This window comes from Cyprinodon tularosa, unplaced genomic scaffold (assembly GCF_016077235.1).
Source record: "Cyprinodon tularosa strain WSP-4 unplaced genomic scaffold, ASM1607723v1 ctg783, whole genome shotgun sequence".
Taxonomy (NCBI): domain Eukaryota; kingdom Metazoa; phylum Chordata; class Actinopteri; order Cyprinodontiformes; family Cyprinodontidae; genus Cyprinodon; species Cyprinodon tularosa.
This window is the reverse complement of record NW_024039544.1, coordinates 421-72,509: the sequence shown is the minus strand read 5'-3', so window position 1 is coordinate 72,509 and position 72,089 is coordinate 421. Positions and strand designations below refer to the sequence as shown.

At 39.9% G+C, this 72,089-nt stretch overlaps 3 protein-coding genes and 1 long non-coding RNA gene across 7 annotated transcripts in view; 2 read left to right on the top strand and 2 right to left on the bottom strand.

The window, feature by feature from the left end:
- Positions 1-5,260, bottom strand: part of LOC119773779 (mitoferrin-2-like) — an 11,478-nt gene extending 6,218 nt beyond the window's left edge. The window contains exon 1 of the mRNA XM_038270911.1: positions 4,744-5,260. Coding sequence (XP_038126839.1) covers positions 4,744-5,088 — 345 coding nt within the window. The 5' untranslated portion in view covers positions 5,089-5,260. The remainder of the gene's footprint in view (positions 1-4,743) is intronic.
- A 6,404-nt stretch (positions 5,261-11,664) lies between these two features.
- On the top strand, positions 11,665-27,876 carry LOC119773783 (ectonucleoside triphosphate diphosphohydrolase 7-like). Of its 4 annotated transcripts, none has more exons than XM_038270917.1 (14): positions 11,665-11,842; positions 13,613-13,690; positions 13,780-13,962; positions 14,327-14,532; positions 16,293-16,443; positions 19,282-19,385; positions 19,509-19,568; positions 19,651-19,799; positions 19,899-20,065; positions 22,311-22,512; positions 24,543-24,662; positions 24,753-24,838; positions 26,885-27,046; positions 27,282-27,876. In XM_038270917.1, exons 2-14 carry the CDS (start codon positions 13,683-13,685, stop codon positions 27,496-27,498), a joined length of 1,815 nt encoding a protein of 604 aa, XP_038126845.1. In that variant the 5' UTR covers positions 11,665-11,842; positions 13,613-13,682; the 3' UTR covers positions 27,499-27,876. The 4 variants fall into 4 exon arrangements, with proteins under 4 accessions (XP_038126845.1, XP_038126842.1, XP_038126843.1 ...); XM_038270914.1 differs by having other exon boundaries at positions 13,610-13,690; XM_038270915.1 differs by having other exon boundaries at positions 11,665-11,846.
- Positions 27,877-27,960: 84 nt separating this feature from the next.
- On the top strand, positions 27,961-29,800 carry LOC119773776. Its single transcript, XR_005279452.1, has 2 exons — positions 27,961-28,175; positions 28,212-29,800. It is a non-coding gene; the product is annotated as an uncharacterized LOC119773776 (long non-coding RNA).
- Positions 29,801-41,229: 11,429 nt separating this feature from the next.
- On the bottom strand, positions 41,230-67,596 carry LOC119773778 (CREB3 regulatory factor-like; the record flags this gene model as incomplete). Its single annotated transcript, XM_038270910.1, has 5 exons — positions 41,230-42,424; positions 44,137-44,265; positions 57,287-57,360; positions 60,586-60,775; positions 67,423-67,596. Coding segments are annotated over 5 exons (683 nt in total), but the record flags the coding sequence as incomplete, so codon positions are not given.
- Positions 67,597-72,089: the final 4,493 nt, after the last annotated feature.

Here is a 72,089-nt window from a genome sequence, read left to right as displayed (position 1 = left end):
TACTAATCACGCCTCCACAAATAATGTTACATCATTATAATCATGACTCTGCAGAGGTTTTACAGTGTATCATATCTGTGTATCAATGGTAGATTTATAGCCTAGACAGCTATTTAATGGATCGCCTGGTTCCTGATTGATGTTCAAAATCAGGAACCAGGATCAGCACACATCGCTAGAAATCTGTTATTTGTTTCCTCATCGTCTGTAGATTGTATCTAAATTTTAAACCATAAACACCAGAAAATATTGCTGCTTATGGAGACAAGAATTTCTTCTTGTCACCAGAGAGGAGCCATGCCAACCACAGCCTAGCAGTAGGAGAAACTGCTCATCAGCAAAATGACAGTGTGTTCAGCCGGCGCTGACCCATGCGTGTGCATTCTAGGTGACGCGTCGTCGTCACACAGCAGCTCCCTTAAACCGAGTTGGAGACTTCTGTTGAGCCTGTCCAGCAAAAATTGAAGCGGGGCTCAAATCCGTTTTATTCTGAAGAGGTAAACTATGGGAACGTGTTTTGCCAGCAGATTTTATTTAATTTATGCGTTAATAAACTGTTTCAGAGGAGTGATTATACTGATCTGCATCAGCAGCAATGTGTCTCTCTCCCTGCCAGCTCCCAGATCAGCTTCTCTGATTGGTTGATGTGGCGCGTCGAGCAGCAAAAGTTTAATTTTTCCAACTCTAGCAGCAGCTGCTAGATGCTCAAACGCTCACGACGAGCTGCTTCCAATGCCTCTACTGCTTTAAGTGCGAATGTAGCATAAGGATTAATCACGATTAATCCGATTGTTTCATTCATAATCATATCCCTTTGCTTGTGCCCCCCCAAAAAAAGTCCAGCTACAAGCAGCGCTGCCATTTTTGTTATCCTTCAGGCTTCTGAGTCTTGTTGACACGTTATCATACATGTCTCGCATTTCACAGGTCCGAAACAGTTCTGCATCTGCTGGTTCCTGGCTAGATTTATTTTCACAGTTTGTGGCAATTCATCTTGCTTGTAAAGTAACTGGATTCCCACCACTATGACACATCCTAGTCCTATACTTACATGCATGAGGCTTATTGCTTCCAGATAAAAAATGACAAAGTGGTCAGAAAAGGAGAAAAACAACCGAGGGATTATTTAATAGCAGCGTTTTTGAACTGTCTTTGATATCCTGTGTGTTTATTTGTAATAGAGGTAGAGTTCAGGGGTCACTATACCATATTCATGGGTACTGAGTCATAGGAAGGGCTACAGATAGTGCCTATAACCAGTGGAATCTGCATTCATCTAAACTTGACACATAATAATCATATGTTTATCGCTTCTTTCAATTTCTAATTTTCTTTTGGATGTTATCATTTTAAAAAAACAATTTAAATACTCAAATGCACTACAGGATTAATATGATGAGTAACTATAGTAACACATCCAACCTCCACTACCTGCATCACAGCCAGGCTGTTGAGTTAAAAAATGTGCAAAAGGCTCCATTAAATTTGCGCAGAAATGTTTGAAATAGTGCAAACATTTGTATCCTGTTCAATGGGACATTGTTCAATTTTTAAACACGCATGTGTACAAAACTTTAACATTTATTTGAAGGTAATATTTAATGGGATTTGTTGAAGTAAATTATACATAGATCAATTGCATTTCCTGCACATGCCTTTATTTCTGGTAGAGGAGCCGGAGCAATTATCATTATCATGGTAAAACTGCCCATTTTATCTTGATATCGAACATTAAACTCAATTAATTGGATGTTAGTTGATCGACTGTAGATCAATTTATTGATAACTTGCATCCGAAGTGTGAACGCATAACGTGGACCCATAAGCAGCTGTACCAGGGTATTAAATGTGTGGATTTTTCAGTTGCTTAAATACTCCTCTGAGTCAACAAATGGCCTGTTTTATAGTCTACAAACTGCAGTTAACAAATAGTTCATTAATCCAATTAATCATTTCAGCTTCCGTTATGCATTTCAAAGATAACAAGACACGAGGAAACTTTAGCGCAATTCACAAGTAGAAGGACAAGGTGTTGGACTAGTGGGTAGATGCCAAGAAGGAAACTAAAACTCTGAAAAGAAGTGGTCATGGCAAACAGGAAGTTTCTTTGACAAATTTTACAGTAAAAGAAGTCCAGCCTGACTTCCTTATAATGTGAAGATGTTCATAAGAAAAATTTTCAGAGGGAACTTCCCCATTCTGCTTCAATTTTGTGGCTGAAACGTAAAGGAAGACAATTTTCAAAAGAGCATTTACATAATATTTAAAGGTTCCGTTATTTAGATCTCAATAATATAGTTTTGTCCCTCCATAGACAAAGCATTTTACAGATATTTTACAAGAGTTTGTGTTCCAGGTTACCATTTTAAGTTATTAAACCATATAGAGATAGATCATGTATATTTAAGCGCCCAAGAAAAGGAGGGAGAGTTAATTTTACCAATACTTAAAGGTGCTGCAGGAGATCTTAGAAAACTGTTCCAACAAGCTATGTTTTTGAAAATACACAACCATGCCTCTCCCTTCAGACCACCCCCAAAACCACGTCTTCAAAACACAAAAGTGCATGCTGTCCGTCAGGGTGTTCGGATGTTTCCGAGATTGAGAACAAAACAAACCGAGACCCAGTGCTCGTGACACGAGCCAACAACAACATAACAGTGGCTAGGTTCCAGCCATGGTGTCCTCTCCTCCGTCTCATACTTCGTTCATGTGTCAGGGTACAAGCACAGGGGGAAGGGAGATGCAGACGACCCTGACTGACGTGTCAGGAACCAATAGTGGACCACTATTGGTGGGTGCTACTCATTGATTTCACACTGTAGCAGGGACCTTTTTTTATTGGTTTCGTTTCCAGACCTTCTATTTCACTGCTTGCAACCGCTGTGGGGAGATCTTCAAGCCACATGGTAGAAAATGTGTCAGAAAAGATCTCCTACTGCACCTTTAAGTCAAATATGATACCTATAATTGTAATAATTAAACTTTACTGATCCCTCATTGGAGAAGTTCACTCTCTGCATTTAACCCATCTCCTTTGGAAGCAGTGGGCTTCAATCATGGGGCGCCCCATGTTTGAAGTTTGAAGATGTTTCGCTTCCCACCCAGGAAGCTTTTCTGGAACAACTATGACCTGGTGTTGGAATAATTATGTATAAGATACTTAATGGTTGTTCTTATGATGTATAATCTGTGACATATTACTGTTCCATAGAGGTGTTGCACAAGCAGTATAGGTCACATATCAGGAAGTATTGCTCAAGCTTAACCAAACCAGGAGGTTCTCGGACCATTTTACCGCAAGACATTTAAATGCAAATTGACCTGTTCACTGACGCTGCAAATTTAATTGTATTTCTTGTTTCCTATTGCTTTAGCGCAATCTCAGCTTGTGTAACTAGGACCCCCCTTCTGACTTTAATAAATAGCGAGGGGAAAGCTGAAGACCGGCAGAGTGGGTTGGAGAGTTGTAAACTCCGCAGTCTCGTCCTACTCTCCTTGCGAGTAAAACTAAATTAATTGTCTCTGTGCCTTCTTTCTTTCCCTGTATGGATGTATGATGTTTTAGGTGCTTAGACCTGACACCTGGATGACTGATAATCTTCCCCAGCAGACTGCACTCCAGTTTGGGAAAGACACCCTCGGCATAATGAGTATTAGAAATTTGAAAAAGCTTCCTGGATGGGGAGCGAAACGTCTTCAAACTTTGAAACAAAGCCCAGTAGATTGTTTTTAATTTTGTTTGTTTTTTGGAATGACTATGACCCAGATGACTGAGAAACTTCACCAGCGGCGGCCTAGTGGTTAGTGCTAGGCCGCCGCTACCTCGTTAGGTTACACCTTACTATGCAAGGTGTAACTTGACACACACTGAGAAGAGATGACAGGGATAGCAAGATGTATTTTTAGAGGCTTTTAAAGGCAGCCATATCAACAATGTGCATAAAACTCAATAACGCCAACAAGAAATATGTTTGAGAACTTGTATTATTTCCATTGGAGTTCACTTCTATCTCTGAATAAACCCAAAAGCAACTAGGAAGGTCTAAGAGGTGCTTTACAGTGACATTCAATTTGATTCAGTTCAATAATACTATATTCATTCCATCATTGTTAAGGAAATAATAACACAGACAGAAATGACCAAATCTACAGGCTTACGTAATCTGAGTCGTGTTAAAACTAACCTCAAAAACTTTATTCAGCTGGAGTTTCCACTGTGAGTCTGGAAGCAGCTGATCCAATCCCAGTTACCCAATCCCAACTCTATCATCTCACATTGGATTTTCCAGCTTTTCAGCTGTTTTTACAGGGGTGTTGTGATCTGAGCAGCTGTTATAGCCTTTACCTTGTGCTACAATTCATTTAACTTAAAGGGGGATAAAGAGGGTTTCAAAGTGAGCTTTAGATTTTTTTTAGAGATAAAACATTAGATAGAAACATACACACTGGAGAACAGAGAAGCTATCTTTGCTAACCCACTCACTGCAAAGACAGTTCTTATAAACACCCAATACAGTGTGCTTAAAAATATTTTAACAGATTTCTATTTCGTTATAAACGCCATGTTAGTTAGCTGACCTCTGTTAGCATGTTTGTCTCTGTTAGCTTGGAGGCTAACCTGAGCGAAGGCTTCTTCTGCGGCCTACACTGGCTTCCGCTTTATATAAACGGGGGCGGAGAGTTACGGAGACTTCAAGAAGTTTTAAAATAGGCTATAATTAGTGAAATGTGCTGTGGTACCTTGACGCAGTCAATGGGGTACATGAGGCAGTGCTCCATGATTCCAGCCACAGCTCCAGCCAGCATGTGTGTGCTGCTAGCTGCTCCCTGAGGCAGTCCTTCATAGTCCATGTCAGGCTCCACACAGGCCGGAGCCTCGGTCGTTGTTGTTCGGTGCAAAACCGAAGCAAAGTCCGGTTCGCCCGTTACTCTCGGTGAAAAAGACCCGACGAACCCCCCCGTGGCGTCCAACACACTGCTGCCAAGAATCCCAAACCCCGTGGCGGCTATGGTGCCCGTTACCCGCCTTTCGACAGTCGGTGGTTCCAGGGTCGAATGCGAGGAGACAAAACCGTCCATTTCCATGATGTAGAGGAGGGGATAGATGGGTTTAAACCGAGAATACCGACCGGCCTGCTGATGTAATCTTCCCGGTTGTCTACCTCGTCCCCCCCTCCGGGCCGGCTAAGCCAAATTCTTGGCGGCACTGGCAGCTGTAGGGATGCGGGAATTGCGTTATTGACGGGAACGGGCAGCAATGGGCAAGAATGAATTTCATTGGATTAGCTTGCTGCCAGGTTTTGCATACCGTAATCTGATTGGTTGAGGAGGCGTAGTTCCGAGAAGCATCCCGCTGCAGCCTGCGGGAAGGCGGGGCTTGATGTCAAGCCCCGCCCACATCAAGGACAGCCATATTGGAAATTCTTCTTCTTCTTCTTCTTCTTCTTCTTTTCATTAATGGCGGATTGCAAGTAACTTTTAGGTGCATACCGCCACCTACTGTACACGAGTGTGTAGCAACATTTTCTCTACATTTATTAAATTCTATTTATTAGTCTTGTGTTTTTAAGAAAAGTAAATAAAGCTTTCCTTACTCTATAAATATCCATTATGTTTCCTTCATTTCCTAATATTCCTTTAAGACTCCATTCTTTTCCTGTCCTTCCAACAATTCTTTTCAGATTTTCTCTTTCAGATTCATATGCTCTACAGTTCATTAATACATGTTCTACATTTTCTTTCTCTCCACATCCTTCACATTTATCATTACTTTTCTTCCCTATTAAATGTAAAGTGTCATTTAAATAGGTGTGTCCTACTCTTAATCTAGTCATAATTATTTCTTTCCTTCTGTTTCTCTCATCAATATTTCTAATTAGTACTGACGTTTGCACTTTATATAATTTTCTCCCTTTCTTATCTTCTTTCCACCTTTTTTGCCATTCTTTTATTTCTTTCATTTTAATACATGATTTCCATTCCTCTTTCCCGAAAGGAATTATCATCGTCATTGTCATTTCTAAAGACCTTTTTGCTAATTTATCAGCTTTTTCATTTCCTTTAACCCCTTCGTGAGCTGGAACCCAGCAGAACCAGACATTAATGCCACCTCTATATAATCTAAATAAACTATGCATAATTTCTAATACTAACTCTTTCCTATTATTTCCTTCTCCCTGGATACTTTCTAACACTGCTTTAGAGTCTGTGCATATCACCACCCTGTCTGGTCGAACCTCCTCTACCCACTGTAAGCTTAATATATAACTGCCATCCCATATTGGAAATGCTGACCGCTCTTGCCTTTAGGCGCTGGCGAGAGAAATGGCCAAAAAAATGTGTTATGTCACATGGTATGTCTGTCACGTGGTATGTCCTTTTTATTTTTAAATCTTTATTAAATTTTCAGATGTTAAAATAACATTAGTAACAAACAGTCTAAAATAAACAACAATAAGGAATTATTATGAAGATGTATTTATCTATCCTCAAACCCTATGAAAAACAAATGTCATAAAATGTAAATTAAATTAGTAGTTTAGAGACAAATGTACATTACATTGAGGACACATTTATCTATCCAATAATTATCATACATGCACACTTATCCCTATAATGGTGTCGTTAGGGCTGGTGCAGTGGATTCTGGACAGATTCCCAGTCCATCGCAGATTAAGAAAAAATCTATCCATCAAATTTCTGACCGCTTAATCCCTCATGGGGTCGCGGGGGTTGCTCGTGCCTATCTCCAGCGTTGATTAAGAAAAGCAATATAACCAAATACTTGCTGGTGCTGAAGTTCAAATAATAATATAATATCAGTAGACCCCAACAGGATTTATCCTCTAAAAGACTACCTAAAAAAGTTTAAACCTGATATTCCTGTGAACTGCACTTTTTGTGATCTTCTACCAGAAACTGTAACACATTTGTTTTGGTTGTGTCCATACTCTAAGACGTTTTGGTTACACTTTTGCAACTATGTGAATTCAAATGTTATGAAAAATTTTCAGCTTCATTGGAAAAACATTTTATTTGGCTTTCAACTGCAAAGTAAAATGTTTCCCAAACCTTTCCTTATCAATCTTTTAATTTTGTTGGCCAAATTTCACTTGCATAAATTTAAATTTCAAAAAAAAAAAACGGACTTTAAAGCTTATTTAATAGAAGTCAAACGATATTTTCATACAATACATCTTTCTTCTCATCAGAAAGCTCAAAAAACCATTACAATCTGTTCCCAACTAGAAATTCTAGACAACTTAATGTTGTAAAAGATATATTTATTTGTATAATACATACACATATATATATATATATGACACTCCCCAGCGCATATGTTTGTATAATTGCTTGTTTTCTTTCTCCTAACTGTACTTGTTTATTGTGACATACCCCCTGGCATATTTGTTTGTTTGTTTATATATTGTTGTGTGACTTTAAGTGAAATAAAAATAAATAAATAAATAAAAAAAAATCACAAAAAAAAAATAAATAAATAAATCAGTAGACCCCGCATTGGCTGTCGCGGCGCAGGAATTACGGCCGCCATATTGGGGCGGTCGACCTGCTACTCAAACATGCTGATTCAAGCCGAACACACTAATGATGCCTCAGCACTGTGCGGCGTATTTTTGTTTAAATTTACAGACCATTTACGTCAGGGCTCGAGGGATAACTTTTCACAATTAAGATGAAAACATATTTTTACATATATCTTTATATATTCCCTGCCCTGTTACGTCAGCATTTCCAATATGGCTGTCCTTGGTGTGGGCCTTCCCGCAGGCTGCAGCGGGATGTACTTGGTAGTTCCGGGGAAGTGGGCGTGTTCCGTTTTGTAACAGTGGGAAGTCACGGTTTGACACCGGACGTCCCAGATGATAACCCATAATATGAATCATTAATGATTCAGGTAACTGGAAAATATTTTCAATATCTAAAATGGCCAATTTCACCAAAAGTAAAAGAAATACAATATAAGATAATATAATATATTTTTATCCAACAGCAGCTTTTGGCAGAACCTGCATATCTGGTTAAATAGCAAAATAGATAATATAACACCTTTTGAGATAAATCAAATATTATCATACAAGAATGACATTGCGAAGGATGTATCCAACATGATCAATATTGTCATGAGTATAGAAAGATATCATATACATTTACGTAAATGTAAAAATCAAAAACCGTCATTAAAAAAACGAACTCAAAATCTTCTATTCATCTTTATCTCTGTTAGCTGACAAATATGAACATATACAAAAACTACAAAGTAACATGTCAAATTTTCTGTTTTTGTTTGACACAACAAAATGATAACGTTTTCAATGCCGCCTTAACAGTCCTGGGAAAACATTATTACGCATAATCCAATCCAAAGAGTTCGATTTGAAAGATTTATAGTTTGATTTTAAATCTAAGGGTTGATTGTAATGACAAATTTAGAGATGCATGAGATAAATAGCTGGGAATCCAGTTAAAACAAAATATTTAGGATGATGCCATTAACAGAATTTGATCTTCCTCATCCTGTGCTCGTCTTAGTTTGATCCACTTTAAAGTTTTACATAGGATTCACTTCTTAAAATCTAGGCTTTCTCAGAATTACCCAAATGTTATGTGACAAATGCAAAGGTTCCCCCCTGCGGTTTGGGCCACATGTTCTTTCTCTGTCCCGAATTATATAAGTTTTGGTCTAAGTACTTCTCAATTATGTCTTCGGTCTTGAAATTGAATTTGTAACCTTGTCAATCGATTGCTGTATTTGGTATTCATAAACTTACTTTAGTTCTAAGCTGTGCTAAAAAAAAGAGATTGTTACATACCGGTACATACAGGTGCTGGTCATAAAATTAGAATATCATGAAAAAGTAGATTGATTTCAGTAATTCCATTTAAAAAGTGAAACTTGTATATTATATTCATACATTACATACAAACTCATATATTTCAGATGTTTATTTTGTTTAATTTTGATGATTACAAATGACAACAAATGAAAATCTCAAATTCATCATATCAGAAAATTAGAATATTGTGAAAAGGTTCAAAATTGATGGCCCCTGGTGCCACACTCTAATCAGCTAATTAACTCAAACCACCTGCAAAAGCCTTTAAATGGTCTTTCAGTCTAGTTCTATAGGCTACACAATCATGGGGAAGACTGCTGACTTGACAGTTGTCCAAAAGACGACCATCGACACCTTGCACAAGGAGGGCAAGACACAAAAGGTCATCGCTAAAGAGGCTGGCTGTTCACAGAGCTCAGTGTCCAAGCACATTAATAGAGAGGCGAAGGGAAGGAAAAGATGTGGTCGAAAAAAGTGTACAAGCAAGAGAGATAACCACACCCTGGAGAGGATTGTGAAACAAAACCCCTTCAAAAATGTGGGGGAGATTCACAAAGAGTGGACTGCAGCTGGAGTGAGTGCTTCAAGAACCACCACACACAGACGTATGAAAGACATGGGTTTCTGCTGTCGCATTCCTTGTGTCAAGCCACTCTTGAACCACAGACAGCGTCAGAAGCGTCTTGCCTGGGCTAAAGAGAAACAGGACTGGACTGCTGGTGAGTGGTCCAAAGTCATGTTCTCTGATGAAAGTAAATTTTGCATTTCCTTTGGAAATCAAGGTCCCAGAGTCTGGAGGAAAAGAAGAGAGGCACTTCATCCACGTTGCTTGAAGTCCAGTGTAAAGTTTCCACAGTCAGTGATGGTTTGGGGTGCCATGTCATCTGCTGGTGTTGGTCCATTGTGTTTTCTGAGGTCCAGGGTCAACGCAGCCACATACCAGGAAGTTTTAGAGCACTTCATGCTTCCTGCAGCTGACCAACTTTTTGGAGATGCAGATTTCATTTTCCAACAGGACTTGGCACCTGCACACAGTGCCAAAGCTACCAGTACCTGGTTGAAGGACCATGGTATCCCTGTTCTTAATTGGCCAGCAAACTCTCCTGACCTTAACCCCATAGAAAATCTATGGGGTATTGTGAAGAAGAAGATGCAATACACCAGAACCAACAATTCAGAAGAGCTAAAAGCCACTATTAGAGCAACCTGGGCTATCATAACACCTGAGCAGTGCCACAGACTGATCGACTCCATGCCACGCCGCATTGCTGCAGTAATACAGGCCAAAGGAGGCCCAACTAAATACTGAGTGCTGTACATGCTCATACTTTTCATGTTCATACTTTTCAGTTGGCCAACATTTCTATAAATCCTTTGTTTTTATTGGTCTTCAGTAATATTCTAATTTTCTGATATGATGAATTTGAGATTTTCATTTGTTGTCATTTGTAATCATCAAAATTAAACAAAATAAACATCTGAAATATATGAGTTTGTATGTAATGTATGAATATAATATACAAGTTTCACTTTTTAAATGGAATTACTGAAATCAATCTACTTTTTCATGATATTCTAATTTTATGACCAGCACCTGTATATCTTTGTTTTGTTATTTCCTCTTTTGGCTCCAAAAAAATGCTAAAGTTAACATGATGCAAGGAACTGTCTTGTTGCAAAATGAGTCTCTCTTTTACTTTAATTTAATTCTCTTCTTTCGTTTTTTATGTTTCCATTGGTCCCATGTGGTCAGCTTTGATATACCAAATTTGATATTTTGGAGTTGAGAATGCTGATGTTACCAGAGAGGCAGGAAGCTCAGAATCTATAGGCTGATAGAGCTCAAGCACCTATTGAAACAAAAGATCAGATATCTGGAAGTTAAAAACAATTTTTCTCATTGATAGAGTTTTGTCTGAGCTTCTTATTTGTATAGATATATTTTATATTTACAAAAAAATCTTTGCATGTGTTCTAATTCAGCCGCAATGTGACGGACAGGAGAGCATTTCTAGAATCCCTCAAGAATCAGTTTTAGAATCTCTTCAGCAACAGGACAGTGAAAAGAAGGTTGGAGGCAAAGTGCCACCAAAACTCTCCTATATAGAACATTTTCTGAGAACTGACTGTGTAATAAGATCCCAATCAGAGTGACGACTAGAAACTCTTTAAAGAAATATAGTAACAATATTTTTGACTTATACAGCTGCAAAATTTATAGTTTTTTAATATTTTATTTCAGTTAGTCTCACAGCAAATGGTTTTTGTTCACAGGGCTCCCTGAAAAGAGATCAGTTTAGTTTTCTGTCCTCAGTCTTTATTTCTGTTTTTAATGTTGATCAACTTGTGTAGACCTAAAATGAACCAAAACACATATTTTCTAGACTGGAGATATTTTAAACCAATGAAGTTCACTTTGCCCCCCTGTCTGGCTATCCGTTAGCTTTAGCTTCAGAGATTTAGACCTCACGATGATGTTATAAATGTATCTACTACTCAAGATACGATAGTGGCAGCGACCCTGCCAGGAAAACCTGCACTATGCCTTTAAAAGTGCGTGAGTACTTTATGGACCAGTGGAGATCGTGGTTATTCTTGCAAGAGGATGGTTTCTTTAGTTAAAGTGTGAAAATAAATAAAACCTCGAAGCAAAAGAGATTTAAGTGGCTGTATAACTTGACAATTATATCAAGAAAAACAGAAAACATATATTCAATATTTGCTTTTTATGCAGAATACCGAGTTGTACTGTAGTACTTGAAGGCATCATTAGCATTGGATGACGTCGCCAATGGGTTGGTCCGTCACCGGAAGCTCCGTACTTATTTCCGTCTTTTCCTCCTCCTCACTTCGACGTCTGGTTTTAAAACAATTTTTATACCGAAGAGGACTTTTTTTTATGACATTTTATAATACTTTTATGGAAGATGGAGGATATTTTACAGTTGTAATTTACCGTCATGTTCAGTGGAAGGCTCCTGTAGGTAGGTCAGTGCCGCTGGACGCCGCTCACAACAGCTGCTTTTAAACGCACCGTTAGCCGGCCTGTGCCCAACTAGTAAAAATATAAAGATGACAAATGAATAATTAATTTTTTTGCAGTTTCCTGTTATGATTTGTTTTATCTTCTTTATTTAACACCTGTTGTAAAAATACCCCGCAGATAAGCCGGATAGCTCTCCTCTATGGGGCCCTTTACCCAGGAACGGAAAGCTAAAGCAAGACTAGCAGCCATGTCTAATACATCCCCATTAATACCGGCAATAATCAGGACATTTTATACTCTATCACTGAGTGATTCTCGAAAGTTAACAGCATGTTTGTGTCAGAGCTGGATCAAATATTAACATTGTTTATTTGGGTTGATTTATCTAGAAAATGTCACAGTCCAAAATGTCAGTGCATTCACTACTTTGAAAATGTTTCCTATTGGAAATTTATTTTAATATACAACAGTCTCATTTATTCATTATTAAGTTTGTATGTGACAAATCAACACAAATGGTAGATTATCTTTTATTACACTCAACTATACGGAAGAGGATTAGGGCCACTGGAAAAATAAGAAAAAGTTAACAGATTTTTTAAAAATTTATTTCAGTTTGATATAGGAAGAAAGTGAGAATCCTGAGATTAAAGTCAAAATTTTGATTAAAAAAAAAGTCAGAATCAGAATTCTGTATTTTTGTATAAATCTAGAGGTTTGTTTGAGAAGATTCGTGAACAAACCGGATCATGAAGACCAGGGAATATTTCAGATGGGTTCGTTAAGAAGACCTTTCAAACTTTTTTTTAGTGCACTGAACAGTTTACTTGTACCTTAAAATGAAAATATTATGGCACCACAGCACTAACAATAATAATAATAACAAATTTTACACAAGTCTAAACAGAAAAAACAAACATTTGGTGATAAATCAAACAAAACATTAATAATGGAGGCAGCAGCGATGCATGCGCAAATACAGTGGTTCCTACGCTTTACCTTTTGTTTACCATAAGGTTTTTGTGCCCATACCATCTCTTATTCTGCTCCACACTTTTCAAAAATTAAATGAAAAAAGTTAACAGCAGTAAATGAAATATAGAATTAAGATCATCTACAATCTACTTTAAATGGCTAAAACGGCCACCTGTGAAGTGTAGTTATTAAAATTTTAGCCTTCTATTCTACTATGCAACAGAATTCAATATTGATTAAAAAAAAACTCAAACTATGTATTTTTTTTTGTTCATTTCAACAATTCCCCACTACTTTTACACTGCGCCATCCCTGATTAGACTTAGACTTAGACTTAGGCTTAGACAGAACTTTATTGATCCGTTGGGAAGACTCCCTCTGGAAATTAAGGTTACCAGCAGCTTACAGGGCAAAAAAGTAGTACGTTAATTTAAGTCAAAATTAGGCATTTAACAGAAGAAAAAAAAAATTGAAGCGCCCACTAGTTTGGGAACCATTGGAATAATAAACGGGCTATTGTATGAGTGGATTGCCTGATTCTGATACAAAAAACAAAAAAATTTAAATTGGTCAAAAATCTCAGCAGTTTGGTGAATCATTCTAATCTGAAGGTTGTGTTGTGTGCTGCTTTGTTTCGGTAGAGGAAGAGCTTGGTTTAATGCAGAGGAATATATGTAAGGAAGTGAATAAAATAACCTTTGCTTCACCATCTGCTTTAGTTTACTAAGGTTTTCAATTGATTTATGTTCGGATGAACTAAATACCGCATCACGTAACTGTGCCTCGTCAGCAGGACGCTGGTCTGACTGCAGCCACCATGAGGTGACGATTGCCACATCTTATCCTTTACCTCAGTGGGACACATGGCAAGGTAATCATCTGGGGAAGGTTTTAGTAGATCTGAGGTATGGCTCTTTTTTTATTTTTTTATTTGTTTTTTATTTTCTTTCCTGTCTGCAGGATCACGTTGTCCTGCCTGCCAGCCTCCTGGTACTGCAGCGCGTCCCTGCTGTCTCTAAACTGTGCCACCAAGCAGAGGCTCCTCTTCCTGCTGCTGCTGTTCATCACCTCCGTTTTCCTGCTGGCCTCCTACCAGAGGCAGCTGTGGGGCTCCCAGCGCCGGCCGGGGTCCCGAGTCAACAAGTGAGTGGGAAGTCATGGTGTGACTGAGGCTAGAGAGTTTAGCTTCTTGTTGTTTTCAGAAAACCGCTTTTAGTTCATCATTTTAACGGTTACTTCTCTTGCTGGTTGGCAGAGAACGACCTGAAAGCATCAGAGCAGATAAAAATGTGAAAGGCTTTCGTTTTTTATGTTTATCAAACTGTTTTGTTTGAGTCGAGATAAGAAGCAGGAGCATCTGTTTGTTTCTCATCGTTTTCCATAAATACTGAGACGTATCAGACCTGCTGTTTTCTCACGCCTCGTACACGACGTTCTCAACATTCATGTCAGTGTTGGATAAGTGGACTTTAGCTCTGAGTGTGTCTCCGTTTTTCTCTTCCTCCAGGTACCTCTCTATCGTCGAGTCCTTGGAGGCCACCAATGTCCTTGACTCTGCTCTGAATTATGGGATTGTGGTGGACTGTGGCAGCAGCGGCTCCAGGGTTTTCGTGTACTACTGGCCCCCTCACAATGGGAACCCCCACACCCTGCTGGACATCCGACAGATGAGAGACAGTGACCATAAACCTGTAGTGAAAAAGATCAAACCTGGTGAGGAATCGTTACTGGAGATGTTTCAGAGTTGAATCTTTTAATGTGAGGATATTTATTACCAAACAAGGTGGAGAAAAAGAAGAATCAGATTGAAGCTCTGAGGGTTTGAGCTCAGATTGAGTTTTTGATTGTTAGCCAATCTGTAAAAAACAAGTGAAATTTGTTCATTTGTTTCACCATGTTTTTCACATCGGCTGTGAGATGGGCACGCATGGAGTCACAGATTAACAGCGATGGTGATGCGTGGAAAAAAACCCACCTGGTCTCCTTACATACGCCTCCCTCAGCCACGCTTTCATCATCTCCTCATCCATCCAGCCCTTTTCATTTGCCTTAATTACGACTCCAGCTGGAAAAGTCTCTTTAGGCAAAGTCTTTCGCTTAAAAATCACCATAGGCGGCAGTTTCTGTCCATTTGCGTGGCAGCCAATCCACGCCCACACTTCCCCCTTTTAACGTTCTCATGGTGGTCTCAACAACGTCCGCAGTAACAACACACATAGGGCGCGCCGCACATTTTGAGGGGAAAAAAAAGACGTTTATATGCGCCTTATAGTCGCGAAAATACGGTACCAGCTTGTTTTGTTTGTCTGACCACCATTCTGAAAAAAACTCTTGAAGTTAAACCAGCTAGAAGAGTGAGGTGTGCAAGAACGCTGGGACCCTTTTTCATCCTCATGTTCCTCCGTTGTCGGATAAACTTGCCCCCACTTCCTCACCGCCTCGGCCGTATCTAGGGAGTATAATAAGCCCTTTACTTGTACAAGTAGTTGATTGTTTCCAAATTTGGTTTCAATGACACACAGCTTGGGTGTATGAAAAATGATATTTTCTCTCCTTTTTCATTCTATTCAGTTTATTTCTATAGCGCCAATTCAAAATACACATGTCACCCTAAGGCACTTTACAGAGACATTACAGTCAGGCTGGGTAAATGTTTCTGTCAAGCCAAACCAGCTGATTGCATCCAGTCACTGACCTGCAAGACATGCTCCTCCTGGAAGAGCATGCATGTAGCGACAGTGGAGAGAAAAACTCCCTTTTAACAGGAAGAAACCTCCAGCAGAACCAGGCTCAGTGTGAGCGGCCTTCTGCTGAGGCTAACTGGTGTTTCCACCCTCTCATTTCCTTTCCTCTTTTTTCATCCTTTCATCACCTCTAATTTCCTGTTTTATCTTCTTGTTTACTTCTCCTTCCCTTTTCTGTTTCCATCTCTTCCTTTCCATCATGTTTGCAGATCTGACCTTTAAAAATTCTGACTTAAATTGTTACCGGTTTAAAAAAGTTGGACCGCTGTGCAGCTTGTGAATGCATGACATTATCTGTGATTATCTGAGTTTCAGGGCCAACGGAGGGATTAGAGGAAGTTGTTTTAGCTCCAGTCGTCTCAGCTAAAGGCTTTTTTTAATCTACTGAGCTTCATATTCTGGATTTAACCTCTAAAGCAGACCTCCTCTATTCTGGCCCTCAAGATTTGATGTCCTGCTGCCTTTAGATATTTTTCTGCCTCTACCCTTAAATCAAATGGCTGAATTACCTCCACAGCACGCAGAGTCCTGCTACTGACCTGATGAATTGACTTGGATGTGTTGAAGCAGAGACTCAGCTGATAGGTGCAGGAAATGAGGAACACTTAACAAACTTAACAAAACAAGGGAAACGGCACAGAGAGGCAAAATTAAGGCTGAAGTAAAATTTCATATCATTTTACAAAATTCTTCTTTCGATCATTAATGAATCTTTTTGTTTGTCTTCAGGCATTTCCACTCTGGCAAACACACCAACACAGGCCAGCGATTACCTGGAGCCTCTCCTCAGCTTTGCTGCTGCTCATGTTCCTGCAAGCAAACATAAAGAGACGCCGCTCTACATCCTCTGCACTGCTGGCATGCGGCTGCTGCCTGAGAGGTAATGATCAACGAGAGAACGTTGGCAGCCAGAGATAAGAATGATATTTTCCAACTTGTAGATCAGAGGCTGGGCGATACATTATCACGATAAATCGGGCAGTTTAACCTTTATCGCGATAAATGCTCTGGCTCCTCTATCAGAAATAAAAGCATGTGCAGGAAATGGAAATAATCTATTTATAATTTACTTATTGAATAAATCATATTACATATTACTTTAAATTAAATGTTAAAGTCTTGTACCAATTCAGGTTTAAACATTCAACAATGTCTCATTGAACCAAAGAAAAATGTTTCCCCTCCTGCAAACATTTTTGCACTGATATAATACAGGTGCTGGTCATAAAATTAGAATATCATGAAAAAGTAGATTGATTTCAGTAATTCCATTTAAAAAGTGAAACTTGTATATTATATTCATACATTACATACAAACTCATATATTTCAGATGTTTTGTTTAATTTTGATGATTACAAATGACAACAAATGAAAATCTCAAATTCATCATATCAGAAAATTAGAATATTGTGAAAAGGTTCAAAATTGATGGCCCCTGGTGCCACACTCTAATCAGCTAATTAACTCAAACCACCTGCAAAAGCCTTTAAATGGTCTTTCAGTCTAGTTCTATAGGCTACACAATCATGGGGAAGACTGCTGACTTGACAGTTGTCCAAAAGACGACCATCGACACCTTGCACAAGGAGGGCAAGACACAAAAGGTCATCGCTAAAGAGGCTGGCTGTTCACAGAGCTCAGTGTCCAAGCACATTAATAGAGAGGCGAAGGGAAGGAAAAGATGTGGTCGAAAAAAGTGTACAAGCAAGAGAGATAACCGCACCCTGGAGAGGATTGTGAAACAAAACCCATTCAAAAATGTGGGGGAGATTCACAAAGAGTGGACTGCAGCTGGAGTGAGTGCTTCAAGAACCACCACACACAGACGTATGAAAGACATGGGTTTCTGCTGTCGCATTCCTTGTGTCAAGCCACTCTTGAACCACAGACAGCGTCAGAAGCGTCTTGCCTGGGCTAAAGAGAAACAGGACTGGACTGCTGGTGAGTGGTCCAAAGTCATGTTCTCTGATGAAAGTAAATTTTGCATTTCCTTTGGAAATCAAGGTCCCAGAGTCTGGAGGATAAGAAGAGAGGCACTTCATCCACGTTGCTTGAAGTCCAGTGTAAAGTTTCCACAGTCAGTGATGGTTTGGGATGCCATGTCATCTGCTGGTGTTGGTCCATTGTGTTTTCTGAGGTCCAGGGTCAACGCAGCCACATACCAGGAAGTTTTAGAGCACTTCATGCTTCCTGCAGCTGACCAACTTTTTGGAGATGCAGATTTCATTTTCCAACAGGACTTGGCACCTGCACACAGTGCCAAAGCTACCAGTACCTGGTTGAAGGACCATGGTATCCCTGTTCTTAATTGGCCAGCAAACTCTCCTGACCTTAACCCCATAGAAAATCTATGGGGTATTGTGAAGAAGAAGATGCAATACACCAGACCCAACAATTCAGAAGAGCTAAAAGCCACTATTAGAGCAACCTGGGCTATCATAACACCTGAGCAGTGCCACAGACTGATCGACTCCATGCCACGCCGCATTGCTGCAGTAATACAGGCCAAAGGAGGCCCAACTAAATACTGAGTGCTGTACATGCTCATACTTTTCATGTTCATACTTTTCAGTTGGCCAACATTTCTATAAATCCTTTGTTTTTATTGGTCTTCAGTAATATTCTAATTTTCTGATATGATGAATTTGAGATTTTCATTTGTTGTCATTTGTAATCATCAAAATTAAACAAAATAAACATCTGAAATATATGAGTTTGTATGTAATGTATGAATATAATATACAAGTTTCACTTTTTAAATGGAATTACTGAAATCAATCTACTTTTTCATGATATTCTAATTTTATGACCAGCACCTGTATTTATCCTCCTATGTGTATCAAAGAAGAGCTTTGATATGTTTTTATCTTCACATTCACCAACTAGAAGGCTTGTACTGCAGGGACTCAGTGCTGTGGAGAGTTTGATTACATTTGAGACTCTTATTTTGAAGGAAACAGAAGGTAGTTCCTTGTTAAGCTTTACTGCAAAAAATATGGTTAGAAGAAGTAAACATTTCTTATAATAATTAAATTTTTGCCTAATTTGAACAATCAAATGAGATGATATCTCAATGAATGTTTTGTCTTAGGAATATAGTATGCCGTTGAAATTAGCAAATAGAAGTATTTTTATGTTGTACTTTCCTGCTCAAACAAAGGTGAAACATGTTTTTTTTTCCCAGGGAATGGACAGTTTTCTGATTTCCAGCTTCCCTGCGGTCCTCAATGAAGTTTTGTTTGGATCAAATTTCATTACACGTTAAAAGTGTCAACAACTAGGTTTGATCAAACTGGATCAGAATAAGTCTGACCTGAAAAGGCAAACCTTTCCAAACAGTGTGAGCAGGGGCCGATTTAGGAAATTTGGGGCCCTAGGCAAAGACAGGCATAGAATTGAGTTGACAATACATAAAAGAGACCCATTATACAGATACTGAATTTTTAATCGACATACATTATTTCTTCTACGTTTTGTCCTTCTCTTCTATTAACCATACATGTATACAGAGTTTTTTGGGGCCCTAGGCAACTGCCTCGTATTGCCTAATGGTAAATTCTCACCGAGTGTTAGATCTTCTGAACCTTGACAGGTTCCTAGTTTCCCCCGGATTGTTGTTATAATCTGGTCTGGTTACCCATAGCTAATCCTTATTTCCCTTCTGGAAGCTGTCAGCATCTTCACTGCATTCAGTCTGATGTTTCTCTTTACACGCAGCCAGCAAGCGGCCATCCTGGAGGACCTGGTCACCGACGTTCCTCTGGAGTTTGATTTCCTGTTCTCCCGCTCACACGCTGAGGTCATCTCTGGGAAGCAGGAAGGTACGGCCCGATGCTTGCTTTACTTCATGTTCAGAAATGTCTGTTTCTCCAGCTTCTGACTGATAACCGTTTTGTTTTTCCCCATGGTGGTGATAATGTGTTCTGTTGCGGCGCTGCTGTAAGGAGTGTACGCTTGGATCGGGATTAATTTTGTCCTCGGCCGCTTCGATCATCCTGAGGAAGGTTGGCAGGAAGCACTGATGTTCTGAAATGGATCCGAGGATTTTCTGGAAGGTTTAGAAAATCTGTTTCTTTTTTATTTCAGACGATGCTTTGGTCGAAGTGACCACTGGGTCCGAAAACCAGCCGCCAATCAGCAGACGCCGCACCGTGGGCATCATGGATATGGGCGGAGCTTCCCTTCAGATAGCTTACGAAGTGCCCAGCGCCATCACCTTCAGCTCGCCACAAGAGGTAAGGAGGAGCAGGAGCTGATGACTCTGCTGTAAGGAGGAGTGTCTTTGTGTTTGCTGCCGACGTGTGGCGCTGTTTGACATCACCCATGTTGTCCAGGAGGAGGCAGGAAAGAGCGTCCTGGCCGAGTTCAACCTGGGCTGCGACGTCGAGCAGACGCAGCACGTTTACAGAGTGTATGTCACCACATTCCTGGGCTTTGGAGGAAACATGGCCAGGCAGCGCTACGAGGACCGGCTGGTGAACAGCACGCTGCCCAGAAACGGGTAAGAGACACGCCCACCCACCCCCACACACACACAGGGTTCCCGCGGGTCCTTAAAAAGTCTTAAAAGGCATTGAATTCTTGAAAATAATACTAAGGCCATAATTGGTATTAAAATGTCTTAAATTAGTCTTTCGTAGGTCTTAATTTTTAAAACGTAATAGGATTATTTTTATTACGATTTATTTTTGTAATCTAAATAAAACTAAAATGTACAAATTTTTTTTATTTAAAAAAAAAAAAACCGGCTCGCCATTATTGGTTCCGTCCCGATAGCGGAACCAAGAAAAGCGTTGTTGCGGCCGGGACATTTGGGAGATGCACCATTAACTTTTTGCCTGGAAAATATGAGCAAGTGTAAATGTAACCAAAATTGTCTCCAGCCAAGAGTTTTCTCCATGGCTAAAACCAGGGAACATACATGAGGCTCAGTGGATTTAGTGCAAGAAGTCATTCAAGCTCAGAACGATGGGAATTAATGCAGTGGAGTCGCACATGCGAAGCACGAAACACAAAGCGTCAAAATGGAGTTACAGAGAAACAGCCGGTATTTCTCAGTTTAGTTCCACCCTTGTCTCTGCAACGCCTCCACTTATCACCAAATCAAACATACTAAGAAAACGATACAAAGAAAAATAGCTGCAAAAAAGACTTAGCACTGGTTATGTTGGGGCTTTAAAACTGATTTGTTTTGTTCCCTGCTAAAACAAAGTTTGTGAATTCAGTTAAATAATTGTTCAAATATATCTGTCATTTGTGTGTTTTTAGCTTTCTTCCTGTATGGGAAGCTTTTTTAAAATTTGAAACATTAGTGCAGTGGTTTATGTTAAAATAAACCTTTGGGTTAAGTTGTTGCAAGCGGGTTTTTCTTGTGTTTCTTGTAAATTTCGTCTAAAATTATTATTTCAAGTGGCATTAAAAAGTCTTGAATTTAACTTGCCTTACGCTGTAGGAACCCTGCACACAGTTCACCTTTCTCTATCCTCGTGGGAGATTACAGGTTCATACCTAACCCTAATCCTGTCCTAAACTCATTTCACACCTAAGCCTAAAACAGCATTTGTACCCATGGGAACATACGTTGGTCACAACTAGAGAACTTGGTCGCCACAATGTGCTAAGATTTATGGAATTGGTCCCCATGATGTTGTAAAAACACACCTAAAACACATAGAGACACAGTAGAGAGCGTTCTGACCAGCTGCCTCACTGTATGGTGTGGAGGCTGCAAAGCCGCAGACTGGAAGAAGGTGAGGAGAGTGGTGAGAACAGCAGAGAGGATCATGGGGTCTCCTCTTCACGAGCCCGTAACGCCATCAATGACCCCTCACCCCCCCACCATGGACTGTTCTCCCTGCTGCCCTCTGGGAAGAGGCTTCGAAGCTTCCGAGGTTCAGCAGATTCCAAATCAGGTTCTTCCCCACCGCAGACTGCTGAATGTTGATTATAATGAGAAATAAAAATAAAAAAAGAAACGTTGAACGTTGGAAAAACTGTAAATCATATCTCAGTCTTATGTTTACATTTGATCACTGCTGCACTTTAAGAAATGGAAATGTCTTGAAGGCTGTACTGAAAGAAATTTTGTTTTGACAATAAAGTAATAAAATAAATCTAATGACTCGGAAGCCGGTTTTTCTAGATAAACTTGGTGTCCTCCTTAGAGCCAATCACATTGTTCTATTTCCTGATTTAGTCAGGAAAGTTCTGCCGAAGTTTTATGTGAGCAATAAAATAAAATCATTAACTTGGTCCATTTGACACATTAGGTGTTAAAATAAAAATATAGTTGGTCCTTTAGACGAGGATCCAATAAAAGAACGAGCGGTATTAATTCACATTATCAAATATTTATAAGGAGAGGGTTTTTAGACTGCATATAGACGTCTTTCATATTCACAATGTCTTCTTAATGAACGCCTCAGTTTTTAGAAATAGGAATTTATTTCAGACAATTTGACAAACAAAAATAAATGAATCAGCTGAATACACAAATAAAAAGACTAGTTAACATCAACTGAACCAAACACCAATTTCTAAATTAGCTAAATTCACCTGAGCATAAATGGTAACAAAACCCTCCGATAGAATAAACCTGTCGGTATATACAACCAGAGAAATTACATTGATTCATATAAATTGTCTGAAAATAGAGTAACCTTATTGTTAAACTTGATTTTTTTTTTTTATATTCACACAGCCCTACTCCAATGAACGCGACAGATAATATTTTTATGTCTGTTCAGGTTTCCGGCCACAGAGATGGGTCTGAGTGAGGAAAGGCCCTACCTGGACCCCTGTCTTCCAGTCAGCATGTCTGACACCGTCACCCGGGGTAACCACACCGTGTACCTGAGGGGTCAGGGTGACTGGAGTCGATGTAAGGAAGCTGTACGGCCTTTCCTGGGCCTTCACAATGGCACCATGTCTCCACAAGGCATATACCAGGTACTACCCTGCCTGTCAGTGGAGTTTGCTTATGTAGCAGACAGCAGATGTTCTTAACCTCTTACACCCTCAGGGGGTATAAATAAATTTCTGCCTGACAAAAACACACAAAAGTAAATCACTTATAGCCTCACAGCTATTAGATTTAAGAAGAAACTTTTGGTACCTCTGTAAAGGTAAGATGTCATAGAATGGTTTTCTGGTGTCAGCACCATTGTAGCTTTGACCCTGCCTGAAATATTAGGGACAAAATACAAAATATTTTGCATTTTTTGAACCTCGCCAAAATTTTCTTTGAAATAAACATTGCAAAACACTACCAAAATATTATTTATAGCACAAAAAAGTAGTACAGACTTTTAAATCTAAATGTTGTGTAAAAATATACCAAATTTGGACTCAATCAGATGAATCATATTTATTTTAGAATGGTATTAGTGAGAAATTTCTTAGGCGGAGGGGCCATTTTGGCATATTTATCCAAAAACGTCACCAAACTGTGCCAAATGTGTTTTTTACATCAATACTGGGGGTTTGTTAAAATTACGAGGTCACGTAGCAGCTGGACCCACCGGTGGGTCCGTAGGGTTCTAGGGGTTAAAGGTAAAATCCGGGCAGCAAGGAATAATCAAGGCAGGGGTTGACGTCAAGTATTTTTACCACTTGCCCTTTGGGCAAGTGACTTTCACATTTCATTTGCCCGGAAACAATTTTTACTTGCCCAGTTTAATGTTTGATGAATATAGTTCCTAATATTAATTTTTGTATGTATATCAATGAAACATGTTTGTTTTTTAAATGTTGTATGCTTGGAAAAATATAAATTGTAATGTTAAAAATCTAAAAAAAAAACTTGACAGGTTAAAAACTTAAGATAAATCAATGTCACAAATGAATAACTTTTATTTTAGAGTCACGGTATGTTTATACAAGATAATACTATTAATATAATGTGACTTTTCTAGAGTGACGTCACGGTGCGGTAAGCCTAGCGCCATTCTCCCCGCTTTACAAGCTAAATCAATGGGAACTACTAGACACATCTGCAATCAACAACAATTATTGAAGATTTCCAGAGGACTTCACCATTGAAATTCACCAGAGCTATAGTGAAACTGACAATGCCCACATGCATGGCAGCTGGATGCTGGAATACATCGGGTAAAAGTGGAAAAAAATAAATTTTTTCACCTTTCCGATTCCTGATCCTCCACTAACTGGTTCGTTGTTGGATTTCCAACTTGAAGAGAAAAGAGGAAAAAACACGTAATATGTAGCCAACATTTGGAAGAAGAAACAAATAAAATTACTCCTAATTAAAAACATTTATCATTTATTGAACAGTATGTAATAACTTCCTACTTAAAGTACTTTCAGAAGTTTCCATTCTGAATTTGACCCGACTTTTCCTTTAATACAGGATTCCTGCGCTGCATGGTTGATTTAACCAATTTATATTTTCACTTCTGCTTTTGATGCTATAATTGGATTCCCAGATTTATCCATTATCCAGCTGCGAAAGTTCGGAATTTTCATAAATTCGTAGAAGGGTCGTTATTATATTGTAGAAAGTTTTGTGCCAGCTGCTTTAAATACGAACCTAATAAACAAAATTGGCCTTTTTACAAATATTTTAACCAGACATTTCTTTTTTTTAATGTTACAAATGCTTTCTATCACCTCATCCTCACCTTCTGAGCTTAGGAGAAATGTAAACACTTCTCTTTCCTCCATATTGCACAGCTTAGGTGAAAACTTACGGTTTATTGAATGTTAATATTTATAAACAGAACAATATAAAGTTTGTTCGACATCCTTTTTGTCATAAACAGTGTAAATAATCCCAAACTGAAATCTGGATCGATTGATAAATTTTTCCCTCTAGTGGACAAAGGCAGCATTACAACACTTTAGAGAATTTCTTATCCTTAGTTGCCTGGAACACATTTAATGTAATAAACCATGAATCAACAGTTAACCGTTAGCCTGTTATTTGTTTACATTCTTTTTTTCAACGCTTTGCTTTTCAGGCTCCCATCAACTTCAGCAACAGTGAGTTCTACGGTTTCTCTGAGTTCTTCTACTGCATGGAGGACGTGCTGAGGATAGGAGGACAATACAACAGCGACAAATACACCCAAGCTTCCAAGGTACTAGAAGGCATTGTCAGTCTAAATAAATGTTCAGTAAACTCGATAATTGAGCTAAATATTTTTGTTTTTTTCATCTTTTGGAACCAGGACTACTGTGCCACCAAATGGTCGACCCTGAAGCAGCGTCTGGACAATCAGCTTTTCTCTCAGCAGGCTGACATCAACAGACTCAAGTAAGCTCAGCCACCCTGAACGGAACCCTGTCACGATTGGGGCTCGGTCTTCTTCAACTGATTCTGTAGTTCATCCTCTGAGGAAACATTAGCTTGAAATTCTATTAGGAAAACTGTTCCCAAACAATTGGATTAAAAATAAAACATACATGGGTTTCTTTTTCGTTATGTTGGATTTAAACTAAAAGCATCATGATGGGATGCCACTTTATTGCTGGAAATGCAAACGATCTGATGGCTGAATTCAAGGGGGAAAGTCTAAGTTAGAAGCAGATAGCCATCTCCCCAAAGTTCATTGCTGCAGCTCTAAATGCTACTTGGTAGTTAGCATTGCCTCCTCGGGCTCCTAATGGGGCCACTGGTTTGGTTCACGGGATCTCTTAGTGTTTCAAAGCAGGACCAGATGGTGTTGGTGCCGTCATGGTGGAGGTCTTTTATTGTCATTTTAATGTGAACAGAACAAAATTTTATTTTGTATAGCTTTCATTACATTTCCATTCCTTAAAGTGCAGCAGTGATCAAATGTAAGCAGTGCACCAGGCTCCCTTAAAGGGTTGGTTTGGGTTTTTGAACATAAAGATGGTTGAAATGAACTCGGAGCAGGAGGGTCAGTGACAGCAATGACACTGTTACATCTCAGCTACTGACTGTAAACTTTTCATGCAACTTCATGTCCAAAAACCTGAACTATCCCTTTAAGGAATTTCAAATGTCCAATTTCTCCTCTTATATGAGCCTCTTTCTATATAAATGACTCCTGAGGCTGTTTTATAGATGTTTAAACAATGTTTTCTGTTCAGTTGATGTTACAGACTGCCTTATGGTCTCTTCAGCTCCTCTCACTGAGCACATCCCCTCAGAGGGAACCTGCTTATCAGTGTAAAGCACAGGGAACTTCACAGCCAAATATAAAACGTTTGGTGGTGACATCAACACTTTAGTTTATAGATGTTGGAGATCAGCCTGTTTCCCAGTGTGGTCCTGTTTCTCTGACTGTGACTGGCTGGATGTGCTCTCTTCATCCTCTGACATGGGAGCTGGCTAGGAGCTCGTCTGCCTGGCTGTGTGTTTCCTGGACCGGGCCGCCTTTTACAGCTGCTTTTTGTGTCTCTGCTTCCGTCTCCTTGAACCCCAGTCGGCCTCAGCAGATGGCCGCTCACACTGAGCCTGGTTCTGGTGGAGGTTTCTTCCTGTTAAAAGGGAGTTTTTCCTTTCCACTGTCGCTACAAGCATGCTTAGTGTGAGGGATTGCGGAAGAGTCAATGAGTCGATGCAATCAGCTGGTTTTCCTTAGATAGAAAACTTTGAATCAATCTGACTGGATGATCTGGTTGAACTGGAAAGTGCCTTCAGATGACATGTTGGGAATTAGAGCTATATAGATAAACTGAATAGAATTGAATTAAGAACTCGGAATCATTAACTTTCCTATCGAGTTCCGTCCCAGTGTTCACGGGGATGGACGTCTGTGTCTTCAGCAGGCGTAGAGCTAACAGAACTGGCAGCGTTGCGAGGCGAGGGCTCAAACATGTACGGCTGGAAGCCTTCTACACCAAACCAAGCTTCTGCTGCCCTGGCGTCCTCTTCCACAACATCTTCGTCCCCGCTTTCCTCCTCTAAATAAAACATGGATGACGGAGGAGACTCATCCACGACCTCCGACGCTAAACTCTCCTCCTCTTGCATGTTTCCTCTGTCCATAGCGTTCCTTGACAGTTTCGTTTCTAAGTCACCAATTTAGTGCTACTTGGTCCCAATGGAATTTCCCATTGGGAACCTGCTAGCATTAAGTTGCTAACTGGTTAGCAAGATGCTTCCAAAAAACTGGCCACAATAAAACATGCTTCCATCACAACAATCCTGCCCCCTTGGTAATCGACCAATCACATTCACTTTATTCACTCGTGTAAAGTCGGGCACCACTCGGGAGAAGTTGGAACAGCCGCTTCCCTACGACTTTAAACCAGTGGATCAAACTAACTTTGTCTTTAGCTTCGTATCAAAGTAGCGTCGTTCACGTTCTTCTGATCTCCTCCTTTTTCTCAGGCTTCAGTGCTTCAAGTCAGCATGGATGCATGAGGTTCTGCACTCCGGCTTCCGCATTCCCACCGACTACCGGAGCCTGAAAACGGCCCAGTTGGTTTACGAAAAGGAGGTGCAGTGGACCCTGGGGGCCATCCTGTTCAAAACGCGCTTCCTGCCGCTCAGGTAGATCCGCTTCCCTTTAACAGAAGGTTTCAGGGACCGGCTGACGTTCCTGATCCAATGAGGAGCTTTCCTGTCCTGCATGAATAGATTGTCGTTGATGTTGGAGTGTTTTAATATCTCCTGTTTTTGTAAACATTGGGAATGTCAGCAGCTGCTTGTTGCTTAATGAGTTTTTTTCTGGCAGCCTGTCTCCTCATATCTGCTCTTGGCGTTTTGTTTTTGTTTTTTTCTGCAGGGATCTGCAGCAGGAGACGCTGCGGCAGGGCCACCCCGGCTGGCTGCGGCCCTCTTTCGTCTACAACCACCACCTGTTCTCCCTCTGCCTCCTGGTGGTGGTTCTGGCCATCCTGCTCTACATCCTGCGCCTGCGGAGGATCCACCAGCGCGAGCTGCGGCAGGTGGAGGCGCTGGATCTGCTGTGGGTGGAAGAAGGCGAAGCGCTGCTGCCCTGAGAGAGGCGGTCTGTCCTCCAGCGTTTAAACTTTAAACCACAGGGAAATCCCACAGCATGAACATCTGGAGGGAACTGATCTGAGGAGCCAAAGCCCAACGAGGCAGGAAACCAAAACCACACATTCTGATTTTTAATTCTTTAACTTTGTGAACAGATTATCTACTTTGTTCTCCTCCCTGGATGGAGAGAAACATCCCAAACCACTTTCCATCATTCCTTAAAACGTTCTCTTTAGGTGTATTTATTAAGCTGGGTTTGTTAAAGCTTCTGGTGGGATTCTAGCTGATGGGCGACCATTCCAGGGTCCTTCTCAGAGTTTGGAGGCGACGCTCATACTATAAGCTATCAGACTGACCCAGTGTGATGCTGCTCTGATGAAATTTTAGTGTTAATTTGAGACTTTCAGTGAAACAACCATATTTGCTGAAGATCAGAACCCTGGAGAGGGGCCTAGATGTCCGTCAAAGCTCATAATTCATAATGAATCTTTAAATCCTTTAGAAATCATTTCAGCTTTAATCATGGACCATAAAGCTTCATGTTGACCTCCTTCATCCATCCCATGTCTTGCAAACAGCGTTATGTTGGAAGAACCCAGCGACCAGCGAGGTTTCATCCAACCGTAAACTGGTGCCAACTAGTAAGAATCCAAATCACATAAATTAATAAAAGAAGGTTTTGTTTCACGTTTATATTTAGCTTATTTTGAAGAACTGGGCAGCTACTGTAGAGCATGGTGGTGGCAGCATCATGGTCTGTTTGGCCGTGAAAGTGGCTCTGATCCTTTTCACGAAATGGGCAAAAAAAAAAAAGCTGGAAGGCTATTTCTAAATGTTTCACATGACCTCAGATCGGCGAATGGTCCAACATCCTGACAGAACCAGAAGTTTCGGAGGCCAACGGTGTGGTTTGTCAGAAATACTAAAGGACGACTGTTTGATTTTTACATCGTTTGGAAACGGAGGGAAAAAAAAGTCCCCTAATAGATTCTGATTTGTAACTTTTTATCATCGTTTCATTGTTAAAAGAAAAGGGATAAATCATAAACGGTCCAAAATGAACAACACTCCTGTCAGCATAGAGGTTCTCAGAGGGAGAAAACCAAAGTCTCAGAAACAAGCCTCACCAACGACTCGCAGACATTTTTATTTCATGTTTTTATCCGTTTTAGCCTAGAAGTAGAATCCTTCCTTCTGTTTTGATCCTTCTGACCCTCCTGCCATCGATCCTGGCCTGTTTTAGCTCCTCCTACTCATCCTCGGCTTCACAATGGCCGCTGATACTTGAATGCCAACCTTCCTCCTCCATTTCATTCACTGCCAAAAACATTTCAGCAGCAACAGAGAGGAAAGTTCTGCTGGGTTCTGGAAACCGAAGTATCGCTGGAGTTCAGATTTTTAAGGCTTCCTGACGAATTTCTGACATGAGGTTCAGTAAACGGACCTTAAAGAGTTAATATCAGATTCCAGTAATGACTCCATCATTAAATGTAAATCCAGATTAGATCTGAACCTGGTAGCTTGTCCAAATGGATCGGGACCAAATCTGACTTTTATCGTCTCTAAAGGACTTCAGGATATAAATGAATGAATTCACCATTTTATGACCCTTCAAACCATCACCATGTTTTCATTAGAGCTTATCTACGTAGAACTTCATGTTTTAATGAGAATTGGAAGCTTTTTTGTGCATAAAAAGCACAAAATATTTCATTTTTATGTTTTTTGCCATTTGCTCCACGTCCCTTTTCTGATTGGAGATACTTTACAGCGATGATGCAACATAATCTACCCTACGTCCAAGTCTAATTCCAGTGCAAACATGGCTTTACCTGATGTCCATGTATGGAGTGAATTTGGTTCCATTATTTTTGCAAACAACATGTTTATAGATGTAAATAGAAATTTGTATAAAACACAATCCGGAAATTAAACTTTGAAAACCATCTAAACTAAAAAAAAGGTTCTGAGAAGAAATTAGCTGCTTTCTCAGATTTTTATTTTGTCAAATCATTTTTTTTTTTCAGATTTGTTTTTCTTTCCACTTTTTCAACTTTATCTTGCAGATTTATATCAATCTTTTTTTTCCTTCAAATTCCTGTTTATAAGATGACATTTTACCGACTGCATCCTTTCAAGCTGTCTTTAACAGATCAACAGAAATACTCGTTCCTGACCAATACAAATGTTGCTAAGGTTTTTACAGACCAATAGGAACGAGTCTTTGCTCCTCACTCTAAAGGAAAGAGGTGAAGAGCATTTGATCTGTAAAACTGGATCTAAAAAAAAAACATTCATTTTATTTAATCTATTTTATTAATATTTTTTCCCGACATCCATTTTCAAAACATGTTCTTTAATAATGGAGCAAAATTCCCTCCATATAAAGGCTTCATTAAACTGTGAGATCTAATATTTTCTTAGCATTCGCCTCCAGGACCAAATCATCTGGATTTATGTTCAGTTAAGACACAAAGTTAATATTTGCAAGCAAGATTTTGACTGTTTATAACTTATTCAGCAGAACCTCTGATTAATAACAGAAGTTTTGGGGTTGGTGACATTTCACAACAGGAACTATGTTTAATTTTTAGTTTTTTTGAGAAAATGATCCTCAGGAAGGAGAGTTTTCTTCAGTCGACATATGAACTGTTTTATCTGTGCAGACATGGAAGCCATGATGTAAATATGTAACTAGAAACATTCTCCTGGTCGTTCATAAACGATCCCCTCGGGTTTTTCAGAGAATTGGGGGATGATTCATCCAGATGTTGACCCCGTTCTTTCAGCTCTCTGTAGAAACAGAACCTGCTCTTCTCTACATGCAGGTTCTGACGTGTTTTCACCGGTGTGCGCTTCCTACGCCATCCTGAAAGGGATTTTAGTTTTTCTCCATTTCTGTGATGCATCTCCTCCCAAAGGAGCGCTAGTTTTCACAGCTGGGCACTGTGCAATTTCAGACGGTAATTCACTGAAAAGGCTAATTGTTTTTTGGTTTTTTTTATTGAAACAATGTGAACTTAAACATTTCCAAACCAATAAAAGAGCAGAAAACATTAACAGCGCGTCTCTCTTTATTGAATCAATGTTTTGCCAGTTTCTGCTCATTAGAATGGGTCTGATCAATGCTGCAGCAGAACAGCCTGCATGTTACTCAGCAGGTCACCGTTTCACCGACTGTTCTTTGCTCTGCTGAAGGATTTCTCCGTCTCCTTTTCTTTCACAGTCTGGCTAAGTGAAACAAAAAGAAAAATGTTTTATTAATGGTTTATTTTAGACTGAAAATTGGAACAAATTACTTAATCAGCTGCAGTTTTTCTCCATTAAATATAAAGTCTGTAATGCAACAAGTCATCCAGCATGTGAAATATTTTTGCTTGCTTTTGATACTAGTGTATGTGCATCATTCAGGGAATAATTTAGTATAATAACAGAACAAATATAAGAAAAAATGAAAGTGAGAAATGGGATTGATGAAATTAAGACACTAAATTGTGAAAAGAATCAACAGATTTTTCTTGCTAATATAAAATAATAATGCAGACGAAACGAATTCTATTTGAATTATGTTTTGTATATAATGAGCAGGAAAGAAACATTTAAACCTAAAAAATTCTGAGAGGAACCTTGCTGCCTTCTCTGATATTTTTTTCTGATTTTTTATTTTATTTTTTTATTTATCTTGCAGATTTATATCTTAATCTTTTTTTTCTTCATATTCCTGTTTATAAGATGACATTTTACCAACTGCATCCTTGAAAATTGGAACAAATTTCTTAATCAGCTGCAGTTTTTCTTCATTAAATATAAAGTCTATAATGCAACAAGTCATCCAACATGTGAAATATTTTGTTTGCTATTGCTACTAGTGTTTATGCTTCATTCAGGGAATAATTTAATATAATAACAGAACTAATAGAAGAAGAAATAATGAAAGTGAGAAATGGATTTGATGAAATTTAGTCACTAAATTGTGAAAAGAATCAACAGATTTTTATTGCTAATATAAAATAATAATGCAGACGTAACACATTCTATTAGAATTATGTTTTGTATATAATGAGGAGGAAAGAAACATATAAACCTAAAAAGTTCTGAGAGGAACCTTGCTGCCTTCTCTGATTTTGTCCAATTATTTTTTTTTTCAGATTTTTTTTTCAATTTTTTATTTATGTTGCAGATTTATACCTTAATCTTTTTTTTTTTCCTTCATATTACCGTTTATAAGATGACATTTTAGCAACTGCATCCTTGAAAATTGGAACAAATGACTTAATCAGCTGCAGTTTTTCTTCATTAAATATATAATAATCTGTAATATAACAATGTTGGAAATGACTGTAGCCTAAAGTAAGTGCAGACTCGCCTATAAATGAGGCTGAAAAAAAAAGTCACCACAGACAACTAAAACAACTATCCTAAAACAGTTTCATTGTAAAGATGACTATAAAAGTGTGAAATGTCCCTTTTTTCATTTTTTTCATGAAATATGATCGAAGGAAATAAAAGTGCCGTAGTTAAAGAATGACCCATATGCAGAAAACTGTCGGCTGAGATGCTGCAAATATTTAGGAGTGACTGTAAAGACATTTTAAGTCATCCAACATGTGAAATATTTTGTTTGCTATTGATACTAGTGTTTATGCATCATTTAGGGAATCATTTGGTATAATAACAGAACTAATAGAAGAAATAATAAAAGTGAGAAATGGATTTGATTAGATTAATTTAGTCGTTAAGGTTTGAAAAGAATCGTCAGATTTTTAATAGTAATATAAAATAATAGTGCAGACGTAACAAATTGTATTTGAATTATGTTTTGCATTTAATGAGGAGGAAAGAAACAAAATTGAAAATGTTTTTTTTTTTTTTTTTAGATACAGGGAATAATTAGCCTGTAGTTTTTGGGATCATCAATATGTTTAATAGTTACTGGTTGGCTGTGATTTTGTCCATTAATGCTCATTCGCTTGTTCTTATTGTTTAACGGTTACTATAAACCTTAACAGGCGACTGAGGCCTGCAGAGTTTTTGATGTTCTGGATTGTTCTGTTGCCTGAAGGATTCATCCAGGAGGCTGGGAAGGTTTTCTACTTATATTTTCCTCTAGGTGGAGCATCTCTCTCAGCAAAGCTTATGAAACTCTTCATATTAATAGATAAAAGTGAGTTTGTTTCTCATCCCTTCTTAAATTTCCCTAGAGGTGAGGGCCGGATGTGATCATTTTGGTTTGTTTCAGCCACAGTCCAGATGTGAAATTTAGAGTAATTCATGATGGAAGCTAAAGAATATTTGATGCATCAGACTCTTTGTTCTGCTGAGTTAATCTTCTTGGCCAGAATGATCAGGGTTCGTACCTCAGTTCAGAGAAGACACAGGATCTGCCTTAATCATAAAGAAAAAAGTTTTTGGCTAATAACCTCTATGGTTCTGGATTTTTTTTTGTTTCCTAATGTAGGAGCCATACATAAAAAGATGCTTTGTGTGAGTTTATAGCTGTTATGGTTTTGTTTTTATTTGTTGGTTGTTTGTAGGGGAATTGATCAATCAGATTTTGGACGAGTTTTGTAATTGGGTTTATTTCTCACCTGTGGGTGTGTCACTGGCAGAGAGTGGGTGAGTGAGCCGCTGTATTTTTTGTTGACTGCAATGCAAATCGCTGTAATCTATGTTTTGACAAGTTATATCAGCAGCATATTGATCTCAGTGGATTCCTTTTTTGAACGAGTCCGTCAGACAAAGAACAGCGCAACCTCAGCCTCTCAGCAGCTTTTTTTGTTTCCTGAAGTTGCTGCATTACCTAATATTGTTGCAAGCATGCTCGAAACAATATTGCAATACTGCAAGTAACATATTTTATTAAATGGGAATCTAAAAAACTCCACACATTTTGCAAATTAAAATAAAAAGTATGTATAAATATACATCTATATATGAATAAAATCAACAACTTTTGGTCAAAAAAGGTTTAGATTGTAGTTTTATTTTTTATTTCAAATATTTTATTTGTTTTTCAGATTTTATATTTTCTTTTTTCCTTTAAATTCCAGTTTTCCTGGTTAACTTTTCTAATGTAATTTGTTTTGCAGATTACATTCTGTTCACTCCTGGTGCTTTCTTTCATCTGGAGGATTAAAGATGCAAAAACTATTTAAACATAAGTAAAAATTTCTTAAATCAAGTGTTTTTACACTCAATTTGAGTAGGTAAATAAGATAGTTTGCCAATGGAATGAGTATTTTTACACTTAAAATAAGTTAATTAGATAATATGCACTTGAAATAAGACTAAGCAATTTTTTTTCTTATTTCAAATTAAAATTGTCTTGTTCCATTGGCAAAGTGTCTCACTTACCTCCTCATTTCAAGAAAAAATGACTTATTTAGATTTACATTTTTTGCACTGTCTGCATGAACGTAAACCATATGCAAAATGGTGATAGTCGATGTGGGCATCAAGAACGAGCATTTTTATCATGCTTGAAGTGAAGAGAATGTGGTCTGTAAAGCAGGATTTAAAAAAGGAATTGAAAAGATACTCTGCAAAGAAATAATAATTTGAAAACATAACATCTGTTAAAAAAAATCATTTATAGAATTGGTGAAAAAAAAATAGTGTTATTTGCTTGCAACAATAATGGATCATAAATCACTCCATATTTTTCCGGCAGAAATGCTGAATTTTCAGTGGCTGCAGTTGCCTTATAAGACCTGCAGGTGGCGCTCAGCTGCTTTCTTGATATCCAGGTGAAAATTAGGTTCCTGATTCCTAAAATGTGAAGCAGCCTAATTAAACCTTTCCCACCTTTCTGTCTCACACATTCAAAGTGCAAAAAAAAAACAAACGTTTAATCAAATGTTGCCTTTTGATTTAACAAGTATTTTTATCACACAGGTGCATTAAATTAAAATATCTTAATTAAATTCAAAAAGTCGTGTCACAGAGATCAGCTTCAGCCGAATGGATTCTTTAAAGGTGTTTATTTTAATAAAATTTCAAAAATTGCCCCTCCCCGTTTCAGAGAAAAGAATCCAGCTCCATGTTTTATTTTAAAAATATACTTTAATACAACAACTGCATATAAATATTAAAATATACATTATACAGGTGTACAGTACGCTCACAAAACAAGAACAAAAATATTAGGCTTCTATTTGTACGGCACTTTATTTTTTCTTCTTTTTTTTGACCATTTTCTTAAAGGTTACCAACTGAAGAACAAGTTGTACATAAAGGTGAGTTGATGTGTTACCAGGTCCAAGGTGTTACTGGAATATTGTACTATTGGCTACTGACAGACGGGGGGGGGGGGGGGGGATGCTGTACAGTATATGACATAGTGGAATGTTTGCTCATCTCTCCGTTTACCTTTCCTCACGCCGTTTTCAGACGGATTCGAACATCCAAGCAGCTTCGGGATCGCTCAGTCCGCCCGGACAGAAACCACTGACTCAGTTTTGGTTAAAGCCACGAGGCGCGTCTCGGCCGCCTGTTCGCTACATCAGCAGGACCAGCGACTGTTTCCAGAATCTGGCCACAAATCAGGAGGATCTAATCAGGCTGCAGCAGGTCGGAAAGGTGACATGGAGGATCTCTATGGGTGTTTTGCTGCATAGAAGAGGCTAAAAATCCAAAGAACCAATGAGGGAGGTGATGTGGGCGGCACCCTTTACCCACATCTATTAATGGTATCTTCATGACATATTGACTCTGGGGGGTTGGATTTAAATGTCCTCCCTATAATTCAGAATTTATTAGTTATAAATGATGTAAACGTTTACAATCCTGCACTGCTTTCTATTAATCTATCGCCAAAGATTTCTATTGTTTTAAAAAACCTTAATATAAAGGAAAAAGAAATAACTGTCTTGTTTGCATTGGGACGCTTATGATAAAAGCTCGTCTTTAAAGGAGAATCAGTAACTGTGAGGATCACTGAGGCTCTTTTATCTTTTAAAAATCTTTGTCACTGAAAAAACTTTTATCTTAGTAGGGATGATTTAAAGTTTTAATGTTTCAGGGTTAAGAAACCGAATTAATGTCTGGATGGGTCTCAACTAAGAAGGGACCAAAAGCTGAAGACCACCACCACAGCAGGGGGCAGCAGTTCTCCATCACAGCTGTCTGAGCCCTCAGCATCACTACTAAATTAGCCAGGCTGGTCTCTGAACTGAACCCAGAATCAACAGGGATGAACCTAAACTTCAAAGTTTAATGACAGCTACCGTCTCGCAGAAGATCTTCATTCAGTTTGAATCCAGAGCAGCTGCTCCCAGTTATGAAGCTAACAGCCAATGAGGAGCCAGAACCAAAGCTGACGTCTGCGCTCCTTAAAAAGCTTCAACCTCAATATTTTTGCAGTTTTTTTTTTTTTAACACACAGTTTCATGGACACTTATATGAGATTGGAGGCGGTGCGCCATCAGTTAACTTCCTGTATGAAACACTGAACAGATTAAAGCTTTTCCCTTTGAAGCTCATAGAAAAGTAAAGCAGTGTTAAAATTAAACACATTCTTCTTGCAATGTTTGATTTGTTTTGCTTTTTTTTTACCGATTTGCTTCAGACTGATAATTTTGATACATGATTCAGATGGGAACATTAATGCTGCATTTCCTGTATGTTTGAACAAACATGTCGACGCTTCATAAATGTTAAAATCATGGTTTGTATTCGATGTATGAGGATATTTTAGACCAGCTGCCAGCTTTACACTGCAAAAACGATCTAGAAATAAGTAAAATGTTCTTAAATTAAGTGCATTCACTCTGAATCTGAGTAGGTAAATGAGATAGTTTGCCAATGGAATGAGTAGTTTTACTCTTAAAATAAGATAATTAGATAATATGCACTTGAAATAAGACAATGCAATTGTGTTTTCTTATTTTAAGTGTAAATTGCCTACTCCTGTGGATTCAATGCAGAGTTATTTCTCCAACATATTAACCTCTTTCTACCAGTTAGCAGGAAAAATTAAATCAAACTTTTGGAGCCTTTGATTTAAAATTAGACCTGATTTTCTGTGTTTTCTAAACAGGCAAGAAGCTCCTTCCAACGGATGTGTGGGACCTGTGAGGAGCAGCAACAGGTTTCCTCACCGTCTTAGCGAAACACTAATGAGCTCAGTTAAATCAGGAAAGCTTGTAACGGCTTTAGACTTTTCTCCTCCTCGGCATTTCTAACTTTGACTCGATCATCCCATGCATCTGAGCTTCTCCCATTTCCAAACTGTTTACCTCCTTCTGTCTCAGCCTGACAGAGGGGTTCAACCAGGAAGTAACTTGTCCAGTTTCTGCAGAGTCATGGTCCTTATAAGGCCTGAGGAGCAGCGTGGTCGACCCCGGCTGTAACAGCCAGGAGAGCTGCAACAGCAAAGCGTTGTTTTTTTTTTCCCCGGCACACATAAACAGGAATGTTTTAGGAGACGTGGCTAAGGAATGTTAGCGGAGACAAGAAGCCTCACCAGCAGACGTCCCTCCCTGTTAAAAGCTCTAAAGTAGAGTTCATAGTAACTGCAGGAAAAGTCAAACAGAAATTACAAATTTTGCTGATTTTGATTGATTTTTGCTCAGATCATTGGCGAAGCACCGCCTCCACACTAGAAAAACAATCTAGAAATAAGTAAAAATGTCTTATTTACCCTTAATTTGAGTCGGTAAGCATGATAGTTATCCAATGGAATGAGTATATTTGCTCTCAAAATAAGATAATTAGATGATATTTTCTTTAAAATATTCAATTGTTTTCTTATTTTAAGTGTAAATTGTCTTGTTCCATTGGCAAACTGTCTCTTTTATCTCCTCAATCCAAGAAAAAATCATTTTAAGAAAAGATGACTCATCTAGATTTCAAATTTTTCCAGTGCAACCTTCCTTTCCTGTGTAATTATAACATTAGCCTCTCTGCAAATGCACGACTAATCCAATAGTAACAGCTTAAAAAGTTTACAGTATCTAGCATTTGTATTAACAAATGTTTTTTTTAAGACGGTGGAAGTCTTAAAAACTAGCTAGAGCTACAAGCTAACTAGCGATTAGCTTGAGGGGTTTTGTAGACCAGCTAATCTGGATTGAAAGTAGCCAAGAGAGTAATCCACTGCAGATTAAATATGAAAGGTTTAGAACCTTTCAACAGGTCAATTTAAAACTATTCCCTTAAAATCATATTTAAATAAATTGACCACAGCTTTAAATGAGTTTAAAAAGTCAACACTGTCTGAGGTCAAAATATCAGTTAAATTTTGATTTTAAAAGTGCATTTAATGCCGTATTAAAACGTTGGCTGTAAAGATTGGATTGAGCAAGGTTTAAATGGTTTCAAAATTTTCATTTTTTTATTGGTATTTAGATTTTATTTCTCATTTTAATTTCTATTACAGTTTCATTTATAGCTAGCATAGTAAACCTAGCATGTCCAGTTATATGATGTAATAGCTAGCAGTTTTTGTTTAGTTTTTATTAGTTTCAGTTATAATTTTATCATTTTATGTGATATCACTTACATACCAGGTTTAAGACTTTAAAAAAAAAGGACAAACTGCTGCAGCAACACAAATGACCAGAGTGCTGCACGGCTGCCGGAAACTTCACCTCATATTAACTGCATTATGATTAAAACGATCGAAAACTAAGAAAATTCTCTCATTTTCAGTTACTTTTCATTTTTTTCAAGGTCTAGTTTTAATTTTCATTTAATTCTCTATTTAGTTTTTGTCATTTCATTAGTTTTAATTAAGGATGATAACCTTGGTGAGGGGGTAACTGAAGCCGCTGTCACAGCTTGATGATTTAGCCAGCGTATTCCTGACGTACGAAGGTTGATACGTTCTGGGTACGTTTAGCAAAAGTTATGAGCACACTGAATCATGCTGGCACACGCCAGCATACGTACGTCGAGAAATTTTGAGCATGTATGCCATACGTTGGCCATAAGTTACAGGTAAGTTATCTGATCGTTGACACACATTAATTGTAAGTTACTCATAAGTCATGGCGTCTAGCTTATCCTGAACCTCTGAGTAACTTGTGCATAACTTCTGCGTAACTTTTTAAGAACTTCTCTCCAACGCATATCAACGTATCTGACGGGTTCCAGACGAGCGCTGAACGTGTTTCTAACGTCCAGCTACAATGGTGTATTGGCAGCGTTTTGATATAGAGGGGGTTTACAGGAGGAAAATGTTAGCCTCGTGAGACCATCCTGATCTCGCGAGCTTTCAAGATTTCACTCGCAGATCAGGCTGGCAACTTTCCATTAAAGAAAATTTGGAGCCGTTCACCAAACGAACGTCCAATCAGCGTTGGCTTTGAGGCGGGTTGAGGTGTGACGCAACGAAAAGCGCAAAAAGCACAGTTCAGTCTAAAGAACATGGCGGCTTCAGCCGATGAAACTAGCGTTAGCGTGGCTATTGAGCAAGTTTTATCGGAATTACAGAGTATTTGTTCACTGAAAGAAGAGCAAAACACTGCTCTGGAGGCTTTTCTCAGAGGAAAATATGTTTTTGCTCTTCTCCCGACTGGTTTCGGCAAGAGCAGCAAGAGTAGCCTGGCTTGTGGTTGTGTTTTCGTCGTCGCTGTGTTAGTGCGTCATAGGCTTCGTTGATCTGATTGGTTTATTTGGCCCGTCTATCACCAACATAGGCCAATCAGCTAACCAGTATTTTCGCCCCTTCCCAAAATTACTTCAACGGAAGGTTTCCAGAAGGATACGCGGAGCAAATCCATCTAGTTGAGTCAGGTTAGGAAAACGTCAGTTCTCCTCCAGACTTCATCCCCATCATAGGGTGAGCCAGAGGGGAGTGTGATGGATCCTCTCTGCGATCACGACCACCAAGCCTCCTAGCAGCTAGCTAGGAAGTTTATTTTTCTCTTTATTTATTCGTTTTTTGTTTTTTTTTGACAGGCCATAAACAGCAGCTAGGTCAATGCCGCGATCAAATTAATCTTTTTATGCAGACTCCAGGCACATTGCTGCCCCCCTCAGGACATTAGACATAAGTTCTTGACTCGTTATGAATACTCTATACACCTGAAATTGAAAAAATGCGTAGAAAGTTCAGCATATGCCAGCGTTTTAGAAGATTCTGGGGCGTCAGGCGTACGCTGGCTAAATCGGTAAGGTGTGACAAGGCTCTCACGCTGGCACCATCTTCCTCAGTGAGTGCTTCTGTTTTTGAATAGAGCTTTACTCCATAGAAATGGCTTATTTTGGGACATACTGGGCGGGAAAACATTTGGGCTTCTTTTCACAGAAATATTTCATACTATTAACCAGCAGAAAGTAAAAAGTTTTCCCATGAAACATTTCTTTGCTCTCATATCAGGATGGAGAAAGCCTATAAGGGAGCGCCAACCAGGAAGGAAAGGAAATGCCTCCACTAGCATATTTTCCAGAGATGACGCTGCAGAGCCTGGTGTCTGCTGCTCGGCAGGAAAAGGTTGCATAAAATATTTTCTTTGCGGTTTGAAAAGGGCACCAGACCATCATGCAGTTCCCTCTCCCTGCTCAGAAACATTGTGTGGCCCAACAATCATAGGTGAAGTTTTACCGTGTAACAGAAATCCGCTGTAATAACACAGGTCTCAGTGGCTTTAAGCTCCAGGCACTTCAGAAAGGCATCATTAAGCAAGCAAAGCGCCACTAACAGCAGCCGCTCGCAGGACTAAAACCCAGTCAGCAGTTGCCACCATGAGAATTTGCATTACTGATGTTTTTCATCATAAAGTAGCACCATACTGAGACAAACCCAAACCATGTCCTCGCTCTGAAGCAGCAGGCACCTTCAAGTCTGATGGATATCTGTCTTTACAGAAAGGTGACAAGAGTCTTTTTACTTTTTTTTTTTTTAGAGGATTTCCAACCCTCCTTAAAGGTGCTTATTTGCTCTTACCACAGTGCAATTCAAAGGGTCCTTGACTATCTTTTTTTGTGTCCAATAATTTTAGAGAGCTTGGACAGGTGGGTCTACAGCAAAGACCACAGACAAAGGCAGAATAATAATAATAAAAAAAAAGAAATTCTCAAAAGCAGCACCCACTTGGTGGGCTGCTGCATCATCCAAAGCACAACAGAATCAGAACATCCACAGAAGCCAAAAATAGAGACTTATTTGCATCTAGATCTACGAGTGTTTTCCTCTATTGGTCATTGCAGTTCAGGAAGTTGCGCTACATAATAAGGTCAGGGGGCGAGCGGAGGGCGGGAGGAGGGCATCCCGGAAACTTTTTATCCCCGTTTATGAGTCTAAATGTACGGCGTGAATTTTGGTTCATTATTGTTGTGAGCAAAGAAACATATTTTTTTAAATGTAATTTAAAAATGCAATCCAGAAATGAAAACTTTGCTGTTTTCTCAGATTTTTGTTTTTCAAAATTTTATCTTAAATTTTATATTTCATGTTTTGTTTTTTTTCCAAAGGGAATCTTTTCCAAATTTTTTTTTACGGATGTTATATTAAAAATAACATTTTTCCATTTTGAGTTGTTCAAATTTCTATCTTTTCAAATCGTGTTTTATAGATTACATTTTCTGGAGTGAGGAGTAATGATGCTTTTCTATTAGTGTGCTGAGTGTTAACAACAGCATTTTTATTGGTCAATGTGTTTGTTTTGGGCTTAAAGTGAAGAGATTGTGATCTGAAAAACGGAATTTAAAACTAAAAACATTTGTAAAACTTAATATTTTAAAAAATTATAGAGAAAATCTAAAATCTGTGCAAAAAAACAAAACAAAATCTGAAACATAAATTTGAAAAGAAAAATCTGAGAGACAGCAAACTTACTTTCAAAACCAACGTTTTTCAAAGATTTCATTTCTGCTTTTAATTTTCTTTCAAATTTCAATTTACAAAATATTTTCTCTGCTTCCAACAAAAATTGGAACAAAATTAACTCCATACATTGAAGCCAAAGCAGAAAAACTGGTGGAGTTTCAGGCTTCCCCTCAGCTGCACGGTGATACTGTAGTTACAGCAACCATGACAACAATCAAAGGTTTTTTTGTTTCTTTTTCTTTAACATAGGCGGTGGTGATATTGGAGTGTTACAGTAGTTCACTTGTCTTTGGTCAGTTTGGTCTAAGGTGCCGTTTTCACTTTCGTTTTTACGCCTTGGTTTCATTTTGATGGGTGGAGATGATCAGAAAGAAACGGGGGGGAGAGGGTTTAGGCTTCTTTAACAAAGGGGCCTTTGTGTCCGTTTACTGTGAGTCGTTCATCGGGCGGGTCTCGTGTTTTAACACGCAGGACGGCGCCCGATGCAGCGACTGCATGGGAGCCTGGAGGAAGGAGAGAACACATCTACTTCTTTGTTTTCCCACACCGGGCTCCTCCCTCTTTCTTGTTTTTAAAACTTCCTCTGTCCTCAGATGCCCCCTCGCCCTCGGCTCACTACCGGGCCCCTGCCAACAACTACAACCATCTACAAAACAGTGCAATGTCTATTCATAGGCACGATGGGATACAATACAGCACAGAGGGGAGGAGGAGCACTATACACTCTCATACAGTATGTTACGCACACGCACACACACAGACACACACACACGGACTGAACACAGTAGAGACATCAGCAGCAGCTCTAGCCTGGTGGTGTTTGTGGTGCAGCCTGCAGCGACAGGGTGCTGAACACGGCTGCTGCTGAAGGAGAGCCGACGGTAGGGAACCAGGAGCAGGGCGGAAACCTGCTCCCGCACTGACTTCCGCTCACGCTCTCGCTCTGATGTGCACGACGGGAGAGCAGCTGAGGTGTAGAAAGCTTGGCCAGGTAGATAGGTGGTGCTGGGATGGGAGAGCCAACAGGTGCCGGGTGCTTTAACCCGTGGTCTGACATCCGGTCTGCACCGCCTCCTTTCGCTGGTTCTGACCACTCGCGCTGGCATCCAGAATCCTTTGCACAAAGTCTTTCGTCCGCCCAGCGACTAAGGGACCTACATTTGGCAAATGACAACAAACGAGGAACCAGGAATGAAATTATAAAACTGAAACTTAGCCTGATAGAGCACTGAATTATGGCTACAATAAATAGTTACTTTACCCATTGGTGATTGGACTAATAATTGGACAGGGTGAAGTGATTAACAGAAGTTTATTTTTGATGGATGGATGGATGGATGGATGGATGGATGGATGGATGGATGGATGGATGGATGGATGGATGGATGGATGGATGGATGGATGGATGGATGGATTATGATGGATGGATGGATGGATGAAGGATGGATGGATTATGATGGATGGATGGATGGATGATGGATGGATGGAGATGGATGGATGGATATGGATGGATGGAAGGATTATGATGGATGGATGAAGGATGGATGAAGGATGGATGGATTATGATGGATGGATGGATTATGATGGATGGATGGATGGATGGATGGATGATGGATGGATGGAGATGGATGGATGGAGATGGATGGATGATGGATGGATGGATGGACGAAGGATGGATGGATTATGATGGATGGATGGATGGATGGATGGATGGATGGATGAAGGATGGATGGATGAATGGATGAAGGATGGATGGATGGATGGATGAATGGATGAAGGATGGATGGATGGATTATGATGGATGGATGGATGGATGGATGAAGGATGGATGAAGGATGGATGGATTATGATGGATGGATGGATGGATGGATGATGGATGGATTATGATGGATGATGGATGGATTATGATGGATGGATGAATGGATGAAGGATGGATGGATGGATGGATGAAGGATGGATGGAGATGGATGGATGGATGATGGATGGATGGAGATGGATGGATGATGGATGGATGGATGGATGGATGGATGGATGAAGGATGGATGGATTATGATGGATGGATGGATGGATGGATGAAGGATGGATGGATTATGATGGATGGATGGATGGATGGATGAAGGATGGATGGATTATGATGGATGGACGAAGGATGGATGGATTATGATGGATGGATGGATGGATGGATGAAGGATGGATGGATTATGATGGATGGATGAATGGATGAAGGATGGATGGATGGATTATGATGGATGGATGAATGGATGAAGGATGGATGGATGGATTATGATGGATGGATGAATGGATGAAGGATGGATGGATGGATTATGATGGATGGATGGATGGATTATGATGGATGGATGGATGGATGGATGGATGGATGGATGGATGAAGGATGGATGGATTATGATGGATGGATGGATGGATGGATGATGGATGGATTATGATGGATGATGGATGGATTATGATGGATGGATGGATGGATGGATGAAGGATGGATGGATGGATGAAGGATGGATGGATGGATGGATGAAGGATGGATGGATGGATGGATGGATTATGATGGATGGATGGATGGATTATGATGGATGGATGGATTAGGATGGATGGATGGATGGATGAAGGATGGATGGATGATGGATGGATGGATTATGATGGATGGATGATGGATGGATGGATGGATGATGGATGTCTTAACAAAGCAAACCATAAATATATAATATTGGATGAACTTTTGCATATATATTACAAATTACTCTCAAACCTTTTTCTTAATTTAAAAATAAATTTCTTATAATTTTCCTTTTGAAACTTTTTTTTTTTGCTTTCAATAATATTTGCCAGGTCAGTTAAAAGCTTTCTGTCTCACCGCTGGACTCTTTAAGGATGTCTTCAAGACGTTGGGTCATCCCACGTTCGTCTCCATCTTCCTCCTCACTGCTCTCCACCCGCCGGCGGATCACCTCTTTAATCCGTAGCAAGGCCCCCAAAAGGTTTTCTGCAAAGTAGGAAGGAAAGCTAAATCAAGCCTCTAAAGGGAAGGATGGTCAAGATGAAGACAAGTAGCTTTCAAAGACTCTAAAAAGCACATCAAATCCACATGAAGCCTGAAATGATTAGAGTTCATTATTCTGGCTGGGGTTCCCAGCACCAAGACGCCGATCAGGATTACCCAGTTGAGCTGACAGAGATTATTTTTAGAAAAAAGTTCCTAAAACTGGCGAAGGGGCGAAATGAACTGAAGTTGACCTCAGCAGATATCAGAGGGCAGATACTAAGCTATCAATCTCGGCCTGACATGGAAGACGCTCGGGTGGGAAACGTTGGCATCTCAGGTAAAGGTGTGGTCTTTGCGGTGGAATGATGGCCAAAAGCTGTCAACTTTAAAATTCTCTGAGTCACATTTTATGAATTATAAATGTAGTTTTTTCTTATAAATAAACTAAACCTGGACAATAATTTTTTTTTTTATATTCTCAAATTCCTTATTAATGAAAGGCCCACAAAAGACAATGTTTGGTTTGGTATATATACATATTTGGTATATATACATATATATGTGTTTATTCTCTGAATTCAAAGAACCTTTTGCTTCGTTTGACAAAGTTTATCTAACAGGTCTGCTAAAATCTGCTTTGAGTCAAAGCTGCTAAATGTTTCAGGTTCTGTTTAATATAAGATTAAACTAAGAGCAGATGGAATGGTTAAAAGAAGAAACCTGCTTTGTGTTGCTGTTAAAAATTACTTTAATTTCACAGTAAAATACCCTGAAAAGATAAAAAGCTGCCTGGCCTGGGGGCCAAGTGTGCATCATTTTTAAGTTAAGGTTGGGGGCCGCACTAAATTATCTCAAGGAACATGAATGGCGGTTAATAAGCTAACTATGATGCTAAAGACAGCTTAAACTCCTCATGCTTCTGAAACCTTCCTGCTCCTTTTCACACAGTTACCGCAGCCTGAACAAAAAGCCAACAAACCTACCTAGAAATGATTGTTTCTGTTTAAACACCTTCCTAAAGCTTTCATTTTCCTCTGAATTCGTCTCAACACTTTACTGATCTTAAAAGAAAGCTACATATGACACCACTTCCTGTGGCAACGACTTCCCCACTGAAGAGTGTTGTGGTTACTGAGAACTTTCTAGCAACTGCTATTTGGTGATTTCACTGACCAGAATCAGAATAGGATGTTTTAATTTTCCATACCAGACAATTCAAATAGTCCCAGTGGAACAAACTGGAGACTGGCTGGAGACTCCTAAAAGTCCATACGCATAATAAATACTCGTAGAAACTGCTCTTCAAGCTCATTTTGGAAGTTTCAAGTGTGCAGAATCAAAACATTGAGGCCCTCTATACATCCCTACAAGAGTTCATGCTCCTCTCTGTGCTCTCCTGCTTTTTCCTTTTTGATAAAGCTTTTAGTTAGAGTAGCTCAGGTTATCCTGAGCTATCTATAAAGTTATGCTGCTACAGGCTTAGACTGCTGGAGGACATAGGGACCCTTATTTCATCATTCTGCTTCATTCTATCTCTATTCTCCCACGCTGCAGAATCTGTTAGTTCTACCTCTAACGTTATGCACACTCAATAAATGACGTGTTTTAATTAAGAGTAATTTTCATTTAAATGTGCTTTACTGGAGACATCCATGTTTGTCAAAGAACACTACTGCCACCTACTGGTTTGAGACGTCACGGTATCGGTATCGGCTGTTAATCAAGTCCAAGTTCTGTATCTGGTGTTTGTCACAACGCGCTATTATCCAAGTCATCTTGAAAACATTCTTCTTCCAAATGTTGACTACATATTACGAGTTTTTTCTCTGGCCAGAAGTTCGATGGCAAATCCTCCCTCTTCAAGTTGGCAATTCAACGACCAACCCGTCCGTGGAGGATCAGGAATCAGAAAGGTGGAATAACTATTTTTTTTCCCACTTTTACCCGATGTATTCCAACATCCAGCTGCCATGCACGTGGGCATTGTCAGTTTCACTATAGCTCTGGTGAATTTCAATGGTGAAGTCCTCTGGAAATCTTCAATAATTGTTGTTGATTGCAGATGTGTCTAGTAGTTCCCATTGATTTTGCCTGTAAAGCTGGGGGAATGGCGCTAGGCTTACCGCACCGTGATGTCACTGCAGGAAGATGGCAGGAGGGAGGGGTTACCATATTTGGGCAAAAATGGCCGCTCCCAGACTCAGTGATCATGACGAAAATGATTGTTTTTATTTTATTTTTTTTACTGATTAACGCTAAATTCATTTAATCACCTCGAACTTATTAGTTTTAGGTATAGATAATGATCCAGTGATTATTCCTTACTGGCCGGATTTTTCCTTTAAATTTGTTATTTCTATGCACCTGTGTTTCCTTAATTGTTCTGCTATTTGCACCTGTTTTACCCTTTAGTTATGGGTTTTGTCCTACTGTCTGCCCGAACCCCTAAATCCCTCAATCACTATATAGAGCGGAGATTATATAGTGAACTCAGTTAACTGACCGGACAGATGATCACTATTTTTGCTCCCCATTGGTGACGTAACTCTGTCTCCACCGCGCGGATCTTCTGCCATCTTTGTTATTTATTGCTGGCACCTCAAATCCCATGATGCTTTACAAGGAGAGCTCTCCTCGCAAAGCATTCTGGTATATAACTGCTCGTCTAGTGATCATTGATGATTACTACTTTTCAAGGTGCATTGTGGGAAATCTCGAGTCGACTACTTTTTCATCCACTAGACGATTGGACACTCGTATAGAATGATGTAACAGCTATATTAGAGATGTCCCGATCCAGGTTTTTGCACTTCCGATCCGATACCGATATTGTTTTTGGACTTCCGATCCGATACCGATACTGGCCGATACCAGCCTATCCGAGCATGTATTTAAGTTTAAGTTAAAGTATTTAGCCTTAGTTGTAAGACTCATGTTGGAAAGGGTTTTAGTACTCTTGATAACATCTAGCCAGCTAAATTAGGTGAGATTGAATAAAACACAATGCTTGGTAACAATAAACTTACCTGTTTATTAAGAGATAAACACAAACTGGACAAAATTATGAATAGCAATCTGAAATTGCACAGTGATAAGTAAAACCGTAAACAGTTAAAGTTGCAAGTATTACTGTTTTAATAAAAGTAAAAGTTTTAATAAAAATGCAAAACAAGGAAACACTGGCGCAAAATAGTGGAATGGATCGTTTCAATCGGCGAAACTGGAAAATACGGATCAGATTTTTTTTTTAAAAACTGGATCGGCAGTCTGGATCGGCATTTTACATGCTTTGCCGATACGCATTTTTTTGCCAATATCGGCGTCCCGATCCGATACGTGGATCGGATCGGGGCAAGCCTAAGCTATATAGTGATTAAGGTGAACGTTCATAGGCCAGGTACACACAAAGACCAACAATGACAGCGCTGTAGTCCACATGCCAGGTACCTTGGTGGCGTTGTGACACTATCACAGGATGACTACAAACCACTGCACATGCGGAGACAATGCTTGGTTAAATAGATAGATTGAGCTACAATGTCGTCATAAAAAAAGTAGCCTGCATGAAAACTCTCAGACATGAAGCCGGTAATATCTGTTGTTTTTTGGTTTTGTTTTTTTTATTCTGGGACCCAGTTCTGAAAAATAATGGTTTATGCTTTCCCAAAATGCCGTCTCGGTCTGGATACACAGCTAAAACAACAAATCGTTGCTGTTACATCTAATCTTGTCTCTTGTCATGTGGAAGAGTTTTCATTCGTTTGTCAGTATTCGTCAGGCCCTCAGTTCATTTCTATGTCTCTTGTTACTGGTTTATCTGTCTAAACCACTTCATTAACTTGCTCTTCATTTTGGTCCAGATGAAGTGATTACTATATATATATATACACAGGACTGTCTCAGAAAATTAGAATATTGTGATAAAGTTCTTTATTTTCTGTAACGCAATTAAAAATCATGAAATGTCATACATTCTGGATTCATTACAAATCAACTGAAATATCGCAAGACTTTTATTGTTTTAATATAGCTGATTATGGCGTACAGCTGAAGAAAACTCAAAAATCCTATCTCAAAATATTAGAATATCGTGAAAAAGTATACTAGTAGGCTATTCAACTAATCACTTGAATCGTCTAATTAACTCGAAACACCTGTAAGGGTTTCCTGAGCCTTGAAAAACACTCAGCTTGGTTCAGTAAACTAAATCACAAGTATGGGGAACACTGCTGATTGTGACTGATGTCCAGAAGACCATCATTGACACCCTCCATCAGGAGGGTAAGACAAAAATAAATTTCTCAAAGAGCAGGCTGTTCACAGAGTGCAGTTTCAAAGCACATTCACAAAAAGTGTGTTGGAAGGGGGAAATGTGGCAGGAAACGCTTCACAACCAAGAGAGGTGACCGCAGCCTTAACAGCATTGTGAAGAACAGCCGCTTCCAGAATGTGGGGGAGCTTCAAAGACAGTGGACTGAAGCTGGAGTCCAGGTATCAAAAGCCACTGTTCACAGACGTGTCCGGGAAATGGGCTACAATAGCCGTATTCCCATTGTCAAGCCACTTCTGAACTCAAGACAACGGAAGAAGCGTCTGACTTGGGCTATGGAAAAGAAGCACTGGACAGTAGAGTGGTCCAAAGTCCTCTTTTCAGATGAAAGCAAGTTTTGTATGTCATTTGGTAGTCAAGGCGCCAGAGTCTGGAGAGAGGCTGGAGAGGCGCAAAATCCAAGTTGCTTGAAATCCAGTGTGAAGTTCCCACAGTGGGCGATGGTTTGGGGAGCCATGTCAGCTGCTGGTGTTGGTCCAGTGTGTTTCATCAAGTCCAGAGTAAATGCAGCTGTGTACCAAGAGATTTTAGAGCACTATGGAGATGATGATTTCAATTTCCAGCATGATCTGGCACCTGCCCACACTGCCAAAACCACCAGTAACTGGTGTACTGACCATGGCATTACTGTCCTTGATCTGCCTGCCAATTCCCCTGACCTGAACCCCATAGAGAATTTGTGGGGTATTGTGAAGAAGAAGCTGAAAGACACCAGACCCAACGATGCAAATGAGCTAAAGGCTGCTATTGAAGCATCCTGGGCATCCATAACACCTCAGCAATGCCACAGGCTGATTGCCTCCATGCCACGCCGCATTGATGCAGTAATCTGTGCAAAAGGATTCCCAACCAAGTACTGAGTGCATTAATGGACATTTGCAAATGTTTGATTTTGTTTTGCTGTTATAATTTTTTTTTTTTACTTGGTCTGAGGAAATTTTCTAATATTTTGAGATAGGATTTTTGAGTTTTCTTCAGCTGTACGCCATAATCAGCTATATTAAAACAATAAAAGTCTTGCGATATTTCAGTTGATTTGTAATGAATCCAGAATGTATGACATTTCATGATTTTTAATTGCGTTACAGAAACTAAAGAACTTTATCACAATATTCTAATTTTCTGAGACAGTCCTGTATATATATGCACATTTACAGATAGAAATTGTACGCTTCCAAGTGCTTGCATAGTTGGCTGTTAAATCTACACACATGTTTTAGGTGTTCTTTCTACAAAAGCCACATTGGAAAGACAACTGTTGACTAGAGGCAAACTGGAAAAAAACAGAAGGTAATTTTAAAGAGGCAAAGGAAGCAGAGAAAAGATGTGAGGTTTAGCTGTTTGGTTTAAGCCCTCTACCAGAAACACCAAGCATCTGTCGCAATGCAACGCTGGACAGAGATCAGGAATGAGGGGAATGCTTTTAAATGAGAGGAAAACAATAACACAAAGAGACCTAAAAGGTGGTTAGGCTTAAAAACAGCTTAACTAAATGAGATGCAGGGCAGCGGCAGGAAGAAGAGGGGGCGGATGGGAAACTAGGCAGAGAAGAGGTGTTGATTAACAGGAAAGAGGTGAAGTCACACTTCTCAGGTTTACACCACACTTAACAGGTCCTGTTACTATCAGCTTTCTGCACAGACTGGATCTTCCTAAACAGGCCCTCGGAAAACAGATGGCTTCTCTGGCTTCGGATTTCATTAGTTCACCCAGGAATGCTCCGGATCCGTCGGCCCAACTACCGCTCTGCGTGTCAGAGGATCACTGTGGATGTGAGGCTTTGCGGGGATGTCTGAGTGTGTCTGTCTGCATTACTGCAACCGCACGCAGAGTAAAGGATTATAGGGAGGCACTTTATTCCAGGAGGAAGCTAAGAGTCAATATTCATCAGGATTGATGTAAGAAAAACTGAAGTCCTGCTTAGAATTTAACAGCAATAAAAGCAGCTTGGTGAGCTGAATATAATTTACTGGGGAATCATTTACAAGCAAGCAGGTTTAACAGAGTAACATGCGGCTCATTCAGCACCACAGAATAATTAACTGAATGAGGATCTCTTATATTAACAGCAGGAGGATTTCAGCCATTGAGGTGGTTCATTCTCCAATGGACTCAAAGCACAAAGATGTCATCCATGCCGCTTATAAAAGTACAAAAAAAATAAAATTGCAAAAAACATTGCGATAGAAACACATTTGATTATTAAGTTCTGATGTGATTTTCCACATATAACTGATCAGCTGTTTCTACTGCTGACATTCTATCGGATTTCTTTATCAGATCTCTGGATGGTGCAGAATGTAGCATCACTAGTAGCACATGATAAACGCAGTGCTACTTGCCTCACTCCATCACATTGCGTGAATAGTTTCGGCAGTGTCAGACGTGTCACAATACAATTTGTCCTGATACATTTAGAAAGACAATATAAACTTGCTTGTTGCTTTGCTACAGCTGGTGCATAACAGATTCTTAAGGTGGTGTGCTGCCAACTAGTGGCTGGAGGTGTTATATAAATGTAAGACGATGCATCAGATGTTTGTGCTGTGGATATTTGTTACATTTAAGATCCATTCGGCTGTATTGTAGTCTGCCATCTCTACCAGGATTTATACAGGAATGAGTAACTCTAATGTAATGCTTTTTAATGCTTTTATAAATAATTTTAGTGCCATCAACAAGTAATATATGTATATATATATATATATATAAGGGATGGAACAGTTTATGAAAACCGTCCGAAGCGTTCGGTTCGACTGTCTCGGTTCGATTCGCGTGTGTTGCGTTCGGTTCATGCGCTGCTCCTTTTTCTCATAGGCGAAGCGTTTACACTCCAGAGCAGAAGGTGGCGGCACTGCGACCAAAGCCAACCACCAGTAGTAAACAAGAAGAAGAAGAAGAAGAAGAAGCGAAGCAGCGTAGCAGAAAAAATCAGTTGTTATGGAGAATTGTGTGGGTATGGCGAGTGGGAAAGAACAGGAGTTGGAAGACGCGCCAGCAGCACTTTATAGGTCTGCTGTATGGGACCACTTTGCATTTAGAGTGACCTACGATGACGGCGGAAAGAAAGTTTTGGATAAAAACAGTGTGCAAGCATTGTGTGACACGTTTTGTTTATGCTAACAGCAACACGACCAACATGTCAGGCTAACAATCAACATATACCGAACCGAAAACCGTGACCACGAAACCGTACCATGGATTTTGTGAACCGTTCCACCCCTAATATATATATATATATATATATATAACACGTCAAAGTCCTTCGCCATGTCCCAAATTCCTCCTTTTCCAGACAGTGTTGTTGAATTTTGCAATTTCCCATTCTCTGGCTTTTTCTCCGCCTCAAGCTTCTTTTTTGAACATACGGCTTTACGATCAACCGGAAGCAGTTTTTACGCAAACACGTGAAACCAGTTATATCTGATACAAAATATCTGGCGAAATTGGTTTTAGAAAGGTTTTTTAACTGTATTCTTTAACTGTATTTCAAATGCCACAATAACCACATTTAATAAATTTTAATGCCAATTAAGGCCTTATTTTAAAAAATAATAACTGAATGCCTTTTTTTTCTTTTAATGAGACCCTGTCTACCTCCTATAGCCAGGTGTAAAATAAATATATGATGACATTACGCTTTGCATCACCTGTTAGCTCCCTGCGCTGGATGGAAACGCATCTAATGATCAGCTCCCGGGTGATGAGAGAAAGTTTCAATTCAGTTTATTTCTATAGCTCCAATTCACAACACGTCATCTCGAGGCACTTTACAATTCACCAGATCATCCAGTCAAATTGGTTCAAAGTTTTTTATCTAAGGAAAACCATTTGATTGCATCGACTCATTGACTAAAAGACAATCACTCAGTCTACTGTACAAACAAACAACTAGAAGCTAAAGCTCCACAGAAAAAGATTTCAGTATTCATTAAACTTATTTCCACTGTATATTAATTGGTACTGAATGTATGGAATAGACTGTCAGAGCAATGGCACCAAACCCTTGGAAATCTTTTCACCATGCCAGAAACAAAACCAGGGAACAAAAAAAGGTAAAAAACAAACTACTGGACTTTGTTTTCCAGGTCTGAAGATGTTTCGCTACCCATCCAGGAAACTTTATAGTTCCAAGCTTTGTAGTGTAGCCCAAAAAAACTTAGAAAACATGCAAATTGAACCGGAAGAACATGTCCACCCCTTAGTAATAGGGAGTCGTTGTTAGCCTGCAATACCCCATACTAGCCTATGCATCTGAAAAGCGGAGTTGTTAGGGTCATTGTTGGCCTGGCTGACCAGGGGAAATGTCTTGGTCCCTTGGATGGAGATGAGAATTCAGATGATAGAAAGGAAGGAATCAACTCTATCGCTGCGTTGTTGGGTTTGAGAGCTGGAACCTCAGTCCACCCCTCAGTTTAAGGTTGATTTTTTTTCTCTTAACATAAATGGCTTCCTTCACACCCTTTTCAGACCACCTGTCTTCTTTGTCTGTGTAACCCTAACCTCTGAAGCATCTGAAATAGAAACATTTTAAAGTAATGATGAATGGCAGGTTGCTTCTTAGATGTCCTCCAAACCCCTGCCTTTTAAACATCCCAAACTGATACACGGTGGCTCAAGCATCATGCTATGCCAACGATTCTCATATTATGTTATTAGGTTGTGGAAAAGTTCACATACATCTGAATACTTAAAGAGCTCATGATGCATTTGGCTTTAGAGGAAGATGATCAGCGAGGGAATAATCCCAAACACAGCAGTCAGCCAGCAGCATCTTGGTTTCAGACAAACAAGATTAGAGCCACAAAGAGGCCAGCCACAATCCCAGACCTTAATCCAATACAGAACTTGTGGGGTGACATCAAACATGCTGTTCCTTATTAAAGCCCGGGGTGGGGGGTTCGGGGGTTACATTACTCTATGGAATAATGTATTTATTTCTATACTTTTTCTGATTCCACACTGCAGACATCTAATTTTAGTACGTAGACAGAAATCAGAGGAACAAACCAAACTGGGTGAATAAATGATTTAAGATGTAATCAGGTCGTTATTTCAGTGCAACAGTTTCAGAGAAAGGAAAACTGACTGGATTAAAAATTGTAGCCAGTTATCAATTTAAAATTTTATGGTTTTGAAATTCATTTTTAGCTCTGGCTATAAGAGGACTAAGTTCACAAATCTAAAGTTTGTTTAAAACATTTCATTTGATTCATTTTGAAGGTGGGGAAGCTTTTCTGTTGCTGCAGCAGTGATAGTTAACCCCTGTAGTTAAACCCTGGTAGTTAACCCCTGTAGTTAAACCCTGGTAGTTAACCCCTGTAGTTAAACTCTTGTAGTCAAACTCTTGTAGTTAAACCATGGTAGTCACACTCTTGTAGTCACACTCTTGTAGTCACACTCTTGTAGTCACACTCTTGTAGTTACACTCTTGTAGTCACACTCTTGTAGTCACACTCTTGTAGTCACACTCTTGTAGTCACACTCTTGTAGTTACACTCTTGTAGTTACACTCTTGTAGTCAAACTCTGGTAGTTAAACCTGGGTAGTTACACTCTTGTAGTTACACTCTTGTAGTTACACTCTTGTAGTTACACTCTGGTAGTTACACTCTGGTAGTTACACTCTGGTAGTTACACTCTGGTAGTTACACTCTGGTAGTCAAACTCTGGTAGTCAAACTCTGGTAGTCAAACTCTGGTAGTCAAACTCTGGTAGTTAAACCTGGGTAGTTAAACCTGGGTAGTTAAACTCTGGTAGTCAAACCCTGGTAGTCAAACCCTGGTAGTTAAACCCTGGTAGTTAAACGCTTGTATTTAAACTCTGGTAGTTAAACCTGGGTAGTTAAACCCTGGTAGCTAAAACCTGGTAGTTAAACCCTGGTAGTTAAACCCTGGTAATTAAACTCTAGTAGTCAAACTCTGGTAGTCAAACTCTGGTAATTAAACCTGGGTAGTTAAACCCTGGTAGCTAAAACCTGGTAGTTAAACTCTGGTAGTTAAACCTTGGTTGTTAAACTCTGGTAGTTAAACCGGGTAGTTAAATCAGGGTAGTTAAACTCTGGTAGCTAAACCCTGGTAGTTAAACCCTGGTAGTCAAACTCTGGTAGTTAAACCGGGGTAGTTAAACCCTGGTAGCTAAACCCTGGTAGCTAAACCCTGGTAGTTAAACCCTGGTAGTCAAACGCTGGTAGTCAAACTCTGGTAGTTAAAATCTGGTAGTTAAACCTGGGTAGTTAAACTCGGGTAGTTAAACCCTGGTAGCTAAAACCTGGTAGTTAAACTCTGGTAGGTAAACCTGGGTAGTTAAACTCTGGTAGTTAAACCGGGTAGTTAAACCGGGGTAGTTAAACCCTGGTAGCTAAACCCTGGTAGTTAAACCCTGGTAGTTAAACCCTGGTAGTCAAACTCTGGTAGTCAAACTCTGGTAGTTAAACTCTGGTAGTTAAACCTGGGTAGTTAAACCTGGGTAGTTAAACCTGGGTAGTTAAACCGGGGTAGTTAAACCGGGGTAGTTAAACCGGGGTAGTTAAACCTGGGTAGTTAAACCCTGGTAGTTAAACCCTGGTAGTTAACCCCTGTAGTTAAACTCTTGTAGTCAAACTCTTGTAGTTAAACCATGGTAGTCACACTCTTGTAGTCACACTCTTGTAGTCACACTCTTGTAGTTACACTCTTGTAGTCACACTCTTGTAGTCACACTCTTGTAGTTACACTCTTGTAGTTACACTCTTGTAGTTACACTCTTGTAGTCAAACTCTGGTAGTTAAACCTGGGTAGGTAAACCTGGGTAGTTACACTCTTGTAGTTACACTCTTGTAGTTACACTCTTGTAGTTACACTCTTGTAGTTACACTCTTGTAGTTACACTCATGTAGTTACACTCTTGTAGTTACACTCTGGTAGTTACACTCTGGTAGTCAAACTCTGGTAGTCAAACTCTGGTAGTCAAACTCTGGTAGTCAAACTCTGGTAGTCAAACTCTGGTAGTCAAACTCTGGTAGTCAAACTCTGGTAGTTAAACCTGGGTAGTTAAACCTGGGTAGTTAAACTCTGGTAGTCAAACTCTGGTAGTCAAACCCTGGTAGTTAAACCCTGGTAATTAAACGCTTGTATTTAAACTCTGGTAGTTAAACCTGGGTAGTTATACCCTGGTAGCTAAAACCTGGTAGTTAAACCCTGGTAGTTAAACCCTGGTAATTAAACTCTAGTAGTCAAACTCTGGTAATTAAACCTGGGTAGTTAAACCCTGGTAGCTAAAACCTGGTAGTTAAACTCTGGTAGTTAAACCTTGGTTGTTAAACTCTGGTAGTTAAACCGGGTAGTTAAATCAGGGTAGTTAAACTCTGGTAGCTAAACCCTGGTAGTTAAACCCTGGTAGTCAAACTCTGGTAGTTAAACCGGGGTAGTTAAACCCTGGTAGCTAAACCCTGGTAGCTAAACCCTGGTAGTTAAACCCTGGTAGTCAAACGCTGGTAGTCAAACTCTGGTAGTCAAAATCTGGTAGTTAAACCTGGGTAGTTAAACTCGGGTAGTTAAACCCTGGTAGCTAAAACCTGGTAGTTAAACTCTGGTAGGTAAACCTGGGTAGTTAAACTCTGGTAGTTAAACCGGGTAGTTAAACCGGGGTAGTTAAACCCTGGTAGCTAAACCCTGGTAGTTAAACCCTGGTAGTTAAACCCTGGTAGTCAAACTCTGGTAGTCAAACTCTGGTAGTTAAACTCTGGTAGTTAAACCTGGGTAGTTAAACCTGGGTAGTTAAACCTGGGTAGTTAAACCGGGGTAGTTAAACCGGGGTAGTTAAACCCTGGTAGCTAAACCCTGGTAGTTAAACCCTGGTAGTCAAACTCTGGTAGTTAAACTCTGGTAGTCAAACCCTGGTAGTTAAACGCTTGTATTTAAACTCTGGTAGTCAAACTCTGGTAGTTAAACCTGGGTAGTTAAACCCTGGTAGTTAAACCCTGGTAATTAAACTCTAGTAGTCAAACTCTGGTAGTTAAACCCTGGTAGTTAAACTCTTGTATTTAAACTCTGGTAGTCAAACTCTGGTAGTTAAACTCTGGTAGTTAAACTCTGGTAGTTAAACCTGGGTAGTTAAACCGGGGTAGTTAAACCCTGGTAGCTAAACCCTGGTAGTTAAACCCTGGTAGTCAAACTCTGATAGTTAAACTCTGGTAGTCAAACTCTGGTAGTTAAAATCTGGTAGTTAAAATCTGGTCGTAAGACCCTGGTAGTTAAACCCGGGTGGTTAAACCCTGGTAGTCAAACCATGCTGCACTGGGATTCCTGATCACTGCTGCCAGAAGATTATTGATTCCATGCTTCAAGGGAAATAAGCAGTTCTCAGAAAATTGATGCTTATGCAATGAATATTAGTCCAATGATTGTGAGGACAAACATTTTTGTTTCACACATGAAGCTTTTTAACCCTTTAAAAGTCGCTCTAGGGCCCACTGGTGGGCAATGGTTAGTTAATAGGTTGAAGAACATGCAGAAACTGAAGCCTGGTGTTCATGTAGTGAGGATAATCTAGATCATTTCTCTTTCCTGCTTGATTTGGAGCAGAATGCTGTGTTCCCATATATTTGTGTGTAGAGATATGCCTTTGCTTTGAATACAAATATAGAACCATTTAAAAAGCTCCTTTAGCTCCAGAGGAACTGAATTTACACACAATGAGGAGCAGTACTGACCATATTCCTGGTTGAGCCCCCACAGCTTGATCTTGTTGGCTTCATGCTGAGCCTTCTTCTTCAGCCGGCAGGCCCTGAAACCCAGGAAATTAAGACACAGTCACTCACTGGAGCTGCTAGCTCTGCGCTTTTCTCTTTTCAGTCTTTCCTGAAAAGAGACACATTTGACCAACCTGCACCGAGCAGCAGATAATTATAAGCTAACATCAGTGGGAAAAGAAAAGGGTGAGCTTATAATTTAGGCTTAAACACATTCAGATTTTGGTTGTTAAGTTGAGGAACCAACCACAAGGATCTTTCAGGTTTGGACATTTTACACTTCAGAAGTTTAAAGTACTAGAGGCACTCTAACCACTGGAGAGGAGAGGATAACAAAATCTCCTCTTTTCCACAACAACACCCACTTTAAACCTCTCTCACAATCTCTCAGTCGAGAGACGAGTGAGAAGGAAACTCATCATGAAATCATTGAAACTGTCATCTTCACCCATCAAATTCAGTGGGTGGGATTAGAGCTGCTTCCATAGAATTTCAGAAAAGTAAAAAAAAAAAAAACAATCCACTGGACTTTGTTTCCAAGTTTGAAGACATTTCTCTCCCCATCCAAGAAGTTTTTTCAATTCAAAATGTCAGAAATAGTGTGGATATTGAGGTTTTATAGAGAGAACCACAAACAAAGCCTGGTTTTTCCTTGTTTTTGATTTTATTTATTTATAGCACCTTGCATGAAAAATATCCAGCCTCTATATCCCTCCAATTAGTTAAATGAGATCAAACTAAGTATAATGGGACACCTTTACATTTCATAATTAAATAGAACATTTTATTGTTTAAAGTATTAGATAAAGGAGTGTTGCATTGAATTATTTAAAGAGATCCAAACGAAGCCCCGAGTTAATGTTAACTCAGGGATGTTGCCTAGTTTGGGTCTGGCCTGTACTTTTGTCACATCCCGAAATTGACATACATTCACATACAGACTGTGAAGACATTTTCACAATGTTCCCAAGGATCCGAAGACTCGACAGGCATGGATTATTTTTGTATATCAGAAGATCCCTGCAGAGTTTGATGCTCAGCTGTTCATTTGCTCTAAGCATTTTACCGAAGACAGCTTTCAAAATCCTGATCCAGGCTACTGTCGCCGGGTGTGGTTCGGTCGGTCCATCCCACACTGGCTCCCTGCCCCCATCCGCCAGGGTTCCCGGACCAGCCCCCGAGCTGACAGCTCGGTTCGAATGCCTGGTGTGTTTAGAGTACGTCCTGCACTGTAGTCAACCAAAATCCCGGACGATTTTTAAATTCCCCCCAGATTTTATTTAGGTATGAAAAGTAGGACATGTCCTGGAAAAAGCGGACGTCTGGTCACCCTACCATATCAACAATTTGATGTTTCAGTGAGTGAGTGCTTGTTGCTATGATGCATCTTTGTTCAGCAGCTTTGCTTGTTGTAAACCAACCAATCAGCGCACAGCTCATCTAAATATTCATGAGCATACCATAAAAGGAAGAAAACTGTCGTTTCATTCTAGGGCTTTTAACCAGAATGCATTAGGGCTCATAGAACAGCAAATATGCCATTTTCAGCCCAACCAATGTTACACACCCTATTCAGAGACCTTAAGGACCAGCACCAAATACCCTATAGAATCATTCTATGAGCCCTTTAATGGGACATTTAATGAAAGGTTTATTTAGTTCATTTTACATTTATTTATTTCATTATTTAATTTTGTACCCTTCAACGCTCCATACATACTAACATAATGGTTGGGAAACCAAACAAGCAGAAGTCTTTGTTTGTGTTAAACAGATGCTTTAAACCATAAGAACAATATGAACAATGGACAGGAGTTACTATATTAAAGAAATGTTCCTGAAGAGTGGAGGACTCTTGCTGGGAACGACCAGTCAGTGACCTGGACATGATGTTCCTGCTGTGTTCAGACTGAGCTGCCCGAAAGCATCGGACATCTGGGCTCGGATATGACTGAGGAAGAGCCCCAGAGGGAAGGTCTGCGGCGGTCAGGGTTATGTCGCTCTGACCTGAGATCAGAAAACTACAATTTAACTTTAACAAAAAGAAGGGATCCCCCCTATAGGGAATAACCCTGACAGTTAAAGGCGAAGGAAACGAAGCAGTTTATAAAAATCCACATTTTGTCTCAAGCCAGCGTGTTAGTTCGTCTGTGAAAAAACAAGATAAGCTCAGAATCCACAGCATCTTTATTACCGTTTCCAAATTCTGTCCTTTTTTTCCTACATCTCTCATATTGCATTACATCATCCCTCTCCACACTAAAGCCAGGTATTTTATGGCATAATCAGTCGATCAAGGTTTTGGATAAATGAGCCAAAGAGATGACATCACTGTGACACTATAAAGAAGCAAAGTATTTTTACTTTCATCTACTCTGTAAAGTTTAGTACACTAAAACTAGTTTTTAAGTGTGAACTATCTTTATCACCACTGTTTAATGCTCTTATTGTCAGACCTCAGGGTCCTCTTAGATCATCCAGTTGAGCCAGAAGGGACAGTACTGTCCCAATGCTTTTGGACAGTCCAGCTTCTCTCCATTGGCATGAAACTAAAGACCGATTTTAATACATTAAACAGAGGTTTAAAATACTGGTTTAAGTCAGGACAGAGATGATCACATCACAATGTTTAAAGATGAATTAGCTTTAATGCTAATCTTTGTAATCTATTTATGCCGTATTGTGCATTATTTTCTTTTTTTTAAAGGCTCCGATGCACTGGTGTTGAGCATTAGTACATGTGCTAACACACCCAAGCATTGCATCTGGTTTACCCAGCGTATAAGTGATTTCCATATTAGATAAATAAATAAATAAAAGCCTCTTCCCCTCCCTCACAGTAGAAATGAACTTTGTTTGACCCGGCTGTCCGTCTGCATCTAACACCTTGTCTGCAACCTTCGTCTTGCCTAATGTTCAGCTGGAAAGCCGTCATGCTGCATCTCGCCATTGTTTCTACTCCCACCCAGTTTCTCATGATAGTTTAAAGGATTAAAGGAAAACTGGAGGAGAATCGATTCAATAAAACCTTTGTATACACCTTCCTCATCGTCTTCCAGAGAAGCTATATTTAGAGCCTGTTTGAGCAGAAAGAAAATATCTAAACTAATCTGAAAACTACATACTTTTCTTCTTAATTTTGAGAATTGAGATTATTATTTTTTTTTATTCACACCTTGCCTTAAAAAAAACTAAAAGAATATAAAAACAAAAAAAACTGAAATGATCAAAGCAGTAGGATGGGGAGGAAGATCTGGTACCTGGAGGCCAGCTTGTTCTTCTCCTTGCGGGATCGGGCTCGAGCTACGGCCGGCAGGTCGTTGACCGGACCCATCCCCTTAATGGCAGCGTTGAGCTTCTGCAGCTGCTCTCCGATGTTATGGAGCTTCTGAGGGTTGGGTGTCAGGTCGCTGGCGTCTGTTTTGCGGGCTTTACGGCGCCCTTTCTTACCTGAAAACAGGACCGTAAAATTAGCTCATGACCTGAAAAGGTTTTACAGCACCAGACAGAAGTTTACTTCCACCTCTAAGGATCATGGAAATCTGTTTCACTTTAGACTTTCAATTATTTATTTACTTCGACTTCTCTTCCAGAATGAACAAGGCTACAACACATACCTTTAATAAAAAAACAAAACAAATGTGCACAAATTTCCATTTATTATAAAATCTATTTAGAGGTTAAAGTATTAAGATGCTCATATTATAACATTAGGTCCATTTTACTTACAGAAACCATCTTATCTTTGTAGCCAACAACAATATTTTTGCCCAATTTGGTTCTAATTTTACTACATTTCCCAGCAGAATTAGTCCAGGTCATTCAAACTAGCTGGTTCTTTAACATGAACCTTTTCTTTTAGGTAGAAACAGTGAAAAAAACAGACAGCTGAGGCTGGAGGTCATTCTGTTTACCTTCTTTATCCATTCCAAAATCAGCGTTAATGCAGCTCTGGGATCATGTTCTGTTGGCCATACCAAAACTAGAGATCGGTTAGACTGACTGACATCAGTCGGACCGATACCCGATATGTGCTGCCGATATTTTTAGGGTGATTTTTAGAGTGATATAAAATTGATAGGAAATCAAACAGAGCAATAACAATAGATGGTAAATGGAAAGAGTAGCAATGTATGTCGTTCAGCTGATCTTAAGGCTTTTGAATAATTCGTCTAACATCGACTATCTATGTCTGCTAGTCACCAATCTACATCATCCCATCAACAAAGCTGTCAGCTTAGGACAGTTGTGTCCAAGATGTGGCACAGGGGCCATTTCAAGCCCTCTGAAAGATTGGAGATGGTCCTTGATCCTGATTCAATAAAGGACTTATTGTGTTTACCAGCTCAGGTGGGTTTTTACTCGTTTTTACTTCGTTTTATTAAAAGCAAACAGGTAACAAACATCGAGTGACTTTAATGGAGGACAGGCTTGGATGTAGCTATCATCCATCCATCCATCCATCCATCCATCTATCCATCCATCCATCCATCCATCCTCTGTTCATCCATCCAACATCCATCCATCCATCGTCTGTTCATCCATCCATCCATCCATCGTCTGTTCATCCATCTATCCATCCATCCATCCATCCATCCATCCATCCATCGTCTGTTTATCTATCCATCCATCCATCCATCCATCCATCGTCTGTTCATCCATCTATCCATCCATCCATCCATCCATCGTCTGTTTATCTATCCATCCATCCATCCATCGTCTGTTTATCTATCCATCCATCCATCCATCCATCCATCCATCCATCGTCTGTTTATCTATCCATCCATCCATCCATCCATCCATCCATCCATCCATCCATCCATCCATCCATCGTCTGTTTATCTATCCATCCATCCATCCATCCATCCATCCATCCATCCGTCCATCCATCCTCTGTTCATCCATCCATCCATCCATCGTCTGTTTATCTATCCATCCATCCATCCATCCATCCATCGTCTGTTTATCTATCCATCCATCCATCCATCCATCCATCGTCTGTTTATCTATCCATCCATCCATCCATCCATCCATTGTCCGTTCATCCATCCATCCATCCATCCATCCATCCATTGTCCGTTCATCCATCCATCCATCCATCCATCCATCCGTCCATCCATCCTCTGTTCATCCATCCATCCGTCCATCCATTGTCTGTTCATCCATCCATCCATCCATCCATCCATTGTCTGTTCATCCATCCATCCATCCATCCATTGTCTGTTCATCCATCCATCCATCCATCCATTGTCTGTTCATCCATCCATTTATCGTCTGTTCATCCATCCATCGATCCATTTATCGTCTGTTCATCCATCCATCCATCCATCGTCTGTTCATCCATCCATCCATCCATCCATCCATCCATCCATCCATCGTCTGTTCATCCATCCATCCATCCAGCCATTGTCTGTTCATCCATCCATCCATCCATCCATCCAGCCAGCCATTGTCTGTTCATCCATCCATCCATCCATCCATTGTCTGTTCATCCATCCATCCATCCATCTATCGTCTGTTCATCCATTCATCCATCCATCCATCATCTGTTCATCCATCCATCCATTGTCTGTTCATCCATCCATCCATCCATTTTCTGTTCATACATCCATCCATCCATCCATCGTCTGTTCATCCATCCATCCATCCATCCATCCATCCATCCATCCATCCATCCATCGTCTGTTCAGCCATCCATCCATTGTCTGTTCATCCATCCATCCATCCATCCATTGTCTGTTCATCCATCCATCCATCCATTGTCTGTTCATCCATCCATCCATCCATCCATCCATCCATCCATCCATCCATTGTCTGTTCATCCATCCATCCATCCATCCATTGTCTGTTCATCCATCCATCCATCCATCCATCCATTGTCTGTTCATCCATCCATCCATCCATCCATCCAGCAATTATCTGTTCATCCATCCATCCATCCATCCAGCCATTATCTGTTCATCCATCCATCCATCCATCCATCCATCCAGCCATTATCTGTTCATCCATCCATCCATCCATCCATCCTCTGTTCATCCATCCATCCATCCATCCATCCATCCATCCTCTGTTCATCCATCCATCCATCCATCCATTGTCTGTTCATCCATCCATCCATGCATCCATTGTCTGTTCATCCATCCATCCATCCTCTGTTCATCCATCCATCCATCCTCTGTTCATCCATCCATCCATCCATCCATCCTCTGTTCATCCATCCATCCATCCATCCATCCATCGTCTGTTCATCCATCCATCCATCCATCCATCGTCTGTTCATCCATCCATCCATCCATCGTCTGTTCATCCATCCATCCATCCATCCATCTAGTCATTGTCTGTTCATCCATCCATCCATCCATCCATCTAGTCATTGTCTGTTCATCCATCCATCCATCCATCGTCTGTTCATCCATCCATCCATCCATCCAGCCATTGTCTGTTCATCCATCCATCCATCCATCCTCTGTTCATCCATCCATCCATCCATCATCCTCTGTTCATCCATCCATCCATCCATCAATCCATTGTCTGTTCATCCATCCAGCCATTGTCTGTTCATCCATCCATCCATCCATTGTCTGTTCATCCATCCATCCATCCATTGTCTGTTCATCCATCCATCCATTGTGTGTTCATCCATCCATCCATCCATCCATTGTCTGTTCATCCATTCATCCATCCATCCATCCATCCATCCATCCATTGTCTGTTCATCCATTCATCCATCCATCCAGTCATTGTCTGTTCATCCATCCATCCATCCATCCATCCTCTGTTCATCCATCCATCCATCCATTGTCTGTTCATCCATCCATCCATCGTCTGTTCATCCATCCATCCATCCATCGTCTGTTCATCCATCCATCCATCCATTGTCTGTTCATCCATCCATCCTCTGTTCATCCATCCATCCATCCTCTGTTCATCCATCCATCCATCGTCTGTTCATCCATCCATCCATCCTCTGTTCATCCATCCATCCATCCATCCATCCATCCTCTGTTCATCCATCCATCCATCCATCCTCTGTTCATCCATCCATCCATCCATCCATTGTCTGTTCATCCATCCATCCATCCATCCATTGTCTGTTCATCCATCCATCCATCCATCCATTGTCTGTTCATCCATCCATCCAGCCGTTGGCTGTTCATCCATCCATCCATCCATCCATTGTCTGTTCATCCATCCATCCATCCATCCATCCATCCATTGTCTGTTCATCCATCCATCCATCCATCCATCTAGTCATTGTCTGTTCATCCATCCATCCATCCATCCATCTAGTCATTGTCTGTTCATCCATCCATCCATCCATCCATCTAGTCATTGTCTGTTCATCCATCCATCCATCCATCCATCTAGTCATTGTCTGTTCATCCATCCATCCATCCATCCATCCAGCCATTGTCTGTTCATCCATCCATCCATCCATCCAGCCATTGTCTGTTCATCCATCCATCCATCCATCCATCCATCCATCCATCCATCGTCTGTTTATCTATCCATCCATCCATCCATCCATCGTCTGTTTATCTATCCATCCATCCATCCATCCATCCATCCATCCATCCATCGTCTGTTTATCTATCCATCCATCCATCCATCCATCCATCGTCTGTTTATCTATCCATCCATCCATCCATCCATCCATTGTCTGTTCATCCATCCATCCATCCATCCATCCATCCATTGTCCGTTCATCCATCCATCCATCCATCCATCCGTCCATCCATCCTCTGTTCATCCATCCATCCGTCCATCCATTGTCTGTTCATCCATCCATCCATCCATCCATTGTCTGTTCATCCATCCATCCATCCATCCATCCATCGTCTGTTCATCCATCCATCCATCCATCGTCTGTTCGTCCATCCATCCATCCAGCCATTGTCTGTTCATCCATCCATCCATCCATCCATTGTCTGTTCATCCATCCATCCATCCATCCATCCTCTGTTCATCCATCCATCCATCCATCATCCTCTGTTCATCCATCCATCCATCCATCCATCCATCCATTGTCTGTTCATCCATCCATCCAGCCATTGTCTGTTCATCCATCCATCCATCCATCCATCCATCCATCCATCCATCCATCCATCCATCCATCCATCCATCCATGGGTGAGGTCCACTGTGCACAGGTCACCAGTCCATCACACACTCTGGTTTTGAACCCTGGGAGGATTTTCTTCCATCTAATAAGAACAGTTTTTGATCCATGGGTTCATATTTGGACACAAGGGGCTACTCTATCCGGAACAATGATCTCAAAATCATTAAAATAGGTTTTGGAACAGATAAAGGAAGCTCACATTATGCCACTTTCCAACCGAATATGCTTTGAGCATCAAGGCAGCTGGTCCATGGTTAGTGGTGGACATAAATCCTGAAGTGTTTTGAGCATCCACTACAGAGTGTTTTTAACTTCCAAGCCTCGATGCAGATCAAGTTAGTCCAAAGCATCACAAGCTTCAGTTGAAGAAATCAAAACTATTGCAGCTTGATGAGACACACAAACCAATCAGAGAAGCTGATCATGGATCTGGCCTTGATCTCTGCCCCTGCAGAGCTGTTAACATTACTCATCAAAAATAAACAAGAATATATTTATTTAGAGGTGTTATGCTCTACTAGCCTTACTTAAACAAAAACAGGAGTTTGTATATTTTCATTTAGAGAGAAAAGTACATGTGCTCTGATCATTCTATTTTAATATTTTGTTACTGGCCCACAGTGAAAAAGTTAAATACCTACATAAAAATATATATATTATCTATATTCTGGTTCTAAAAAATGCTTATATTGTCTTCCATCTGCTGCAAACAGCAACGAGAAATCCCCAAGAGCCTGGCCGGTCTGAGGGAGCTAACGCTGGATTCCCAGTGATAACTCCTCCACCGATTTATGGAGGTCTGCTGCTTCAAAAAGCTACAGAATATTTAAATATAGGATCCAGATCCTTATTGACAGCGCCAAAGACGTTTTGAGGTATACTTTCTATTTTAAAAACACCGCTTTTTCCCACTTCTCACAGCAAATAAAGCAAAGCCTCTCTCTTCACTGCATTTGCCATTGTGCACAAGAGGTCAGCAAAGCAGATCAGAAGAATCTGCACACTCTACTCGACGAGCATCACAAATACTCTCAATGTGCGCCTGACTTCAATCAACACAAAGGTCCAAGATGAGGCGTTTGACACCTTTTTGATGCTTAAAATGTGTTTGGTGCGAAACAGCATTGAAAAGGCTTTGATATTAAGGAGACCCGTGTGAAGAAGAAAATAAAAACCCTCAAGAAAAAAGCTGAAATAAACGCCAGCAACACTGAAAAGAGGATGGATGAAATACCCAGCTAAGATTTCCCAAGAAACCTGTCAATGGAAAACAAAATGTGTCGCTGAGGTGCAAAGGTAGATTTCACAGAGCAGTATGCACATATTTTAGCATGTATGCAGGATTTTGAGCAGGAATGAATAAATAAATAACGGTTCGAATAAAGACAAACTCCTGCACTCATATGTTGTTTTTAAAAGTTATTGGCTATATGCTCAATAAACCCTGAATAACAGAAATCTAAACCTTCCGCTTACACTAACCAACAGTAGCCAATCATCATCTAAATGCTTGTTTTTATTCAAACGCTGTAGAGGCGTGTGAACGGAAAGGTTCAGATGACGTGGCTGCACTTTGGCTTAGCTTTAAAAACATTGCTGACTTTCAGCCATTAGCGTGGATCAGGTTAATGGACTGTAAAATCAGGTCTTATGCTTGAGATCACGGCCAGCTAAGCTAATGCTTTAGCTGGTGATGTAAGACTCACTTATCAGATGCTAAAACCTTCAAAGGTTGACATAAAAGTTGCATGTAGGACACAGGCCTTATCTGGTGTCTAAGTTGAGAGGAAAGAAGAGACTCCTGCTGCTGAGCTTTGGTGGAGCCGTGGTTCTGCTTTCACCGCTGTCATTAACAGCTGTGATTTTCAGTTAATTAGCCAGTTAGCTTCTCAGTTCATAGCTGCATCCTTGTCGAATGTGGAAAGACAAACCAATTAAAACAAAAATCTGTCTAAGTGTCTAGAAACACTTCTCACCCTCTCGGCGGTACAGGGTGCTGGGGAGGGTGCTGGAGCTCCAGGACAGGGACCAGTGGACATTGCTGCCCAGCTTCTTCTTGGTGGCCAACTCTCGAGAGCGCCGGTACTCCCAGAAACAGCGACGCTTAGCGGGGCGCTCGCCTGGTTGTCTGGCTGGCTCAGGCTCTACCTCTGGAGGAAGAAAAACAGAAAGGAGGTAAAATTTGGAGTTAGGGCTGTGTCTGAACATATACCATAATCACTATATGTATATCACTTAAGGGTGGAACGGTTCACAAAACCCACGGTTCGGTTCACGGTTTTGTGGTCACGGTTTTCGGTTCGGTTCGGTATATGTTGATTGTTACACCAAAATCCCATAAAAATTAATGAAATTAATGAAAAAAAAAAAATAAATTAATGAATTGTTAATTTTTTAATGATCCGCGGAAACCCTGGATCATTTCCGCATGTTTTGCTGCTTTAAATTTAATCATCTCGCGCATGCCCTCTACGATCTCCAAGGGACTCAGAGGGGAGCGGACGGGAGCCACAGTGGAGGCTGTAGGCTTTGCTTTGCGCAGGCGGTCTGGAGCGCTGATGGGAGTATGTGGGATTTCGGGGTTAGCATGACATGTTGGTCGTGTTGCTGTTAGCATAAACAAAACGTGTTCCACAATGCTTGCACACTGTTGCACTTTAATCCACAACTTTCTTTCCGCCGTCATCGTAGGTCACTCTAAATGCAAAGCGGTCCCATACAGCAGACCTATAAAGTGCTGCTGGCGCGTCTTCCAATTCCTGTTCTTTCCCACTCTCCATTCCGACACAATTCTCCACAACTGATTTTTCTCTGCTACACCCAGCTACGCGGCTTCGCTTCTTCTTCCTCTTCTTGTTTACTACTGGTGGTTGGCTTTAGTCGCAGTACCGCCACCTTCTGCTCTGGAGTGTAAACGCTTCGCCTATGAGAAAAAGGAGCAGCGCATGAACCGAACGCAACACACGCGAACCGAACCGAGACAGTCGAACTGAACGGTTCGGACGGTTTTCATAAACCCTTCAATCCCTAATATCACTATATAGCTGTTACGTCATTCTATATGAGTGTCCTAGTGTCTAGTGGATGAAAAAGTAGTGGACTCAAATTTTCCCACAATGCACCTTGAAAAGTAATGATCATTGATGGTCATTAGACGAGCAGATGTATCCCAGGATGCTTTGCAAGAGCTCTCCTCGCAGAGCATCACCAGATTTGTTGTAGCAGCTAATAATGAATATAAAGATGGTGCAGGCACCACAGGGAGGCGGAGTTAAGTGACCAACGGGGAGCGAAAACTGGTGATCATCTGTCCGAACAATCAGTTAACTGAGTTCGTTATAAAGTCAGCTATATAATGTAGTGATTGAGGGGTTTAGGGGTTAGAGCAGATGTTTGAACACAGCCATGTTTGGATTTTAAACTCCATACAACCTAAACTAACGTTAGCTTGAAGAAAGTGAGGCTGGAATAAACTCTAGTGTATAGGCAAGGCAAGTTTATTTGTAATTCAGTACAAAGACAATTCAAAGTGCTTTATATGAAAATAAAAGGTGAATAAATGCAAATAAAGATAAAAGCATGATTAATACAGGTAGCACTTTTCCACGTCTGCTTGGAGTTTGTTCCAGATCAGTGGAGCATAGGAACTAAATGCTGCTTCTCCATGTTTGGTTCTAGTTCTGGGTTTGGGAGGTTGATCCACTGACAATTACCCCATTTACACTACCCTTGAAAAACCGATCCATGCCGAGACCTGTCCGAGCTTGGATCAGTTAACCAGGCCAGGCTTGGTTCTGACGAGTTTTTACACATCACGCTATCTCGGTTCCTCGACTCCTCGCCTCCTAGTGATGATCTGCGGTATTACTGCCAGTATTGAAGGAAGAAATCAAGCAGTTGGTGGCGGTAATGCACCAAAAGTTGTTTGCCAACCGCCATAAAACACAAGAAGAAGACGAAGGGGGAGGGAATCAAGCAAATCAAAATGGCGGCGCCCGTCACATTCAGAAAGTTATGCTTGATTATTATTGCTGTACTTCGGTGTTTGCGGAGGGTCAGGCGAAGACGACAACCTTTCGTGGATGTTTATAGTTGTTTATAGTTGTTCTTCTTCTGTTTTGTATTGGTTGGCAAGCAACTTCTGGAGAGGCATTACCGCCAACTACTGGAATGGAGTGTGAATCGGGATGCGCAGTCAGACGGAGATAATGCGTTCTGCTCATGTGCTCTTGTTATCAGAGAACCAAGCTGAGCCCACCTCTGGAACTGGTCTGCAGCTCGGTTCGGTTGTGTCTAGCTCAGTTCAGTTCAGTTTGCTTTCCATTTACACACGATAAGTTATCTCAGTTACTGAGCTCGGACTGGTCTCAGCACGGTTTTTCAAGGGTAGTGTAAATGGGGTAAATAAAACTGTTATGGATTTAAAGTCAGTTCTCTCACAGGGAGCCAGTGGCACGACTTCAGATCCTGATATAGAAATGTTTTACAATGCTTTAAAACAAAAGAGTGGAGACGTCACTTTCATCCTGTCTAACTGTATATTTAAGGGTGTAGATGTGCTGAGAAACTGGCTGGTGACCGACCCAAGCGGATTACAGGTGATTACAAAACTCAACTTTTACCTGAACAGTGAACAAAGCATACCTAAGTGCTTCCTGTAGGAGCCAAAACCAACTTTCTTCTGTTTTTTTAGCTAATGGTTAAAAGACCAGTTCTGTTTAGAACAAAAAAAGGCTTCTTCTAATTAAGGCAAATAAGAAACCCTAACCTGCATTTATCTCAACTTGAACATTTCAAAGCCGCACTTCTTTGCACGTCTCACTTATGCAGAACTCAGCCAACTTGTACTCCTTTATTGGCTGCAAAATGGATCTTAAAATGTGAATGTTGGCTTATAAATGGTCCTGCTTTTTGTACATTGCACAAACTAAACTAAAACTAAGTAAAATTTTCTTTAAATTAATATAATATAGAGTTTATAATTAAAAGATTAGGACTTAAAATAAAGGTAATTATTCTTATTCCATTAGCATATTGTCACCTGCTAGAATCAAAGGAAAATACACTTATTTCATGAAAAAAAATAGATCTATTTAAATTTTTACAGTGGCTCGCTGGTTTACTCCAGACTTATCTGAGAGCAGCTGAACATTTCCTTTAAAATCTAAGACCAGCATCATTGCTCCAATTTAAGTCTCTTTTAGAACGAGTCTTTTGTCATCCGAATAAGGCCCAGTGTGAGTGACCATGGCCTCTTTATTATATGTATTTTCTATTTTTTTTTGTGTTTTTCTTATGTCTCAATTTTTTTCCTTGTATGCGTTTTTATTTTTGTAGAGCTTAGGATAATCCTGACGTTTTTTTTTCCCAAAATATCTTTATTGAAATTTTAACAGTTAAGACAAACCGCTTGAACATTTAACAAAGAATGTCAGTTATAATAGTAGTTTGGTTCAAGTTACAATGAAATACACAACACAGAACAAAAACAACAAAATGTCTCCCACATTCTTAGTTCCAATGTAACCCATCGCATAGTCTACACCTCATCCGTATACTGAAATAATTACTTCAGCAGTGCATGTCCTTTAACAGAATTTTCTTTGGGAACCGCAGTGAGCAGAATCTTCAGTCATTTGCGCCGTCTTCCAAGAAGTTCAGATGTTGGACATACCTAATAAAGGGATTCCATATGGATTCAAACTGATTCTGTTTACCCTTTAATACATATGTAATCTTTTCCAGAGGGAGGGTAGATGCCATCTGTTGCAACCACAGTTTTATAGTCGGTCTATGGGACTTCCCCCAGAAAAGTGATATACATCTTTTTGCATTAAGCAGACCTAAGTTTATAAAAATTAATTCGTTTTTAGTGTAGTTATGTTTGTCTGGGCTTAGTCCAAACACAAACAGCTTCGGATCCATAATTATTTGTTTGGAAATAATTTCCTCAATTGCATCTTTTACCTCTTTCCAAAACAATATAATATTCCTACAGTACCACACACAATGAATCCAAGTTCCTCTATCCACTGTACACTTTGGACATACATCAGGTATTACCCCATTATATCTGTTGAGGTCCACTGGTGTTACATAAACCCGCATTAACCATTTAAATTGTTTCATTTTCAGTGCAGTGTTGATAGAGCTGGTATGGGCCAATTTGCATGCTGTTTGCCACTCTTCCCCAGATAACTCTAATTGTAAATCACCCTTCCAAGCATTAAGTCTGTCATGAGATCCCTCAGATGTATGCAACATCAGTGAGTGATAGAACTCTGATATAATACCTGCCTTTAAACTATCCCTTGTTAACATTTTTTCCAAAGCTGATTTGGCAGGTTTAGCCAGCACATTATTTTGACTCGTTCTTATAAAGTTTCTGAGTTGAAGGTATTTAAAGAAATGTTTCTTATCCAGATGGAATTTTTGTTGTAGATCCTGAAAACTCATTAGTATGTCTGAGTCTGATGCATAAAAATCCCGAATCATCTGGAGTCCTTTGTTTTTCCATGCTTTAAAGGTTGAGTCAGCTCTACCGGGTAGAAAGAATTGGTTACCCCACACTGGGCTGAACAGAGACAAGCAGTGTGGCTCATGAATTTTTTTTTTTACATCTCTCCATACGCCTATCATGTTT

Coding starts and splice junctions, on each gene's coding strand:
- LOC119773783 (XM_038270917.1), top strand. Junction 13,963..14,326: donor CCGGGGTCCCGAGTCAACAA/GTGAGTGGGAAG, acceptor CTCTTCCTCCAG/GTACCTCTCTATCGTCGAGT. Junction 27,047..27,281: donor ACGCGCTTCCTGCCGCTCAG/GTAGATCCGCTT, acceptor TTTTTTCTGCAG/GGATCTGCAGCAGGAGACGC.